Consider the following 59745-nt stretch of genomic DNA (forward strand, 5'->3'; position numbering starts at 1 on the left):
CTTTGGGAATTGCCCTGGTTATAAGAAGTGAAGAAAAGATACAAGAATGTATAGAATCCCAATTTTGTAAAAGAAAAATAGAGGGGAAAAAAGATTAAGGGAAAAGATACAGATGACTGCCCTTGGTGACCGCTGGGTGGAAAGTGTGGGTGGTGTTGGAGGGCCTCCCCTGTCCTAAATGTCTGATGGGAAGCAGGCGTCAGAGCCATCCCAAGCCAGGAGCTCCCACCCCCACCCTGAGGGGCCGCCCCAAGCCTTGCTCAGGCCCCTTCAAGGGCACAGCCAGTTGGTCCCCGTCGCCGTGCCCTCGCCCTGCTGTCTCCCTGGCCCTGGCCCTGCTGGTGCGCCGGTGGGGAGGGTCCGGCCCCTGGGGTGTGATCCTCCCTTGGAGGCTGCTTTCATCCTCCCCGACGGTTGCCTCTGCGGAGCTGGATGGGATACGGGGCCCTGCCAGGCACCGCGGCCCTCGAGGCCTCCAGCGGGAGGGAGTCCTCATGCCAGGTTTCCGGAGAGCCAAGCTCTGCACGGCGCACCTGATTGCGTGTGGGTGACTTTGGCTAAACGGGGTCACGGGTTGGAGCCGTCAGGGCTGGTCCTGGAGGAGAGCAGGGGAAGCTGGCAGCGTGAGGACAGAGCTGCAGACGCCGCAGCAGTATATTCTCTGCAGCAGATAAAGCAGGGGTTGGGGAGGATGCAAATGTCCCAGCTGTACTCCAGGGACGGAGGATTTTAAAACTTGGGCATATTTTCCCCGACGTTTTGGGAAAACTGCTTGGACAGCAGCCTGCAGGCCGGAGGGACTCACGCGTTTTGGAGCCGGGCACCGTGCCCAGCCCTGCTCGGCGTCTATCCTGCAGGATTCGGGATTTCCTCTTGTGCAGGACCTCGCCGTAGGGCGGTCTTCCCCAAGGTCAGGCTAGCGCGGTGGGTTCTCCGTAGATGAGCGGCCACCCTCCAGGCCTTGCCTGGCCTGACGCCTTTCTGAGACGTCAGTGATGGCGGCGTCCCCCCGCGGGACCCCTGCTTTGCGGCACTTTACCCTGGTTTGTCGTGCGCTCAGCCGAGTAAACCAGACCACAAGCTACTGACTCTCCAGCCCACAGGGGTAGAGCCTGTCCTGCCCGAGGGATGTTTTCTGGCTGTCTGGGCTCACGGTGGGCATTGGGTGCACAAACGTGTTGAGAAGCTAAATGCTGGCACAAGGGCCACCACGTTGGGGCCAGTCACCGGTGGCCCTGAAGTTCAAGGGCAAGGCCCACACCTTTCTCTTCTCCTCCCAGCGGCGGCCGCTTCCCTGACCTGAAGGCACCGCATCTGCTGGTCCAGCCCCTGCCCCTTATTCCACCCGCCAAGGCGCCTGGGCCACCAGCTCTGCCTCACCCCACGCTCGTGACCAGCCCGGTGCTCCTTCAAGGCCCGAGTCAGCGGCCGGGACTTTTGGGTGCCTGCCGACCCTGTCGGTACCTTTGTCGACCACCAGCCCCACCCCCACCCGGGCCCACGTCTCTGTCATCCCCTGACCGTGTGCTGCTCCGTCCTTCCCTTCGTGGCCTCGGGCTTCCTGCTCGACATGGGGTCCTGTGCTGGAACCATCCCGGGAACGGGGTGCATCCGGCAGGCGTCTTCAGGCCAAAGGGCACCGATGCCCACACCACGCCGACTGCCAAGAAGCGGGAGCTGAGGCATCCCTCTCCAGACCCGACTTTCCAACGCGATGCCACACGAGACAGAAAACCTTCTGTAGATGCTTATTCTACTTCAAGTAGCAAAGCTATGAAGCTCCATGTTTTAATGTACAGTGATATAATACTTTGCAATATAAAACACAATTTACAGAAATTTCTATCAAGTAAACCTAAACAAACACACTTGATTTTTTACATTTGTTGTATTTAAATTAGAAAAATTTTGTTTTACACCTAAAAAAGCCTTCACATGTCGTTAGACGTTGGAACTCGCCGCCACTTTAACGTAACCTAATGACAGGGTCTCTAACACCAATCACTCCAAATTGCTAAGTTCTCGATGTTCTCATAACTTAAACGTTTGTGCTAGAAACTGAAAAATCTGTAGTGATGTTCAATGGAACAGACTCCAAAGAAAAAATGAAATTCTCTAATTTTATGTTTGCAAAAGTAACTTTATGAAAATATAAAAAAATTATCAAAGTTTCTTGTACAGTCAAATAAATGAGCAAGTTTTTTCTCTCTTTCGCACTTCAGAAGTACTTGGAAAATACACATGACGAGAAGCGGTATATATACTGTGCCTCACAGTGAAAAGCTTTCTAGTTGGCAGTTCTTAAGCTAGTATCACTATTTTCATCTCAGGCTTTACACAAATATTGTTCCGTTTCAACGACAAACGTTGAGATTTGTCACCTGACAAGTACCACAGTGCAGAGCTCGTGCACCTTTCCCGGGACAGAGAACCGAACCGCTCAGATGGTAAAGTTCAACAAACAAATACGTTCCTCATTATCCAAATCAAAGAAACCTACTCCCTCCACCCACCCTGCCTTTTAAAGTACACTTAATTGCTTTCTTTTCTCACTTTCTTTAGGCTGGTAAAATTTACACCTTTCAAAATAAATTGTTCTTTAAAATTCCACAATTTCTATTCAGATGTTGCTTTTAATCCTGTTTGGGGGTGGGGGGAACACGTAAGGCAATACCTAAACACTGAGCAAAACCAAGAAATGTGTTTTTGTTTCCTGGTTGAAATTTGTATTTCAAATTTCTTCATGACAACAGAAAGATGCACCTGTAAGTCTGGTGTTTCTCAACATTCCAGAGACGAGCCGACACAGCCATGCACAGAAACACGCGGCTGCCTGCCCCGAACCCTGTGAAGTTAGCTTCTGGAAACAGGTATCACAGATGAGAAGATGTCAGGAAAGGTATGGCTCTGAGGTCCACTAAACTCCCTTAAAATTTACAACAGTCAAGTTATGAGAAAAGATAACTTTATAATCTGAAAGGCAATATGCTCTTGTAGGTACTTTCCCATTTCAGTACATTCAAATGGACATGTTAAAGAGTTCTTAGTTTTTTGTTTTTATTTAAAAAGTGTCAGAATTGTAAAGGTGTGAAATTTGGTAAGAAATAATCACACACAAAATTACAGTAATTTCTCAAGTCCAGAAGGTTCTGTCCTGTGCGTCAGCTCCCAGCTCTTTCCAAGACCACCTGCTTAGCACGTGAGCACGGCTTCACGGGCGGCCCTAGGTCTGGGTGGCGGGGGCGGCGCCCCGCAGGGCCGCGGCCTTGGGGTCCCGGGGTCGCTCCGGGCTCCGACTGCGGTCCCTCCGGCGCTCCTGCTCGCGGGCCTTGTCGCCTTCGTGGTCCCTGCTGCAGGACCTCTCCCGGTCACGTCTGCGGTCGCGGTGGCAGCTCCGTCCTCGGGCCCAGTGCCACTCGCGCCGCTCGCCCCTGCCCGCGTTGCGCTCGCGGCCAGTGTCCTTGTCGCGGGGTTGGTCCCACTCTCGGCCTCGGTCCCAGTCCTGCTCGCGGCTCCAGGTCCGGCCGCGTTCCCGCTCCCATGGCTTCCCACGCTCCCGCTCGCGCCGCCGGTCCTCGAGGGCCTGGCCCAGGCGGCTGTCGGGCGCTGGGGCCTCGGGCTCCTCCGGGGCCTTGTCCCGGGGCCGCCCCTTGCAGCCTGGGCCTCTGTACTCGTGGCCCCTGCCCTCGCGGAATTCGGCCTCGGGGCCTGGGGCCGGCGCGGTGGGTGGCGCGGGCGGGTGGCTGGGCAGCTCCAGCAGCGCCCGGGGCGCCGGCTTGGCTCCGGGGGTGGCCGGGCCCTGGCAGTGGAAGTGTGGAAGCACCGATTCGCTCTTCTCGGGGAAGGGAGTGGCCCCCCGGGGACCCCCAAAGGGAAAGGCCGCCGGTGCCTTCTGGCCGGTGAACCTGGGCGGCGAGTGGACCCTCTGCTCTTCGAACCGCTGAGGCTGCCTCCCCCTGGGTCCCGGCACGGATCCAGGAGCTTGGCCCCGGGGGCCTTCAAACTGCCCAGGCTGTGGCCCCCTCGGCCCACAAAGTGGCCCGCGGGGGGGCCTCTCTGACCTCTGAACTGAGGGGGAGGAGGGCCACCTCGGGGTCCTTTAAACTGGGACAGCAGAGGCCTCCTCTGGCCCCCGAACTGCAAAGGCGCGGTGCCCGCTTCCCAGGAACGGGGCCTGCTCGGGCCCCTCGCTCTGGCCAGGGGGGCCCGAGGCCTCACCGTACGGGGCCCCCGGGAACTCCCTCTTCTCCCCGTGGGGGTCCTTGCGGTCTCCAAATGGAGGCGGCCCTGCTCCCCTGGGCCCGCCCACGTGGGAAACGGATGGGCCCCTCCCATCCCTGTAGGGAGGTGGCCCGTGTGGCCCTGAGAACAAAGAAGGGATGGGCCCCTTTTGGGGCCCGAATCTGCCTGGTGGAGGCCCCCCTCTCGGCCCATCGTTATTAGAATTCTCTTCCGAGAACGGAGGGACTGGCCCCCGGGGGCCTGTGAAATTGGGGCCGTGAAGGCCCGACATCCCGAGAACGCGCGGTGCAGGCTCCCGCTGGCCTTGGAACTGGGGCAGAGGCCCCCCTTTCTCTGCTGCGGTGGGGAACGTGCCGGCCCCCTCACCCGGCCTGGGCTGTGGCTCTCTGTCTCCTTCGGTTTCAGCTGCCAGGGAGTCACGGTTTTCGGGAAACTGCGCAGTTCTCTGATCCTCGTACTGGCAAGAGCCCAGAGGTTTTTCCTGACAGGCGTACACTGGACCCGAGAAAGAATCCCTTCTTCCGGGAGGGTGGAAGGTCTGGCCGTCGTGCTGCCAAGGGAAGAGGGGCTGGAAGGAGGCGCCCTGCAGCGTGGGCAGCAGCACCTTCCGGGCAGGCCTGGCCGCGCCCTCCGCGCCGGCCGTGCCCGCAGGCCCCGGGCTTTCTGTGGGCTCGCGCAGGGGGCCGTCCTGCTTGGCCGGCAGTGGGGCCTCTTCGCCCGGAGCCCACGGTGGAGGGGCTGACTCTGGCTCCGCCTGGGCTGGAAGTGGCCCCGGGGGAGCAGCGGCCCCTCCGGGCGCTACTCTGGCCGGCGGGGGCCTCGGGGCGCGGCCTCGCTCTCGTTGCTCTCCGTGGCCAGCCGCCGGGCCAGCCGCGGGTCCCGGCTCAGCCGCGCCTCGGCGCTCGGGCCCGGGGCCTGGCTGCCAGCGGGGGGCGCGGCCGCCTTGCCCGCGGCCTGCGGCAGGAGCGTGGGCTTGGGCGGCGGCGGCGACATGAGCGCGTCCGACACGGAGAAGTGGGCCATGGAGGCCCTGATGGCCGCCCTCTGCTGCCTGAGCGCCTCCTCCTGCTCCTCCACCTGCTTCTGCTGCTCCTCGATCTGCTTGGTGAGCTCCTCTATCATCTGCTGCCGCTCGGCCAGGGAGGGCGCCAGCGGGCCAGGCCCGCCGTGCGCGTCCACACACATTCTGGTGGGCAGGTCATCGACGGTCACTTTGGCTTCTTCTAGGATCGTCTCGTCCTCCGGGTCATAGGCCACCTCCTCCCGCTCAGCTGCCTCCGCGGCCTTGTCCGCGTCCTGGCGTCTCCCGCGGTCTCCGAGCTGAGTGTCCAAGGCTCTCTCAGGACCGTACTCTTCCTCGGGGTCATAGGGCCTGTCGTCTTCCTCCTCCTCCAGAGCTCTGTCTTTTGAGAGCTGACCAAACTGCTGGACAATTGGGTCCAGCAGGAGCGCCGACGGCACCCCGCCGCCGGCTTTGGCTCTCGAGTCTTGGTGGGGGGCTGGGGCCGACTCGGCAGGCTCTTCGGTGGGGGTGTCAAACGCCTTCTTCTTCCCAAAGAGAGTCTGCAGGATATATTCTAGGGGTGAAGCTGTTTTTGAAGAAGAAGTAGTGACAGAGGAAGCGGCCACCGCAACCGTCACTGACGCGGGTGATGCTGTGACAGTGTTCGTGGCTCCTGGTTTGAGCGACGACAGTATCTGTAACCCGGAAGATGAGGCCGGCGCACCTGGTGCTTCTGGAGGAGGGGATGGGGGTGGGGGAGACCCCGGGGGTGTGGTGCTGACAGCCGCGTTCCCTGGGCACAGCGGGTACTTGCGGGGTTTCTTCTCAGGGAGCAGGGCTGCTGGCATTCTGGGGTGGACGGCATCCATTTCTTCTTGTGTCTGAATACGGGGCCGCTTCTCCTCTGTCTTGTCTGATTCGCCAGCATTTGAAGGCCGCTGTATTTTTTGGCAGATTACTAACCCCAGTATTATGTTTGGACGCGGTGACTCAAGACCTAAAAAGCAAAACAGTTGTGCAAATTTTAGAATCGAAATGTAGCTTTTGTCCTTCAGGGGTCAACTCTGGGTGTGAAGGGCAGCGGGGGGATGGTTTCCAGAGGGAGGAGGAGGGGGAAATTCTGTGGCAAAATAGAACCAAGTGTTCGAAGACCGGCTGCAAAAGACGCAGACTGCACCGCGCACCTGCCCAGCCTGACGGGCCCACAAACCACAAAACCAAGGGCCCAATGCACACGCGCATTCGCCCAGTGCTAAAATTATTACAGATTTTCAATTATACACAACGCTAGGGTAGAGGCGCGCTGGGGGAGGTGGGGAAGGCCAGCACGCACACACTCCAGGCCGTTCACCTACTGGGAAGGAAGCCTGTATGTACCAGGATGTTTGCTAAACAAACTCTTAGCTGTGTTCCTTCATTTGCCTCTTGCTACAAATCAGGAAGGCAGCACCCCCTTTCGACTTTAACTTATGAGCTGCAATATGTAAATTAAGCTATTCATACTAAAATTAAAGGTTCAATTAAGGACCAATTCTACAACTCAATGATAAGGATCAACAAAATTATACGGATCCATAGAGCACACGCCCTTCGATAAGTTCATGAGTCACTGGTGTCAAAATGGCAATTGATGGGAAAAGTGATGCTGACCAAAATGCCTAAAACAAATGTTCTTGCAGGTTTAGAAAGACATTCAATGACCAGTAACTTCTCAAAAGCTACCGAACGCTCAGGTCTCTGTCAACACAGGACGTGCGGCTTAAAGCCCAAAGGTGTTCAGGACAGGGGCAACAGAGGTCAGACCACGCGCACAACACGCTGGGAATTTCAGAACATTGCACAGTTCTTAAAACATAATGATTTCTTAACAAATTCTTGGTCCACACATTCTGGATTGTGGTGCACTGGACCAGGAATGCTACTGTTTCTGTACGGCTCCGCCACCCTCACAGTAATAACAAACCTGGAATACCAACAGGGGAACAGAGAAGCCCACGTCACAGATCAGTAAGTTAGGGAGAAACGATAAACACGGCACCAAAATTTTGTTTCAACAGCATATTTTAAATGAATCAAATTGTATAAACTCAATTTACACATGAATCACTATTGTGTAAAAGACATTCATGCTATATATTTTTGGTTGACTCACTAAAAAAGAAAATCAGCACTGTTTTTCCTATTCTTTCTGTGATTTGAAGTTGATCACAGATCAAAGAGTTGTCCCTAGACACCCATTGTGTAGTTCTGAGCGCCTGTCACCCTTCCTAAATTCCAACAGAGATGGGGTGACATGCCGAGCACGAGGGTGGCGGATGTCCCATCCCGCCCCCGAGGAGGAGGAAGACCCGGCATGCCAGAGTGAGCTGGGCTGGCCCAGCATCCGCATGGATCGGCGAGGTACTGCTGGCCCCCCTCCCCACTGTGCTCAGCGCCTCGTTTCACAGGCTGACATTCAAGGGCTGAGGTGCCCATGAAGACACCCACTCATGATAAGAGGAATGGCTTCCAGAATGTCCTCTGCCCTTCTAATGACAGTGGTGACTCAGGGGAAGGAGGAGCTGGGCAAAGGAGGGCGTGGATACAGGAAGGCCAGGCCCACTGCACTGAGCATGGCATCCAGATGGTTCTGCTCAGATGTGAAAGATACTCTATCAAGTTCGCTTTCTAATCACAATGAATTATTTTAACTTAAAATAGTAAATCTCTCACTCGCTGTAACAGCCACTTACTGAATAATTTACAGCTCACTAATATCCAGTCTGGGGCATAGTCAATAGCTCAACTGGCTCTCGTGGCCCTCTCTGGACCGACTCTCACCGACACGGCCCCAGAGCTGGCAGAACAGGTCCCCAGCCGAGCCACAGGCTGGAGCGTTGGCCAGCCCCGTGAGCAGGAGCAGCAGAGGAATGTGCTCGGCCACGCGGGCGGGGGCGGGGAGGGCTGGGGAGCCCTGGCCGGGGGCGTCCTCTCAGCAGCCCAGGGCCCACGACTGTCCTCACTGTCCTCGATGCAGATGGGCTATGCTACCTGTGAAGAGCTTAACCTCTAAGGTGCCAACACCAGGGCTTGCGGCATGCATCACGTTTCAGGGCAAAGATGCTGTGTGTGGAGGCTAAGGCCTGCGTTAAACCCAGGGCGACGGGGTCCTGTCCTCGGGAGGCGCGCCAGCCCTACAGCTTGCAACAGCTGTATAGGCCTCCTGACAAAAACGATACACCCCAGGCTTGGCAAAATTCTCTAGACTCTACCCTTTGCGGTCACAGGCATCACAGGTGAGGGTAGGATTCAAGTACTTAACATTTACATTTGTTTCGAAAACAGTAAACTCCCTGGAGACCAGCATCTAACTAAGCAGCTACTAGTTTTAAATGCTTTCAGCTCTCAACTACTTCATCTACACACACCCGTAAGCGATCTAATAAAGCTCCAGAGTTGGAGGAGTGTTAGTTATGCATTTCCCCACTAATCTTCCCCAGGATTTGACATTTGAATTGGGCTGTTTTTGAAGCAGTCAAACCTTCTCTACTTCACCTGTGCACGTTATGGCTGCATGGAGACTTGAAATGTAACGAGCACCGTGGAGATGACTTACTCGTGGAAGAATACGATTCACTGTGCTACCGGGGTCTCGGCAGTGACCTTCAGGGAGGTGAGGGCACGTCTGGCTCCGCCCCACTCCGCAACCTCACGACAGGCGCCTGGCAAGGGCACGCTGGCCACAGTCAAAGGGCTACTACCACTGGGGCGGTGGCAGGGGCAGCTTTCCCCCGAAGGCCCCATTTTCTGCCTGGGGCCCCTGTGGGCGCGCCCACTGTTGAGTGTGACCCCTGGAGAGGAAAGGGCGCCCCGAGACGGCCCAGCAGCAGTGAGCACGCTGGCTGCGTGCAGAGACAGGGCTCCCTCCGGGGGCCCGGGGCGCCCCCCCGGCTCCACACAGGGCCTCTGTCCCATGGTTACAAGCGGGGTGCTTACTTACCGACCTCCCTTTGAGGGCAGTGGTGAGGCTTATGACTCATCAAGTAGATGAGAACTAGGTGGGAGGCCACTGAACTATCATTTCCAGACAAGGGGTACTGGTCAGACTGAGCACCGGGGTGTCGGCACCCCTGCCCGACCCCCTCCAAATGGCGGGAGCAAACGTGTCCACAATGTCCCGTGTGGATGAAACAAGCCTTCCTAGCTGCATGTAGGTCCCCGAGTCTTCACGGTGAAAGAAAGGGTCAGCCCCAGACCACCCGTACAAAGAGAGAAGTGGACAAACCCAGGGACGAGGGACAGCTGAAAAGGTGTGTGTGGATTTCCTGAGCCAAGACCCAAACCAGGATCTGTGTCCGGGTGTGTCAGCAACAGGGCCGCGGGGGAAGCAGCCCCCATGCACCTTGGACGTGGCACGGCGGGAGATGAGGTTTAGTTTTAATTAATAAACCAGCTGAAAGCTGCCCAACTATCAAATGAGGCTTTTACCCCTCAATCAACCTGGCATGCTCCACTATTCAGTATTTACAGTGAACACCTTCTTATGGTCTGAGTCTGACAAGACAAAACGTCCACCTCTGCAGGGACAGAAACTGTGCTGGAGTTAGCAGCAACCATCCTCAAAGAGGACTTGGGCAGAGACCCAGCAAATACAGGGAGAAGCAGCTGCCCGCCCGCCACACTCGGCTCCCATGCAGACTTCGCCCGCTCCCACTCTTGGGTCCCTAAGACCTGAGCAAAGCCAGGGCTCCGCGTCCCAGTGAGGAGAGCGTCGTCCATCCGTCCGTCCGCCCGCCCGTGTCCAGGCGCCCCCAGCGCAGCACCGCCGCCTGCACAGCCAGAAGCACACTGGCGTCGGCTGAGGCAAAGCAAGGTGGAGACAGTCCTCCGTCACAGTGCACCTGGATGGGCACCAAGAGCTACCAAATGGTTCAAATTCAGACAAACGATGGCCAGTTTCCATGAAATATTCATTGATTTCAAAGGAGAGAGAAGCACTTTCCATTCAGCACCGTTTTGCCTTTGATTACAACATCTGTACACAGCTACGCAGGAAGACACGCAGAAACTGAAGACGTGCTGTTATCTGACAATACTGCAAGTCACGGAAACGGTCTGCTATTCAGGAAGCAGTTAAGAGTGAGGACAGAAGGCAGACACCACGGATGGAGCCAGCCTAAGAGAATGGCCCTCTCCCGGCAGTGCCTCGGAAGGCAGGTCCCTGTCCTCTGCTCAGGGTGGTCCACACCTTAGATGCCCGCGGGCCCTCGACAGGCGCCCCCCACCCCCTCGGGAGGGCCGGGCACCCTGGCCTAGGCCCAGCGTCCCATCTGACTGCTCTTCCTTCCGTGAATAAAGCCCCTAGAATTAAAAACATATATACTAAATTAAACAAGCTGAGATTTAGAAGCCCTTCGATTGAAAAAAAAAGTCTGTAAACGTTTATGGTAAAAATTCCCGTACAATCACGTTTCCAAAACCCCTCCTACTACTTTGTTTTAATGAAACATTCGTTCTCTATTGTGGATGAACACCTGCAGGCTTTTGCGCATCCCCTTCAGGAAGTGACAGCCTGGGCAATGCAGGTGGAGGAGTGATGTCCACTCCGCTGGTCATCAAGTGTGGTCACTTAGCAGATGAGGTGGGCGCCCTGCCCAGCCTTCCTTGTCCCCGTGTCACCCCGGAACACCCAGCGCGGCCCCCTCCCTCTGCCAGCCGGGCCCCAACCCAGCACTGCACCAGCTCCCGCCGCGGCTCCGACTGGGGCTTTCCTCGGTGGCCCCCGCGCCCCTGCCTCCTCACCACGCCTGACCTCGTCCACCTCTGCCCCCCTCAGGGTCTGTCTGTGGCCCCGAACCTGGCAGCCCCCTGCTCGTGTGACCAGGTGCACCGGGACGGTGTCAGGCAAGAAGACCCCATCGCGGGCTCTGCAGGTGGAGCCGTGAGAGGGGTGAAACAGGGCTTCATCACCTCCCAGGTCCCGCTGCTACAGACGCGCAGAGTGTGCGTGTCACAGGATCTACGCTCACACTAGGCCCCGCACAGGCTTCCGCCCTTGTGACTGACCGGAGGCTCTTCACGGTATCGGAAAGTCGGCTTCACCACCGTCACCGCTGCGTCAGGAACACAGCGTCCAGGGAGCCGGCCGGCGTCCCAGGAGCTGCCCGCCAAGAACCTCGGCCACAGCCCTCCCTGCTGCCCGTCAGGCGGCACGGCTTTAGCGCGAGGAGTGGGACAGCCCACCGGAGAGCTTGGCTTCTAACGTGTTTGGCACTGAGACAGTTCCGTGTGTTGTGTCAGGGGACACGAGCCCTGCGGTCACGGGGACCGACCAGGACGCTGGGCCCAGCCGCAGAGCCGCCGGGGCACGTAAGTGCCTGGCCGCGGCAGGGGCGCTGGCCATGGACATGGAGGCGCCGGGCGCGGGCGTAGCTACTGCCTGTAGAAGCAGGTGCTTCAAGAGCCATCACCGCAGGTTACACTCAGCATCTTTTAGGCTTAGCCGTTTTGGGGGCGCCATGGACAAGGAGACACTCCCATTTAGGCGAGACTTAAGTCCCGTCAACTTCTCAGGGTTAAGGGGAGTTGGGTCCCCAGAGACCACGCCCCCCTTGGAATCACCCTTAGCTCCCTTCAGAAGCCTGAACTTTCTTTCTGGTCAGCCTGGAAATAATTCTTTAGAAGCAGCACTTTCTAAGGAATGAGTGAACAGAAAGTGGTCTGCCAAAGACAAGAATTCGAGCAGCAGATTTCAAAGTGACTATTTCTAGAACTAGCTCCTGTCTCTCAACGCTAGTTTTCGTTTCTCCTCAAAACGAATGCCTGCAGCGAAGAGGCTCTGCCTGACGCCTGCAAGGAGCCAAGCCCGCAGGCCAGGCCCAGGCCCCGCCCTCCCGGCACTGCCCAGCCCCTGCCAGCAACACCCTGCTCATGCCAGGCGGGCGGGCTCCGGACAGGGTTGTCCCTCTTCACAGGACTTTTCTAAGACAATGCACACCTTCCTCAGGGGACCTCCCGTGCCACCCTCCACTATCCGCTGCTTCACCCCTGTTCCCAAGTTCCGCTGCCAAAGGCCGGGTCTAGGTGAGGCACGCAGCTCGCTGGGACGGACTCCGCAGGGCGTGGGGGGGACGTGTGGGCGGAAGCCTGGGGCCTACCTGGTCCCTCAAAGGGCAGGAGTTTGGAGGGGACGGGGTCCGCGGCGCTCAGCGGGATCAGGTAGAAGTCCTTGACGTGCCTGCTGTTGTTTACCACGACGCCGAAGCGGCCGCGGCTACTGAAATAGGAGTACAGAGAGATGTAGGCCACCTCCTCCTCCTCCGTCGCGGGGTGGAAGCGGATCAGACACAGCTCCTGCAACAAACAGAGGGCGGGGAGCATTGACCTGCGGCCACTCGGAAAGGCAGCCCCTCCTCCTTGCACCTAAGCCCCCAAAGCAGGAGGGAAGCGAGGAGAGAAGCGACCAGCCCTGATTCTGACTGTCCCAGCCCTGCTGCCCAACACATCAGAACAATGAGCTGCTCAAGAGGACACAGGCCCGAGTCTCAAGACTGCTGGGTTTGATCTTGGTTTCGGAGGACCTGCTTTAAAACTACTTAGCCCCACTGTCCTCAACACAGAGCCCACCTCCTGGGGCTCTCGTACTGATGGGGTACTCTGTGTGCAGGGCCAGTCTGGGGCAGCGTCTGACACAGTGCTAAGTGACCACTAAGCGTGCGATGAGCTGCCCGCACCTCCGAAACGGGAGGGCTGAACTAGACCAGGGTCGTAACCCTTCTGTGACCCCAGTGAAAACCAGAGCCCCTCCCCCAAAGAGCACTGCACACGCAGACACACAGCTGCGTCCGCATCTCAGCGGTTCAGACTCCAGCCCAGCCGCCTCCCCCGATCTCTCCTCCATCAGCTCAGACAACAAGGGACACAGCATCTGTATTTCTAACTCTGAACCGCACATGCGCTTTCACAAAGCTTCCACCGTCGTGCTACTCAGACCCCCCTTCACAGGTTAGCCAGCTGTCAACTTCAACGTCCACCTGCAAACATCTCACCAGCTAGAGACAGTTCAAGTAGCAAGGCGCAAGACGAGACGTCAAAGAAAGAGCCGTGTGTAAACAAACCCCTTCTTCCTTGGGTGCAGAGGTTAGACTGTGGGCAGGTACCTTAGACACCGAAGACCTGAGTTTGCCGACGTAATCCCAGACTGTCTTCGGGGCAATCCGTCCGCCGATGTGAATTGTGTCGGGCAGGTCCTAAGTGAAATGAGCTCTGATTCAATGGCCGGTGGAACCGTGGCCGTCACAGAGAGACACACCCCAAACTACCCGAGATTCACAACTAAGACAACTGCAAGTATCCCAAACACAGTGGCAATAACTGTGTCAAATGTTGCTTAGTTGACTAACATCCGGGATTATGAGTGACCAAACCCAAGGGTGGTCGGAGGATAACCTTCTGCTAAATAGGATGACATTTAGCAAAGTGTGGTACTGTTGTCTTTTATGAACATACACATACAGGAAAGATCCAGGTATGTCTCAGAAGAGACTGAGCACTCTTTGTCAAGTCTGAAACGCTAGTGCTGTTTCGTTAATTTTGAAAAATAAAAGACCTGTCATGTGCACCCCTCCACACCAGGGCAGGTCACCCGTGCCTGGCCACACCTGCAGTGGGCACATGCACACCCAGCTTTGGCACAAGCTCTAGCGGAACAGAGGGAGAAGGAAGACAAGCTTCAGCTTTTTCAGAAAAGAGGGAGGGTCTGATTTCTCATTTGAATTTTCGCCACTGTCCAAACTGCGTAACCTGCTGACTCAGCCCGGCAAACCCCTATTTTGCCTTCAGAGGTGCTTGTGCGTCCAGACACTCAGCAGGAAGGTGGTCACACGCCTGACTCCAGCGCGGGATCAGAGTGCCTTTGGAAAACGCGCGCGTGCACGCACATGCACCCACACACACTTCTCTCCCTCCTGGTTCTAACCTCACTGAGATAATCAAAATATCCAGAGACAGGAAACGCCTTAGTGACAAACTTCGCTACACTCTGCATGTTAATGAATCCTTTCCAAATGGTGCTGAGTTGAGACAAAAAGAGGGTGGTATCTCCTTCTGGAGGGGACTGGGACTCCGAGATGCTGTAAAACAAAACCACAGAAAATACGTGAATCTTTCTCTGCCCAAAGAATCCCCAAGATTGATTGATTGATTGATTGATTGAACGTGTTTATAAAAGCAAAGTGAATTCCTGCAAGTTTTGATAGCTTACTTTTTCAAATTAATTACCTTCATCATAATGATATGAACATTCTGGTCAAAGAAATATAAACTATATAGGCAATAAACTGGATGGCTGTAAATTCAAATTCCAGTTTTCAACAACTATATGTCTAAGGTGATAATTAGTCATCCTAAAACTGAAGCTTTAAAAAAACGCCTCTCTAAAATAGAAAATTGAGGAGAGTTGTATATCTGGGTGGATTTCAGAGCCAAACGACTGAATCACTCATTACTGCTCCTTTGTTCATCTGAAAGAAAGGCCACAGCTCAGCTGCTCAGACCACACACACGGGGGCAGCACCTGATGCTTGGCGACAGCGGGACCGACAGGAGGTATCTGGGCTCGGGCAACGTGGACGGCTTGACCAAGATGGACTTGGGCACCGTCACGGAGGTCGGCAGAGGCTTCGGGACATCCTGTCGGGGCTCTGCTGGGTGGGCGCTGCCTGGGCGGGCTGCCGAGGGAGCCGTGCCCGTGCTCGGCCTGCCTGGTGCAGTCCTGGGGTCTCGGCCGGACACCGTGACTGTGGTGAGCACTGCGCCGCCACCAGGGGCCCGGCAGGGGGCGCCTTCCAGGGCGGAGGGCTCGGGGTGGCCGTCGGCTGGAGGCACCGGGAGGGACTTTCCCTCCACATGGGCGCGAGCAGCGCGTTCCAGGTCTGGCTCCAAGGTGTTTTCAGGCAGAGTTTCTGGGGCCGCATCCTCGGCTGAGCTGAGAGCGGGCTCGGAGGCAGAGCTGTCACGCTTGGACCTCGAGTCCTCCTTCTTGGCAGAAGTTGACCACTCTCGTCTGTGCGGAGCTGGCTCCTCTTCCGACGATGGAACCTGACCTGGAGAGCAGAAGGCAGGCCTTCGTGAGAAGTCCCACACATCCGAGAGCAAAGCCTTCCCATGGGTAGACAGACGATCACTGCTTTAAAACAACCACACTGTAAAGGTAGGGGCTCACTTCCTAAGCTTGAAGAAACGATTCTAGCCTTTCCACTGTGGAACTTGGTTTGAATGCAGCCGTCCTGAGAAGGGTCTCCACAGTCTCCCCCCACATCGGCTCACCTGTGCAGATCTTACAGTTCCGGTCAAAGAGGTGCGTGTGGTGCTGCCCGGTCGTGTCCCGCAGCATGCCGCCGACAAGGCCCAGCAGCGGTACCGCGCTCCTCTCGGGGGCCGCCCGCACCGATTCTTGCTGTTCCTAAAGCACAAGAAGCAGAGGAGGCCATCTCTTTCCCACCCCCTCTCCAAATTAGCAGCACCCACGGAAAAAACATCTCACGTGATGAAGAACCACTGAAAACAGAGGAAGAGGACTACTGAATACAAGTACTTGAGAAGCAATACAACGACACACACTTGTGTCAGCCCCGCGTCTTGCCCGGTAATTCAGGCACCTAACAACGTCTGGAACGGGATCATCTTTGTCAATTCTCGTGAGCACTGGAAATCCTAAACGCTTACATCACAATCTGATACGGGCAGAGAATCTTCCATATCGGGAATAGTTTCCGGTTTAACGGTCGGCTTCTTAGTCTCATTATGCAAGTTAGTTCCGGACTCCATCACCTAAGATGAAAAAGACAGACAAACGTGAACCCTTAGCCCTTCTTTCCCAAGGGGACTCTCTCATGCCAATAGGCTATTCATTCACTCTGGGGTGGGGTTGGGGGCGGCGTTGGTGTCAGGCTTCTGGCATCCGCAGCCGCCTCTCCCGTCGGCACACACAGGATTTGACGATCTCTCTTTCCACATGGAAAGCCCTTCGGAGACAAGTTCTTCTGGCTTCATTCTCACAAGTTTTGCCAAAGAGATTTCTTCACGCAGAACACGATGGAAGAGCCCCTGTAAACAAACATCTCTTGTTCACTCGTTCAAAACCCTCTAAGATACTAGAGAGGATGTGGAGGTGGGCAGCAAGGCAAGCCCCTGCCCCGCGGCAGGACGAGGGCCCAGAGCCTCCCATCGATGCTTGGAGAACAAGGGCCCTGAATTCGGGCAGCTGATCTCCAGTATCCCACCGCACTAACCCTGCTACAAAGACCACTTCACAGAAAACACAATTGACTGAAGAAGGTACAGTGTTAGGGACAAAGGTAGAAGAAATCCCTTCTGCCAGCGGGTTAACAAGGCGAAATGGAAAGTCAGAGTATGTGCCCTGCTTCTAAACACAGGCAAGAGGTCAAGAGGCCGATCCAGACAGCGTGGGCCCCGGCAGGCACACAGGCGCGCAGGTGGCAAGAACCTCAGCTGGCGAGCGCCTGGCCCCACGGGAACAGCATGCCACGCACCCGCCGCCGCAGGGGGACCCAGTGCCCTAACCCAGGCCTGGGCAGCCCCTGGCCAGGACTGCCCCCATTCCTGACGGTCGGACACGCACCTGGGTGTTGGGGTCCTTGAGGTTGAACGTGAGGCTGCGGTACTTGCTCTGGTACCGACTGTCTGTGACTCGGAACAAGTTAAACATCTCCTTCTCGAGGTGCAGTGCAACTTTTCCTACTTCATTTTCTGTCATGATTAAGTCATCGCTGTCAGTGATTCTAGATGGAATGAAAAAAGCCCCACGGTAACTGCTGCACTTACCATGCCACATGGGATCTCAGCTCCCCAACCAGGGATGGAACCCCGGTGCCCCCTGCAGTGGAAGCGTGGAGTCTTAACCACTGGACGCCAGGGAAGTCCCACATGTGACATTTTTCTTAAACAGCAGGGCCATCGTGAAACCACCACCCTTTACGTGGAAAACTTTCCACTTTAACAGATAAGAAACAAAGTGGAACAGCCCACCTTTTCCACAAGATCTCCTTCAAGGAGCGTCGTACGTTTTGCCGAATTTGAGAATTTGGCTGTGACGAGGCGGGGCGCGCGGGGCCCAGGCGTCCCGGGGCTGGAGAGGCCAGGGGAACCCAGGTGGTCCCAGGCTTCCTGATGGCGCCCACCGAAGCAGCGGAGCTGGGGAACTTTCTGGAAGCAGACGTGGCAGCAACAGGTGCCAGCCTTGCCTGCTTGGCCGAGGGAGTGCTGCCCGAGGGGGAGGGGGCAGCCGAGAGCCACGGCCTCTTGGGGATGGTGCCCTTGAACCCCGGCAACTTTTTGATGGCCGGTTTGGCTGCCGCCGCATTTGCAAAAGGAGGGGACTTCTTTGGAAGGAGACTTCTGGGCGAGGGTTGCTTGAGGCCCCCCGCGGAGCCTGGAGGAGCCACCTTCTTCGGCACCGCCGCCACCACCGCCTTGGCCTCTGCGCCTCTGTCCTCCTTCACGGCTGAAAGGAGAGGGGCCGCTTAGTGAGGCAGGGGTGCAGGGGACCCCGCATGTGCACCCGAAACCAGCAAAGCTAATAACCAGGCATCACTGTGAGACAGATTTAAAGAGGATTTTTAATTTAACTGTTAAATTCAGAAAAGGAGTGTAAACAGGGCTACTAGCAACATTTACGATACTGAATATACTTTGTTTCAGAGAGAAATGCTTTAGTATTAAAACTTTTACTTCAACCGATACACCAGTAAGCTATAAAAGGCTTGATTTGAACCGTTAGCTTAGCTTGGAACTCCAAGGCCAAATTTCGCTGTATCAAGAGAAGGCATAGATTTCAAAGACCACTCGCATGGAGAGTCCCAGTGCAGTTTTTGGTGAACAGGAGCTTAGAAACTCTTTCCAGGGTGGATCAGACACATTCTCTTCGAATGCATATCCAAGCCCCACCTCGGGGGCCCTTGGGGCACTGGAAGGACTAGCGAGAGTCCACCCTGGGGTTAGGGGCTCACAGGTGCTCATCGTCCTCTTGGACAAGAGTCAACTGGACACGGTTAATAAATATATAGAATGTTGGCAGAAAACTGCAACATGGGGGGAGACCAGTGACTTTTACACTAGGAGCTCGGTGGCAGGAACGCCACCTGCGGTCATTCACGTTCCCATTCACACCCCTCTAGTAGCAGCTCGCTATTGGGTAAGACAGTAGGTTAGCACTTTTAATGCAAACAAGGGTTACAGCCCAAAGCTAAAATGAGAATCTTTATGCCAGTACTTCGCATGGACTGATTCCACTTAATCCTGTATCAGACCATCAGAATTACAGTCAGAGGCAAGCAAGGAGGTTCATCCTAAGACCAGTCCCTCGGTCTTAGGGGCGAGCGGCCCAGCAGACGTCCATGGGGAGCCGTGACGGAAAGCTGGAGCGTGTTCCCAGATGGCCCCGCTCAGGCCCACCGCCCAGAACGTCTGGGACCCAGGGCAGAACGGGGTGGCGGGGGGCAGGCAGGTCCAGGGAGCAAGCCAGGAGAGCACAGGGACACCACCTAGGGCCACGTCACACAGGACCGATGGAGAAGCCGCCTCCCCAGGCGCAGGCTTTTCTCAAACTACCCACAGCGCAATGAGCCCCCACATGCTAAACAGGAGACTTCGAGATGCTCTAGCAGCCTTCCGATTTTACGCAGGGGTTGAACACCCACCAATGCCAGTCGGCTGCCGGTGCTTCTTGCAACTGTCCTAGTGAAGCAGGGAGAAAATCTGAAGTCCGGGGACAGAGGTGAGACCCTGTCTACAAATAAGGCCTGACCCCACAAGAGCCCCCAAGGCGTTCACAGCCTACACCCTGCGTGACCATCCCGGCGAAGGGCCGAGCGCTGCCCTCAGGACTGCCTTCCTCCAGCACTGGTCAGGCCAGTTCAGCCACAGGTGTTAAAAGCCCAGGGACCGCAAGATTTTTCCATTTCATAGTACAGGTGAAATTACCTATTTTTAGAAACTTTGCAACAGCGCTACACACATCCAAAACTTAGAACCCTGTCAGAAGGACTTCATTGTCATCAAGCAACAATCCTGACTGCACATCTCCTATTTTCATCTCACAGAGCACCCCCCCAACCTTATGTCCCCTTGTCCACGGTGTCCCAATCACTGGCCCCACGTGTGCCGGCACCCACGGGCTATGCTGTCCAGGCTTTCCCAAGACCACCCGCTCCCCGCTGAGCAGCACGCTTGTGCTCTACATCCACCCTGCTGGCTGTCACCCACGTCCCGTCAGCAAGTCACAGCTGTCTGACAAAGGAGGAACTGGCCACGTCATAGGAACTCAGAACTACGTTTCTACGTGTATTATTCATCAGCTCAAATCCATATTCCTAAGGCGCTACCATACCTCAGTACATGGAAACTTATCTTTACCAGCTCAGCCTCGGCTAACGGGGTCCACAGCACCTCATCTAGGCGGGGGGTGGGGGGAGAGACTGCTAGAGCTGAAGTTAAATGAAATGGACAGAGGCCCCTCTTCTTGGGGGAAGGAACGAGAGTGGAGTGGAGTGGAGCGGGACGCGGTGCCAGCTGTGACTGCCAGCAGGGGATGAAGGAACAAACCCATCAGGATTAAAATCGAGTCCTAAAACCAGCTCACTCACTGACTTTATACAAACTTTGCTGAGATTATTTTAGTAGCACACTTTTAAGCAACTCTAAAAAGTTGGCCTGGGCCTCCCTGGTGGCGCAGGGGTTAAGAGTCCGCCTGCCGATGCAGGGGATACGGGTTCGTGCCCCGGTCTGGGAGGATCCCATATGCCGCGGAGCGGCTGGGCCCGTGAGCCATGGCCGCTGGGCCTGCGCATCCGGAGCCTGTGCTCCGCAACGGGAGAGGCCACAACAGTGAGAGGCCCACATACCGCAAAAAGAAAAAAAAAAAAAAAAAAAGTTGGCCTAAGGGGCTTCCAGAATTCTCAATGAGGCACCCATGATGGGGCCTCAAACAAATCTTACCATGTGACATTTACATTGTTTCAAGTGAGAATTCCTGTTGACTCCGAACACATTCACTCCCTAAGATCAACGCTCCTACTGGTCTAACCGGTGTTTTGTCTCATTCAGGGAAAACAGAAGCCAGGAGCTTAATTTTAGGACATTCACAGTACAGGTGATTAAAGTGACCTGCTATCCAAGAGTGGTAACGGCAAATGAACGTACTCTATTTAAAAAGCAGGGGATGGCTTTCCTTAACCATCGTGCTGCTCTTCTAGAAGATTAGCTGCTTCTGGCTTTTATTTTTATTTTTTTGTTTTGTTTTATTTTTTTTTTGCGGTACGCGGGCCTCTCACTGCTGTGGCCTCCCCATTGCGGAGCACAGGCTCCGGACGCGCAGGCTCAGCGGCCATGGCTCACGGGCCCAGGCGCTCCCCGGCACGTGAGATCTTCCCGGACCGGGGCACGAACCTGTGTCCCCTGCATCGGCAGGCGGACTCTCAACCACTGCGCCACCAGGGAAGCCCCTGCTTCTGGATTTTAAAAGTCAACTTTCATTATCCCTCACCTGCGTCTCAGAGCGTATGTAAGTATGATTACATAAATAAAAAGTTGGTAAAATGTGGAAACTGGTGGACCCCAACAAGTCAGCTCTATCCCTCTTCTACTTTGAGGAAAAATGCTCAAAACCGAAAACAGTTGCATGTGGTCCCACCGTCAGCTGGATGCGGGTTAGCTGCTGCTGGAATGAATGGCAGTGACACCATGTCGTGCCAAAGCGTCTGACAGCGACAGAAGCATTACTTCTGAGTAGAGCTAAAATCACATTTGCAAATGCTTCATCCAAATTCCCTTTTAACTGTACTGTGTGTATACATTCACAGAAGACAAGGCGTAACCAGCCGGCCTCGAAGCGCCAGTTCTAGAACAGGACAGCAGCCCCCCCCCCCCCGGCAGAGTGGCTCCAGCAGTGGCCGGGCCCCCAGTGCTGCCGGCTCGAGGCAGGGTGACCACCTGCCCACGTGCCGGACAGAGACGGCCTCCTCGGAATGTACACCCAGTCTGGGCCATCCCGGGGGCTGCCGATGGGGCAAAGAGTGGCCCAAGTTCCAGGCCAGGTGCTGTCTCGGGGAGCAGATGCAGGAGGAAAGGCTGGCCGGTGGCCAGGCCACCGCCCCAGATGACGTCGTTTCTGCTGCGTCTGGCCATTGGTTTCTACTGGAAACGAGTTGTTTGTGGGGAAGCCCGGCAGGAACCAGGCAGGCCGGTGCGCTCAGGGACCAGCAACAATCTAATTGGCTAACTTCCCAGTAAGCATGAACCTGGGGGCCTTCCCACAGGGCAAGCTGGGCCGCGGTGCTATGGCATCGCTGGCCACTGGGTGGCACTGGTGGGCCTTCGAGGGGACAGGAGGAAAAGGGAGTGGAAGCTGTGTTACTGGGAGCAGCCAGTGCTGTGCAGCAGCACAAGGAACCGGCGCCTGGCAGAAGGCGAGTCGCACCGCACAGCACAGCATCACGCGGCCCCCGCCCAGTCACAGCTCAGGGACAGCCGTTGCCGGGGTGGGCCCTCACAGGGACCACTGAGAAACCCTCAGGGACGGTCACTGCTTTATACCTTTCGTCCTGCCCCAAAGAGGTGCCAAGTTACCCTAAAAATCCCCAGATATGAGGCTTTCAGTCACACTGACACGGTGGGGGGCAGGGGGGGAGACACTACTCAGAATGATTGGCTGTAAATGCCAAAGGAATCGAAGAGCTTCGGATGTGACCAGGTGCCAAGCAAGCCCACGTGGTGCAGGTCGGAGCATCCCCTCCCCCCCGCCATTCCCACAGGGCCCCAGATCCACCCAGGCTCAGTGGTGAGGCCGAGGCAGCTACCGCCACAAGGCCCGGGTAACGTAACGGGACCAGCCAGGGCTCAGAGGACACAGTGGACCAGCGGCAGGGGTTGGGGGGAGTGGACTCTGCTCACTGTGACATCAGTTCTAATTTCAGCTCAGCCTGACACGTGTACGAAGACGTTTCTCATTACAACTTTGTTTCTTGGCTGTCAAGACTTTAGTGTGAAAATTCAAGTAGCAAGAGAGAACCATTTTACTTTTGTGCCTTTGCTTAAATAGTTTGCAGTGAATTATTCCTGTAGAAGTTATGCTTACACAGAAACAGAGACAATCCCCACCGAAGACTTGGGAGGCCTGATCTCCATCTCTGGGGCCCTCACGCCAGCTGCCCTCCATCGCTAGGGGTCTGTATGTGGGTCCACAGCCAAACTGCCATGATCTGGGGCTACACAAAGCTTGTCCAGATTGACTTTTTCTTACTCATGTGCAGTATTTGAGCGACTTACACCTCAAGAGAGGTGCACAGAACTGGCCGTAACAAGCTTGCAAAAAACCAAGTACGCCTCCGGAGGCAAATGGACCCTTCCTTCTTTTCAGAGTTTCACAGATTTTGAAAACCAAAACCCAATTCACGTTGGACTGGTAATATATGAAAAAAATGGTCACATCATCCTTCAGCACGAACCACGAGAAGGAAACGGGGCCGAGGCTGTGTGCGAGGCAGGCGTTCCACTCTCCTGTCTACGCCAACTGCACTGGCGGGGACTGGCCGCCAGACCTGACACTCAGCTGCAAGTAGAGCTGCTGCTTTCCCTCATCTCCAAAACCCGCCAACAGGCACTTTCACCACTTTGACAAGGTTCAACTTTAACTGTTATCTGTGCCTGCGCCATCTGCTACTTCAAGCAACATGATGGGGTCGAGGGCGTGATAAGACTCTGGGGCACAGAGCCTGCGGCACCTGCTGACCCCGGCGGGTTTAGCGGCCGTTACCTTTGTGCTCGTCTTGCTGACGCCTCCAGGTGCACGGCAACACCCCGACCTTCGTTGACAGAAATCAAAGTGGAAACCCTTCTTATCGATCTTCCAGGTTTACTTCTTTAACTTTCAGAAGGTAAGACTATGACTACGTGCACGGTGAGGTGCAACACGCAAAAAATCAAAAACATTACTTTACAGCTTCAAGTATACCGGAGACTCCTACACCATGTGGGCGGGTTTACAGCTGCATCTTCAGAAAGATCCCTTGGGACTCGATGCCACCTAAAGGAATCTGCCGCGGGACCGTCTGCAAACAGTACCACAGGAGATGCAGAGCCCCAGAGGCCACATGAAGGCCAAAGGGCAGGTGAGGTGAGCAGGACCAACCCTGCTAGAAACTTCTACCCCAAACTCCCGCTAAAGCACAAGAACTAAGGGGGGCAGCCAGGATACAGCTGAGGGTCTCTGTCAGAAAAAGTACATGTACATGCAAAACCTTCCCTGCACTAATTTTCTAAACAGTTGGCTATTAAAAAAAAAAAAACTGTAAAAAGTAAAACACTTAAAAATACGAGAGAATGCCAAGGACCAAGAAAATTCCAGGTATTTGGATAACATTAAAAACAGCTGTCAAGGTAAACCCTTATCAGGACAAGTTTTGGTTCTCTCTCCAAATGGGGGGAGGAAATTGGTGAGATGTACAAGGCTGCTTTGTCCCCACCCACATTTTTTTGCCATTGCAGATCTGGAAGAGACAGAGAAAAACAGCTCGTGTAGCTGATAAAACATGCCTCTCCCACCGTTCCATTCCTACCAAACACGCCTTGGTCCAGGCAGCGCCCCCCATCTATGTCACCATGGGGACCTGTCTTCTCTTACTACCTGTGAAGCGTGCTCCCGGAACTCACACCACCGATCCCTGTGAAACCCGCGCCTCCAGATCCACTTCGCCACAGCACAGGAACCGGACATGTGGCACACGGAGACCACGGGGCAACGCTTACGTCAGGGCAGGATGCTAACACATCACTGGACCTGGGTGCACAGGTTCTGCCAGGGGTCCCCATTTCAATTCTCAAACCTACATGGAACTGCAGAAATCTGATTTTCTAGTCAAAATTTATTCAGGTCCCCAGAGTTTCAAGTCATCTCGGAGCCATTTAGGGAGCCCCAAACATGGGAACATGTACCTATGCCTAACACAATTCCACTTCCAAACCCTAAGCAACCAGGGCCACTTTAGAAGAACATCTTCAGCCCTCTTCGTGCCTGTGCCTGGACAGTAACGAGAGGCGATGAAGAGGAAATCAAGAGAAACCATGAGGAGGACTACGAGACACAGGGACCTGGGGGGAAATACAATGGCAACTGTTTCCCTAAGTTACACTGTTTTTGTTTTCAGAAACTCTGAAAAACAATTTAAAAAACTCATCAGAGAACAAGTGGGTGTTAATCCCATCACTGTGAGGACCTTAAGATCTACTGACTGCCCCACGAGAGAAGCAGGTCAGAGCCTCTGTGTAGCAAGGTCTTGCCCACGATGCTCATGCAAGGCTGCCCTGAACCCACAACCCAAGGCCAGTGCCAATGGCCTGGGAGAAGTGGGGTGGGGGCAGAGCACCTCCAGGGGCCGCACACAGGCTGCCTAAGGATCCACCCAAGACCTGACCCGAGTCCAGGGCAACATGGGAAACGCCCCCTCCGAAGAGCGGTCCCGGCATCACCTGCACCCAGAAACATATCACGCTCTGCAGCCAGGGAGGCGGGTGGGGGCGTGGTGGGGATGCAGGGCTCTGCTGAGTGTGTGCAGGGGGCCCCCTCCCATTGTGCCTGTGTGTGGGGACCCGCGGAAGGTCCACAGCCACTGCCACTGTCAAGTAATGGTTTGGGGAAGAGGCAGAGGCACAGCTGCTGCTCACCGAGGCTCCAGTCGGGTGTTTACCTTCGACCTTTTACACTCCTCCCAATCCTCTTTTGGGAAGATGACATTTCTGGGATAACAGAAAATGATCAGAAGCAACTAGCTCAACAGCATGTCCCTTATGCAGGCTACAAGCTGTGGCTATCCGTCCACGTACTTCTGAGACGTAAATGTGCTACAGTAATCGAGACAGTATGGTACTGGCACAAAAACAGAAAGATAGATCAATGGAACAGGATAGAAAGCCCAGAGATAAACCCACGCACATATGGTCACCTTATCTTTCTTTTTTTTTCCTTTTTTTTTTTGCGGTATGCGGGCCTCTCACTGTTGTGGCCTCCCCCGTCGCGGAGCACAGGCTCCGGACGCGCAGGCTCCGGATGCGCAGGCTCAGCGGCCACGGCCCACGGGCCCAGCCGCTCCGCGGCACATGGGATCCTCCCAGACCGGGGCACGAACCCGTATCCCCTGCATCGGCAGGCGGACTCTCAACCACTTGCGCCACCAGGGAGGCCCAGGTCACCTTATCTTTGATAAAGGAGGCAGGAATGTACAGTGGAGAAAGGACAGCCTCTTCAGTAAGTGGTGCTGGGAAAACTGGACAGGTCCATTTAAAAGTATGACATTAGATCACTCCCTAACACCATACACAAAAATAAGCTCAAAATGGCCTAAAGACAGAAATGTAAGGCCAGAGACTATCAAACTCTTAGAGGAAAACATAGGCAGAACACTCTATGACATAAATCACAGCAAGATCCTTTTGGACCCACCTCCTACAGAAATGGAAATAAAAACAAAAATAACACATGGGACCTAATGAAACTTCAAAGCTTTTGCACAGCAAAGGAAACCATAAACAAGACCAAAACACAACCCTCAGAATGGGAGAAAATATTTGCAAATGAAGCAACTGACAAAGGATTCATCTCCAAAATTTATAAGCAGCTTATGCAGCTCAATAGCAAAAAAAAAACCAAACAACCCAATTCAAAAATGGGCAGAAGACCTAAATAGACATTTCTCCAAAGAAGATATACAGACTGCCAACAAACACATGAAAGAATGCTCAACATTATTAATCCTTAGAGACATGCAAATCAAAGCTACAATGAGATATCATCTCACACCAGTCAGAATGGCCATCATCCAAAAACCTAGAAACAATACATGCTGGAGAGGGTGTGGAGAAAAGGGAACACTCTTGCACTGCTGGTGGGAATGTGAATTGGTAGAGCCACTATGGGGAACAGTATGGAGGTTCCTTAAAAAACTACAAATAGAACTACCAGATGACCCAGCAATCCCACTACTGGGCATATACCCTGAGAAAACCATAATTCAAAAGGAGTCACGTACCAAAATGTTCATTGCAGCTCTATTTACAATAGCCCGGAGATGGAAACAACCTAAGTGTCCATCATCCAATGAATGGATAAAGAAGATGCGGCACATATATACCATGGAATACTACTCGGCCATAAAAAGAAACGAAATTGAGCTATTTGTCATGAGGTGGATGGACCTAGAGTCTGTCATACAGAGTGACATAAGTCAGAAAGAGAAAGACAAATACCGTATGCTAACACATAGATATGGAATTTAAGAAAAGAGAACGTCATGAAGAACCTAGGGGTAGAACAGGAATAAAGACACAGACCCACTTGAGAATGGACTTGAAGATATGGGGAGGGGGAAGGGTAAGCTGTGACAAGGCGAGAGAGAGGCATGGACACATATACACTACCGAACGTAAGGTAGATAGCTACTGGGAAGCAGCCACATAGCAAAGGGAGATCAGCTCCGTGCTCTGTGACCACCTAGAGGGGAGGGATAGGGAGGGTGGGAGGGAGGGAGACGCAAGAGGGAAGGGATATGGGAACAGACGTATATGTATAACTGATTCGCTTTGTTATAAAGCAGAAACTAATTTAAAAAGATGCGCTGGGAAGGTGGTCAGTGAGGAGGTGATGTGCAGAGGAGGGGGCTGGGGCAGAGGGAAGAGAAACCCGGCCTGTGAGCAGAGCCACCACCTCCTTGAGGCCGGGCTCCCCGCCCCTCCACCCCAATCTTCCCTCAAAAACCGGGAAGTCAGAACTGGGGATAAGTAAGCACCCACCCCTCCCCCAAGCCCCGCCAGCTTTCCTTTCTCACTGTGCGCCCTACATCTGACTCCACACTCCGAGCCTGGGGGCAGTCTCCCGATTCTGGTCGACAGAGATGGAAATCAACTGAATTGAGATCAATCACCCAGGGTTTTGTGGCTACACCTCGGTTTCCCTTTCATTCTGTCACGTGCCTATAACCAACTGAGAACATTCAGCCCAGGATTCCAACATGACGGCTCCCCACCCATTCACAGCTGGGCGATGCTTATATTTAGGTCCACTCGTAACCCCTGTAGAGGCGCTACGGTGTAGAGGTGCTATAACTTGATGGATGTTTGCGACACGTTGTTAGCATGAAGTTCTTGGTTCAAACAACCTGAGGTGTACTGAGACTCATTTTAATACAGCAACTGGTTAATTCTGTATTTAACCACTCACTCCAAAAATCCAAAAATACATACACAAATAAATATGTATATAGACATATACACACACAGTATTGCTTGGCAGTTTACTTGCAACTCCATTTCTTAGGTCTTGGGTCATTTACATTCTCAAAATGCAGCTAGTTATGCAGTCTTCTAACCACACTACATCCACGAGGCCTTCCCTCAGGCCACTGGCCTAAACAGCCGGCTGAGAGGAGGAAGCAGCACGTGGCTATAATCCTGGAATTTAGGGCCATTTAACCTCTTGTGCTTTTAAAACAAGTTGCAAGAGTATAAAAGATAGCATAAATAAAAACACAAAATGACCTTAATCATAGAAAAATAAGAATAAGATGTGCCCCAGAGCAATTTACACTTCTAAAATTTAATTTTGGAGAATGAGCTGAGAAAAAGAAGAAAGAGAAAAGATTCAAGCTGCATGATCTCATCTGGGATTGCAAAGGTCTGTCTGAACTTGAAGCCTGGGTGGCATGACCCAGCAGTGCACGCCAAGACTCCTGGTCTGGGTGCTGCTCAGAGTGGAGAGACATTGTGCTCACTTACTTTCAAGCACGGGAAGCAGGGTAAACAGCCTTCAAGACTGGCATGTGTGTTTATGTTCTGTGTAGTATGTGAATTGGACATAAAAAAAATTCCGGTTCGGTCAAGAATAATATAACTCCTGCAAATCATGCTTCAGTTGAAAATCAGCTACAACACTACTGTGCTAATAGGAATAGGCTCCCACAATATACAAAGAAGTGAGGGTCACGTGTGCTGGGAGCAGACTGTGTGGAAAGGCCCCCGCGTGGAGAGCCCACGGCGGTGACGGCGCAGTGGTGAACACCTGGATGACGGCGGACCCTGAGTGCCGGGCAGCGCGCCCCCTTGTCAGATTCTGCTGAAGATACTACACATACTTACCAGAGCCTGGTAATAAAGAAAAGCGATTAAAGACATCAGTCGTCGGAGGTGAGACATTCAGCAACGGGGCTGGTACAGCTTTTTGGAAACACGGACAGGAAGTCCCGACAGACTAAGGATGGGCACGCGGGGCTCAGGAGGCCTCCTGGACTTGGGCAAGGGCTTTGATCTCTGCAGGTGCAGCAGAAAACACGGCTAGAACTCCTAGCTCTGGACAGGCCCGAGTGCACGGCCGTCCAGGAAGACCGGGAAGGGTCCAGAGCTCCCCCCCGGGTGATACATACATTTATACAACAGTGGCGGCCAGGGGGCGGCAGTCTTTTCTGGCTTTACTGCATTGTAATTGTGGTCGCTGGCCCACGACGGCGTGCTGCTCTCACAGGGCGGCTCCTTAGCGAGGACCTCACTCCTTGGAGGCACCACCACCACCTTCCTCGCTGTGTTCTCCTTCTTGTCTGGAGCCGGTCTCTTGTGCACAGAAGAGATTTTAATGCCTGCCTGGATAATCAGTAAAGCCCCAATCATGAACGAGGTCAGAAATTAACCTTTGCGCATTTCACTCTGCAGTGAGGGTCACGACTCAATCAGCTCCTGGACCATCCTAAGCCCAATGCACTGCATCTGCTCAGCAGAGGGCTTGGCTACTCCCCCACATCCAGCAGGCCCGCATCAACATCCGAACTATGAGAAGGTCCCTGACACAACAACCCGTCAACCTAGCATCCTGATGAGGCGCTAGGCCGCCACGATAACCGAGGGGCCGTGGAGTGAGGCAGTGAAGCAAGGCGGAGAGCACGGCAGACCGGGGCCCCGTGTGAGAACGCGCCCAAGCAGCACTGACAGGCAGGAGCTGCAGACACAACAGCACGTGGAGAAAGGACAGGCGTACAAACGACATCCCTGTACCCTAGCAGGCACTCAGTGCGGCGACCCCAGAACCCACCGGTCAGCCCGCTGACTGTGTGTCAACTCCCCGCACAGACTCCAGCAGGGACCACTCTCCTCCCAGCGGGGCTGGCGTGTGGGTGGAGAGCTATTCCACGCAGCAGCCGGTTCCCACGTTTCTATCAGTTAATCACTCGGCAGGAGGCGGAGAAGGAAAACATGAGAACACGTGCCTATTTGTCATTTCGACAAGAACACCGGTGGGCAAGGCAGAGGGCAGTGTGAAGGTGCCTGCATCCCGTCCGGGCCTGTGTGCCCTACACTCTCCAAATCAACCCACCGAGCCTGTAACCTCCAGACGCTCATGGTTTGAACTACACAAATGGTTGGTTTCAGTCAACTTACCTGAACGCTCCATTTCTGAAGAATGATTTTTTCCGGCTTTGTCTTGGGTTTCTCTTTAGGTTTTGGTTCCTCCTCTTTCCCTGCACTCAGGAAGCGCATGGTGGCCGCGGCGTGTTTCCGGATACACTCGCTGCTGCAGTAGACAGAGTCGGGCTGCGCCACGCTCGAGCACCCGGGGCCAATGCATCTGGCGGCACCAGGCGCCTCTAGGACCTGCAGGATCAGACGTGGCTTCAGTGTACTCACCCACTAGGTGGGTATGGCACTTTGTAACATAACTATTTATGGTACCGGGATGACTGCTTTTAATCATGTATGAAAAAACTATGAATAAACATGTACCTTTGTTTATTCAAAACACACAAATCTACCTGCCCTGAGGAAGGCCCTCGGGTTCTTACCTGCCCTTCAGCCACGCAAGAAGGGCGGAACCCTAAGCGGACCCGGCGCTCACGCTGCGCACTTCTCAACACAATGGGGTTTCACACCACAAGTAGGTTCCCTTATCGGGCAAATGGGCAGGGATTTTACCAACGAATTAAGATCCCAAGTGAGAGGATTCCGAGTTAGTCCAAAGGGTCCAACTTCGTCAACTGAAAACCCTTCAAAGAGGAACTGAGCCTCCAGAAGAGAGAGGATTCCACTGCTGGCTCTGCTGAGAGGGCGCCCATGCCTAGGCTCGGCGGGCAAGGCTGGGAGACGACACCCAGGACACCCAGTTAACCGTGGCTCTCAGAAACAACAGATCACTTTTTGCTATCATCAGGCCACAAAAATCGCCCGGGATATAGGTTTCATGCTAAACCAAGTCAGAGCTTTTGGAAGTGGATCTTTCCCCAGCCGAGCCTCTGATACCTCAGGCCCCACAGACACCTGGAGGGCAGTCTTGTAAGACCCAGAGCAGAGGGGGCCCAGCTAAGCCAGGCCTGGATTTCGGAGCTAATAAATGTGTGTTGTTTAAGCTGCTGAACAAGTCTGTGGCTGCCTGCCGTGCAGTAGGAGCCTGGTTCACTACAAGGGCTGAACACAGCTGTCCATGATCACTAGAGCATGTTCTGATGGTCGAGACTAATAACATACATGAACATACCCCTCCAATGTACTGGAGCAAAATCTTAAATCTCAAATTATGCACTGAATTGTTTTTCCTCCACAGAATCCAAGTTTTACTCAGAGAAATACTTAAGTTTCTGGGTAGTCTCAAACACATCAGCAATCACAGGACGTTTCCTACTGACTTCCATTCCCATTCATTCTCTTCCTTACCAGTTCTCATCATACTTCCACTCGATGCCTCCTCGTACGCCCATGACAGGTAAAATTTAAACGGTCCAGCCCTCGAGGCTACCTCAGTGCAAGGGGGAGACGGCGGGAAGCTAGGACACGGCCACCGCAAGGTCGTCTGCATGCCCAACACTGGCTAGAGCACGGGCTGTGGGGGCGGCATGGGCCCCCAATTCAAGGAAGGCCTGGGGTGAAAACATGCTCTGAGTAGGACGATCGTGAGAGCCTCAGACAGCTCTCAAGATGCACGGAATCCATGACAAAGAATCACGGCCCTTGGGCAGGAGACACGAGTGAACAGAGTTGGGAAAGGAGAAAACACAGCTGCACAAGCACTGGTGAGTGGGAGAACACCATAACACAGCGCGTGCCAGCCGCAGCTGTCTTGTCAGCCTGGGGACCCGTGCGGGCACCACCGCTGGCCTTGGCATCTTGCTGCGAGGCAGGGACTAGACCACTGGTTCTCTCAAGGCGCTGACGGGTACTATAGGTGCACACGTGCCCCTGTGACTCAAAAATAATTTTGTTTCTTCACATATGTACTTCAAACTCCGGATCCATTCATGAGAAAACTTAAGGGAAGACTTACAAAAGTGAGTCCACTTATGGAAAATGTTAAGTCAGTAATAACAGCATAGGAGATAGATATGATTAACAAACATAGAGAAAGAATAGACAGGCGTGCCAGCCTTAAGCAGGTGCATGGACCTGGGAGCTCACAGAGCCCAGCCCCGCGCCCAATGCCACTCCTGGGAAAAGCTAACTTATCTCAGGAGACAAAACCTTCTGTCTTCATGTTTCTGCCAACGGCAGCTGAGGGCTCCACAGTCACCTCTACTGCTGACCTTGGGAGACAGGTACTTACGGGCTGGAATATCTTGAGTTTTTTCTTGCAACTTGGGTTTGCAGCTTTCTCAATTCTAACCTTAATTCCTTGGTCTTCATTCGATTTCTGCTCCACGATTCCTAGACTTGTACAGTCCATGCCGTCGGCATCTGCAGGTCTCGACCTCGAGTCCTGCGTGCCTGTGGTCTCGGAGCTGGGCTCGTCCTGCACTTGCAGGATGGTGCAGTTTGGGCAGATGTAATCCTGCCCGTTCCTTTCCAAGAGCCTCCCTCGAGCCTCAGAAATGCCCACACAGTCGCCATGAAACCATTCTTCACATCGGTCACAGCAAATCATAAACCTGGAATGATAAAATAAGGAATGGAGATTATTATTAGTATTACGAATGGAAAGTGAGAGACCAACTCCATTTTAAACACAAGTCAAATTTCAACATTCTATTATGAAAAAAACAAAAATATTACAGACACATGGACAGAACAGAATAAAGAGCATCCACGTGCCCCTCTCAATTTTACTAACATTCAATCAAATTTGCTTCACCTTTTCTTTCAGGGGAGCACTCTGCCCTGGACACCACAGTTCTTGTCCACAGGAGGGCAGCCATGCCTTTACCCGCCCCCTCCCTGAGCTGCCCCAACGTCCACACCACAGCCCAGTCGCAGCCGGTCTGGAGCAGCGTCACCCAGCGAGCTCTCTGGGACAGCAGATCCTCTCTGGTCCAGGCCGCCCTGTCCGTGGCTGCTGGGACCGAGGCAGCCAATGTCCCACGCCAGCCCCCACCTCGGTGGAGGGTGTGGCTCTTGGCAGTGCCCACCCATGCCGTATTTGTTGTTGTTTTTTGACAATGACTTGCTCGTCTTTCCCAAGAGAACAAGTCCCTCATTCAGGCCACCCTGGGACTCTCTCAACTAAGACGAATGGAAAACCCTCTCTGGCACTTTCCACACCTCGGACTTCCCCCCGGAAGCCTGGGCAGCCACTTCATCCTCCCACGACCCACCTGCTGTTGTGAGGCTGGCGGCACAGGCAGTACAGGGCATTGGGGTCGTACACCTCACATGCGGGCTTGTGTCGGACTGCGTCTCCGGGTTCCTCTGCATTCCCCCCTGGGGCCGCCCTCCCTTCCAGCTGGCTCTCTCTGTCCATTTTCACCACCTGGGACGCAGCCCCCAGGTCGGCCTCCGGCTCCCGCGGGATGGGCCGCGAACCCTCCATCGCATCGCCTGCCTCAGCATCCACGGTCTCCACCGGGTCCTCCTCCCGATGCTTCTTCCTCAGACGGTTCTGGATGCCCTTTGGGGGCCTGTCGGTGGGCTCCTGCTCGCGCTTTCTCCGCAGGCCATTCTGGAGTTCTTTCAAAGTCAAACCGTCACTGTGGCTATTGGAGGTGTCAATCTCGTCGCCACGCCCTCTGGCCTTTGCCGAGGAGGCCGTTCGTTCCTTAGCACCCGTGCAGCCAGACCTGGGACCGCTATTCCCGTCCGAGGTGCTCTCCATGCTCCCCTCGGAGGCGCTCTCCGCTTCTGTCACTGGACAGGACGCCGGCTCCGCTGAGGCCTCTAGGGACATGGAGGTGCCCCTCCGGCCCCGGCGCCGGACCGTGGTCAGGAACTCCTCCACCCGCTCCGTACGCTTCGGCTGCCTTCCGCTGCGACGCAGCGACGGGCTCTGCTGCTGCCCGGGCAGCAGCTCCAGGGCATCCACCTCCGCATCCCCGGCGCCCTCGCGCTTGCCGATGGTGCTCCTCCGGAACCTCCACGTCTTCCTGAACACTTTGCGGGTGGGCTTGATGGCCTTGGGCGCGTCCTCACCACTCGGGTCATCCTCCTCGTCCATACCTAACAGGGAAATGCAACCAAACCACGCCAGGCGTCAGCCAGGGCCGCGGTCCAGACCCAGGACCGGCACCCACCAGCCACAAGAGTGCACCAGAAGGGGCACCACCCGCACGGAGGAAACCCAGACACAGTGAATCGCAACAATCCTCCACCTACAAAAACCGAAGGCTCTTCCTAAAGTGCACTGAGAGGATTCAAGGTGATCTCTGAAGAAAAGTGTAACAGTTACGGAGCTAATGTTCAGTAGAAAAACACAGCTAGCAAACCAAATCTGTGCATCTGTCAACTGCTGAGGACGAGGATTTGTACAAGAGGTAGCGGGGAAAGAGGAAGCGAGCAGCAGTGCTGCCAGGACAGGACAGGGTGGCGGGTGCCTCGGGCTCTCCCGCACAGAGACGCGGGGCCCACCTGGCTCTGCCCGCAGAGCTCGGTGGACAGAACGCCGTGCTGGCTCTGGGCCTAGTGCTTGGAAGCCCCGAGCTGCGTGTGAGACGTCTGACCACGTTGCTGGAGGGATCACGTGGAGATGGGGGATTCGGACCCTGAACACCCACACCCAGCCCCCGCTGAGCCCTGCCCAGATTCCCGAGCCACGACTGTGTTGACACAAGATGGGCCCATCCAGCTCTGCACGCAGGGTCTGCAGCAGCAGACGATCAGGACACTGAGAAAATTCTGACCCACGCAGCACCTGTGGTATTTAGTTCTTCTCTCCTCTTTCTAACAGACTGTTTAAATGGTCGTGTTTGTGAAAACTTCACTCCTGTTTAAAATGAAAAAGCCTGAAAAAGATAATATATACCTTGAGAATTTTTTCCCAAGCTGCGCGGGCTTCAATTACATTTAAATGCTAACGATGACTCAGGTTTTATGCCATGATCCATTCCAGGGGAAGGACTAGTACAGAATGGAAACCTTCAAACAGAAAACACACAAAATTAAAAATCACACGTAACTGAACTCTCTTTTTCGTTCCCACTAAGTATGGTCACCTCCCATTTCCATGTCCAGGTCTGCAACTCCCCCACCCTGGGCCTGGGCCCACACTCTCCCAGGCCACTTGGAAGCTTGCAGGAGTAGCTGTGACATCAGCACCTGTGCCACCAAGGACCACGCCACTGTCCTGGTCACCCAAGTCTTTCTGCAGGAAGGACTCTCCTCTACAAAACACAGTTCTCACCAGAGCCAACAAACAACGTCATCGTAAATGCACTAAAGAAACCACCCATGTAAAAATAAAGTAGTGCTCTGAATCAGATTCTTAACACACAATTAGACACTCTTCAAGAAATCTTGGGCTAAAGCTTAAACCACTGCAAACAAATACTAATGTCACATCAGTTTCTTTACATATAATGCCGCTTTTGAAATAGAAAACATGACATCAAAACTTAAAATTGTGTTGCTGGCGTTTAACACTATTGCCACGTTACCTGCCCCACACGGAAGCTTGGGCGCTTCTTCCGACTTCCCAGAAACAATGACAACCTGGCCGATGCAACTGCGGGGTCCAAGGGAAGCGCCAAGCCCCGAAACCCTGCTGCTGCCGGTCACTATTCACAGATTACAATGCAGATTATCTCGAGACAGTCACCACGGAGTAAGCTCCTAAAAGAAGACAACAAAACCGTTTAAAGATTTAAAGCAACTATAACTAAAATCATGTTTAAGAAAAAAAAGGCATGAAGCTTTCCAAACAATCTCTTATTTGAATGTACATTACATGACCCACAAAGACACTGGGCGAGTCGACAAACAATAGCCACAAAACAAAGTCCCCTGCTTCCTTAAGGACTTTTAAAGAAGGGAAGATACTTTGACTACACTCTGAAAGCAGGGGGCTGGAAAGGCCTCCGCTTGCACACTGGTGGGGAGGAAGCTGGTGGGCAGAGGGCAGAGGCCTCAGTGGGAAGGAGGGTTTCAAAACTGATCATTGGTACCAGCTGCTTTCCAATTACAATCGTACTTTTAAGATGGACCCAGGTCAGTAAAAACCCAGAGACAGAGAGAAAGGAACAAAACATGAAAAGATGAACAAAAAAATTACACATGAAAGTCATTATTTAGAAATTCTTTTCTGTTTTAAACCTATTTATTTAAGTTTTGGCTGTGTTGGTCTCTGTTGCTGTGCGTGGGTTTTCCCTAGTTGCAGTGAGCGGGGGCTACTCTTCGTTGTGGTGCGTGGGCTTCTCATTGCGGTGGCTGCTCTTGTTGTGGAGCACGGGCTCTAGGCGCATGGCTTCAGTAGTTGTGGCACGCGGGCTCAGTAGTTGTGGCTCGTGGGCTCTAGAGCACAGGCTCAATAGTTGTCGCACACGGGCTTACTTGCTCTGCCGCATGTGGGATCTTAAGTTCCCTGACCAGGGATCAAACTCGTGTCCCCTGCCTCGGCAGGCGGATTCTTAACCACTGTGCCACCAGGGAAGCCCTAGAACACTATACCTATGTCATCCTTTGAGTTAAAAATCTAAGGAAGATTTCAGAGGACTAATGGGATGATGATTGAACATCACCAGGGTACCGCTCATCTATGTGTATTTACATATTTAAAGAACGTTTCTCCTCCTGTGCCCTCATTCAATCACGATACCTAGTTTGATCCACAAATGTGTCTCTGTTTCTAGGTAAGTCCGCAGTGTTAACATTTTAACACATTTTGCTTTCTAGACCCAGGACTCCCTGCCCGCAACTCACCTCTTCCTCACCTCACACCAACTGCCTCCCCTGTAACTGTGGTCTCCTTGGGTGACCTCAGAGCCAACATTCCGTCCCACCTCCTTTTAAAGAGATAGCGACCATCTCACTCTGGTCACCCCCGGCCCCCCATGGCCACCACCTCTCTCACATACGGTCAACCCATCTCAAAATGAGAAACTTCTCAGGAGAAACTGTTCAAAACAGTGAACATTTATAAAAGCAGAGAAATTACGATGGTCTCAGGAATTAAAAAGGTTTTAAGGTTTGTGTTAATCTGAACCACCCACCCAAGAAAAAACCCATGCCTCTGGATTTGACTTCTGAATCATCAGAAAAGGAAAATCCAGCTATTTCTGTTAAGTGGAATGAAGTACTTTATTCAGAAGAGATCATATCATTTTACATCATCTGGTTCGTTTTGGTTCTTTTTTCTGATTTTACATTTGCAAGATCGCTTTCATAATTTCTTCCCAGAAATTCTAAGGGAAAATTTCACGTCACGAAACAAAAACAAACCCCTATGATCAAGGCAAAAGTTAAAAGAGAAGAATTGTGTTCTGTTCCTAACACAACTTAAAATGTGGGTCCACACACAACAGCAGGTCACCAAACGGTGGTCACACCGTACTAGTAACAACTTTTCCCCAGAGGAAAAGAACGGTGGGCGGTCATCCCTGAAACTGGGAAAAAGAAAACCTGGAGGCGAACATGATGCACTGAGATAGTTTTGTATCTTTACATTTCTAAGTGCAAATGTCCTCTCAGCTGAAAACGGCTCCACTTCCTAAGCAGACCTAGGAATACCAACATGAAACCTTAGGTTCCCCCAGGCCACCCAAGGGCAGGAAGCAGCCCACCACCTCCCAGGCAGCTCTCCAACGTTTTGCTGTCAAGGTCCCTTTATACCCTTAAAACCTGAGGACCCCAAAGAGCGGTTGCTCATGTGGGATATGTATTTCCAAAATTAAACCTGAGAAAGGCTTTCAGAATTGTGGATGTTCCCTGATACCACATCAAACCGCGACAGGCCGCAGTTCCATGAAAACCACTTGTGACACGAATCTGCAACCACAGCCATGAATGCTCCGCACCTTCCTGCGTCGTAACGCACTCTGAAAACATCTTTTGCCTATGTGCACGGTGGCCAGTTGGACACATGCAGAGCCCACACGCTGGCACATTTCATTAGACGACATGAGACGCATCTCTTAATGTGAGCGCCCATCTCCTGAAATGTCTTTCGTTACTGGGAAGCCATCAAGCTCAGGGTGGCAGATAAAAGCTTTTCCAAATGCTAATTTTCCTTTAACACCGGAATTTTGTCATCAGTAACAAATATAGTCAGTTGATTTCCTCGAGTCTCACACTGTGCATCTTCGAGAGAACGCCTGACACACACCACCTGAAAAATGCAGTCCATCGGCACTGCTCTGCGGCCCCTGGCTGCGGGCGCCTCTGGCCCCTCAGGGGCACTACCAGGAACCTCTGTGCCAGCAGTGCGAACGCCGACCCGGCAGGGCTGGCTCACGAGGCCGACTGTGACCCTGGACAGGGCTTCTGAGCTCTTAGCCTCCAAAGGGTTTCAAAAGACACCATTTCCAGTAGCTCAAGAACATTCTGGATACACGCCAAGCACTCACACGAATCCACACTCCAGTGTCAGAGGAGAGGAAACATTTGCTTCCACAAAACTGTTCTAAAGCCCCACTTTGTTTTCCCTTCAGACTATACAACCCTTGGAAAACGTTAAGCTGCCAGAAGTGATTTTCTTTCGAGCAAAACCCAAAATACGCTCCCCAAACAAACAACGTGGGTGCTGCCCGACTCTACAAGCACGTAAATCTGAAGGCTCCACTACTACAAAGCTCGCCACAGGTAAGTAACCGCATCTTACCCATCTGAAGATGCTTAGTTCTATGGACTGGAGACTCATTTCTCTGAGATACTTTAAAATGTAATATAGAACCACAATGAAGCTCCTATTTTCACAGCACAACAAACACGAGAAAACAGTTGCGGCTTCTCAAAAACATAACACACAAGCATGCACCTGCCCTGCCCACCTAGCGGCAAAACAAGGTGGTCCTCCGAATCTCACACCCCGAAACAACATTCAAAGCTAACAATTTTAATTTTGAAACAATTCTAACCTGCAGGTCGCAAATTATATCCAGTGCTACAACAGAACCCCATTATTTCGGTAACAAATTATATCCAATGCTACAACGTAACCTCATGATTTCGGACTCTGCTAACTCAACTTATGGTTCTAACAGGCTGGGCCAAAGTTCACAGTTACTGATATTTAACGTTAAGAGTCTTCCGTCTCAGGACGAATCCTTTGCTGGGGATGAGGAGGGATTGAGAAGGTGCTGAAAGTTCTATGAAGTACTGAAAACAGCAAGCTTTCACAATTTCACAAGCCTCTTGCACACTTCCGTTTTTATTAATGGGACAGTCACTAACGAGGCCACGCCCAGGAATTTGAGAGGACATGTGACATCCTGCCGCCCTGGCAGCGGTCCCTCTCAGCGACCCCACGCTCATCCTGACTCGACTGCCCTAGTGGCACTGCAGTCCTTTAGGTGGCCAATCCAAAGTCTGCTGCTTGCCAAATAACACTGTCATTCAAATTCCACTGAAGCAAAAGGACCCACAGCACGATAAGCTTCTCAAGCGGTAACTACAGAGAGAAATCTAGGAACCACCTGCTGTTCAAAATTTCTTAGGTGTTTTTGCGTCACAGGTCTGTGCAGACAAAAAGTCAAACTTGTTGCTGAAAAGCTCGCCACGACTGGTGCCTCGGCAAAGCTCTGGTGAGGCCGGGACCCCAGCTCCCCCTTGGCGGGCGGGCAGCGGGCACTCTGGTTTCTCTCTATCCACTTCCTAGTGAAATCACAGGCTTGTGACCCCGGTGGGCAGCTCTCCAAAAGCGCTTCAGGAACAACCAGCAGAGCCACCTGAATGCGTCCAGGGTAAGGTGGAGGCAACGAGGCTTTCCCTGTCCTCTACGGAACCGCTTGCTACCTTGGATGGACTCCTGCTGGGGTCTGCACGTTTGTGTCCCCGGAGCCCTCCTGAATGGGATATCTGCCCTGGAAAAGAGGCCCCAGAGCCCACCTGGCCCTGCCACCGGGACCCAACTGCCCCGGCATCTTGACCTCGGGCCTCCCGCCTTCAGAGCTGCAAGAAATCAAGTCCACTGTGTCAAAGCTCCTAGCCTGTGGTCCTTGCCACGGCAGCCCGAGTGCACTGAGGCAGCTCCCTCTTGTCTCTCAAGGAACAAGAAGACATGGCTTCAAACACTGGCAAGGGACTCTCTGAATCCTACACCCTGGGGGTTGGTGCTTGTAAGACAAGGCCCCCGCCAGGGTCTTAGGGACCCTCTGAACTGCACAGGCTCCTGTCCTCCCCGAGTCTGCAAGATGGGGCAGGTCTGGCTAAATGCCCAGGACAACACTGGGATGGGCCCCCAAACGGGAGCCTCCCCCATCCTTCCCCAACCAAGACAGAGGGTGTGACTGTGAGGTGGGGGGGAGGGAGGGTCACAGACGGGACCTGGGCACAGTAAGTCGCTCGCTCCCCAGGACAGTCAGCCCTGCTGGGCACCTCAGGGGTTGCTTCCTAGGGACCCTGATCCTCCAGCTCCGCCCCCCTAACCACCCACCCTATCGCTTTCATATCCGCAGTGGTCTGTCTGGGCCCCGAGTGCACCCGGGCTGGCTACTCCCTTCCAGCACCCACGGGGGCACTGCTCCAGATCCCCGTGTCACCCGTAGCACCCAGTGCAGGCCCGGTGCACCGTGTCTCGCTGCGGCAAGAGCTGTTGGTCAGGATCCGGTGAGAGGCTGTGGGTGAGGACAGCCTACGATAAAGGCAAAATGCCACCGTTCCCTCAGGCCCAAAGACCCCTGGGGCCTCCTCACCCACAGCGCACCCCGGCTGTACTCTGGGGCTCTGGTTCCCGCCAGTCCACTTTGAGGGGGACGTGTGCACTGAACCCTCTTCACTGGGGACCACAAACTAGCCAGATAGTCCACGCTTTTCCCCAAGAGCGAGAACGTGGTGGAGGGCCCCCTGAAAACATTGCCTGTCTTCTTAAAAGTAACCCATTTCCCCAGGTGTTAAAGTTCAGAGTCAACTGCCTTTTCAAATTCCCATTTCTCAACAACAAGAGCATTTCTAACCATGACCTACAGCAGAGGTTCTCAAAGTGTGGCCCCCGGGCCTTTCAGGAGGGCCCCCCCAAGGTCAAACTATTTGCACAACACTAAGGGCACAGACGTGGTGCTTTCTCAGAAGCCAAATGACAGAGATAGGACGAAGGAGACAAGAGAATCCGGCTACTGTCGCTTAAGCCAGACGTTCAGGAGACCTGCAAAACCCTAGGACAACACTACCTTTCTCATTAAATTGTTTTTCTTTTGGAACATAGTTGCCATAAAGTGTTATTTACGTTATTCTTTTTAAGTATATTTAAATGTCTCATTTTTAATGCCAAATATGGAAAATATCCATGGACACAACATAAACAAAAGCCCTCTGGGGTCCTTGTTAATTTTAGGTGTAAAGGGGTCAGTCTGAGTATGGCCAACGGCACAGACTTGACATGACTGGCTACTTCAAAGGGCTGCTCTTGATGGGCCAGTGAGCCTGCAGGGCCGGGACAGTGACGCTCCAGGAGGCTGCGCTCCCAGACCCTCCCCACCTCTCCTCGGATGACTGAGAGGCACCGGTTATGAAACAGCGGCATTCAGAGGGACGGCCACCCGAGTCCAAAGAGAAAATGGCTGGAGGAGAAACCAAAGGCCTGCTGCTTCTCACAAGTACGTGCTTCATGAGTGGAGCTGCACCTCATGCCACGGGCCAAGGGGCAAAAGGAATGCTTGGAGACCTTGGAAACGCAAACGTCAAGAATTCAACTGTATACTTGAGCTGGAATCTTCCTTTCTTTCTCTGAGATTAGAAGAGGCCAATGTCTACCTTTGGGGGGCAAGTGGGGAAGGTCCAAGCTTAAATAAAGCAGTTATTAAATAAAAACAGGATTTTACAGGTCCACGCAGAGCTCAACTTGAGGCAACTTCTCCGACTCCTGCCACCACTGCCCGGGTCGCCAAAGTGCAGAAGAAAGCCACCTTACTACTAAAAACACAAATACTGTTTAAATTACAATCTAACAAACCTAAAGAGTCAATGGCTAGCACTGACCTAGCCCTGTCTCCATGGGGCACTGGGGGCATTTCAGGGGGACCACTCCTTGTGCCGGCTCAGCATGCCAAGTCCTGACCAAGGCAGCCCCCAGTGTCCTCCTCCGCTGACCACAGCATGACCACACCCACACACTAACAAGTAGGCTAAGTCCTCTGATAAGCAGAGAGGGGGCTGGGAGGCTCAAGGGGCAGCACCACGGAAGAAGGCAGGCTTCACACCAGGGTGTCCCTGCCTTCAACCCCAACTGCAAACCTAACAGCTAGGTGTGCTGCCCAGGGAAATGGGGACAACTGTGAAACTCCATCGTGTCAAGTGCCTGTCAGAATATGATAAATAACCTGTGTCATTTGTAAGGGGGCTCCCAGCATGCCTTTTTTTTTTTAAACTAAGGGACACAAACCAGTGTCCATCACCAGGAGACCAGTTTGAGAAAAACCCAGAAACAGCCGTATGATGCAATACTTTAAGACTGTAATTAAAGGATGATGAACTCCACAGCCCCTGCCATGGAAAGAGCCCCACACCCTTGAGCGAAGCCAGCAGGTAACAGTTCCCAGCACATCTTGACCCCCACGCCCACCATGCCCCAACCAAGTTCACAAACACATCCACAGCTGTAACTGGGCTTCCAAATGGTGCCATTTCTGGGGTTTCTGCTTTCTTTATATCCTTTCATATTTTATATCCTTTCTTTATATCCTAATTTTCTCTATATATAAACTTATCTTTGCAACCCATACACAGTACAGCTCTCTTTACATTGGGTGAGAACCTCATTTCCCTTCCTGTAGTAAAGGTGTATTAAATACCTCTTGAGTGTCTCTATCAGCATATGGAAAACAAAACCATAGCACCTAAGTTTGACACTCAAGAGAGAAACTTCTGCTTCACAAATTCCAAACAAGATAATCACACCGACTAAGTAGGTTGTACAATCACGGCTACAACAATTCTTATTAAAATGCGTACAATTACCTATTCAACTTCACGCAACAACTTACCCTCAAAATTAGAGGTGACCTTTCAACAATGCAGGAACTGGACTCCCATCCATTTCCCGTGTATAACTTATACTTGGCCTCCGTATACAGCAGACTGTGCAGTACCGTACTATGTACTACTGGAAAAAGTCCCTGTGTAAGTGCACACGGACCGTTCAAACCCATGTTGTTCAAGGGTAAACTACACTACTCAAAAAAATAAAATGAAGAGAACAGTATGCAGGTTCCTTTAAAAACTAGAGTTGCTGTATGATCCAGCAATCCCAGTCCTGGGCATGTATCAACCTAAATGTCCACTGATGGATGAAATGGATAAAGAAGATGTGATTAATGTATACATCAAAACATTACTCAGGGCCTCCCTGGTGGCGCAGTGGTTGAGAGTCCGCCTGCCAATGCAGGGGATACGGGTTCGTGCCCCGGTGTGGGAGGATCCCATGTGCCGCGGAGCGGCTGGGCCCGTGAGCCATGGCCGCTGAGCCTGCGCGTCCGGAGCCTGTGCTCCGCGGCGGGAGAGGCCACAGCAGTGAGAGGCCCGCGTACGGCAAAAAAAAAAAAAAAACATTACTCAGCTATAATGAAATGCCATTTGCAGCAACATACATGGACCCAGAGATTATTATACTAAATGAAATCAGAGAAAGACGAATATATATCACTTATATGTGGAATCTAAAAAACTTGACATAAATAAACTTACTTATTACAAAACAGAAATAGACTCAGACGTAGAAAACAAAGTGTATCCCACGGCCCGCATGCTCGGGCAGGGGGATAAATTAGAGTTTGGAGTTTAAAAAAAAAAAGGCCTAAGCGAGAGACTCCAGGAAGTGTGGGCGCTTAAGATCAACGGAGCTCAATGTAGACCGTTAGGCCTCCTCCTTCCCAAATAGTACATGTCCATTAGCTTTTAGTCACACAGCCTTTGCAGTGGAATTAACACACATCATTTGATGCTGGCCTTAAAGAGAGTAACATTAGGTTTCCACTGTACCTGACGCCACCATTTAAGTAAGAAGAAATGCAAAAGGGACTCTTTAAGGAAAGTTTTTCTTAAAGGACTTCCCGAAGCCACCAGTTCTATGAGAAATCAGGCCTCTACTGGACACAGTGCCAACTGCAGGGACCCAAGGACAACAGTGAACTGACCTGTAAACATTCAATCTTCGCTCTGTAAGAGCCAAATGGAAATCACTTGGTAGCTTGCAACACATGGATAAAAAAGGTAAAACACGTCATGTTAACAGAAATAAAAAACAATCAGTACCTGGAACATCTGGAAAACACACACAAAAAAGACCCAGTCCGCGGGCTGCCAGGGAAGGGGCTCCGCGCCAATAAGGCACCCTGTGCTCAGTCACGGAGAGACTTCCAGTGTCAACAGCAGGACCCACAACTCCACCGCCAAGAAGAAAACGGGAGCCGAGTCCCCACTCCAAACCCTCCCCGCCTCACCAAGAAGATAAACCCCACCCACACGAAGGGCCACCTGAAGCACTGGGCGTCGCCCCGTGTCCAGGTTCCAGTGACGCATTTCCTCCACAAGCCATGGTGATGCTCACACACGCATACATGCTGGGAGGGGCACTGCTCGCCAGAAAGAAATGGTGACCCCCGGTAACAGCAGACAATCAGGGGAGGGGCCCACGGCCCAACTTTTAATTCTGCCCTTTCTTATCAGAGCATAACTCGCTTCGCCTGGAACAGCCTGAATTTAATCGAATACTAATACAAGACAGTTCTCGGTGGAAAATCAGAAGGAAATTAAAGATACACCTTATTCCTAAACTCACTGCTAACCTAAGTCTGCAAGAACACGGGCAGCTAGGAAACAGAAGGTGCTCAGGAAATGCATTAGGTAGAACGCTTCACAACAGGGTTGGGGCTGGGCCTCCCCAGGCGACCCCTGAGACGTCTCTGCCGTGTTAAGATGGGAGAGCAGAGGACTAGACGTGGAGACGTGTATGGTCAATACACGCCACCCTCAAGTGCCAACAAGGGGCCCCAGGCTCCAGGGACACGGCTGCCGACCCTCACAGGACCCCATTACACACGTCTCCAGGGCTGGGAAGGCCACCCTTCTGGTCCCTGCTACAACCAGGGTGCTTGGCACACAGGATGCAATAAATGTTTGTTGAATACAACAAGAAATCGTTCTAAAGGTCACAGATCTTATTTCCTTAAAATCCATGACTAAGATATGGGGATATGTGCATGTGGATAGCTGATTCACTTTGTTATAAAAGAGAAACTAACAAACCATTTTAAGCAACTATACTCCAATAAACATGTTGGAAAAAAAATCCAGGGCTAAAGCACCTTTCTTGGAAACATGAAGGCAGGGACTACGTAGCTCTGGGGAAATCATGGAACATTTCTTTGGGGTTGGCCCAACGGCCCAGTTAGAACCCAGCTCTGCGATCTGGATTGCTGGATCTTGAATCAAGGGGTGCGAATGGGGTGGCCCCTCTATCTATTACCTCTCCTGATGCCCCGCAGAATCTGTGTTTCCTGTCCTGTGACTCTCGGATCTAGAGGGCTCAGTCCCGAGGGGAAGAGAGCTTCCTCGCGGGGACGCAGTGAGGCCTCCTGGGGCCGTCGCGGGAGGCTGTGGCCTGGCCACTTGGGACTCTTCAGGCCCAAAGCAGGGGTGGCAGGGCTCGACTGTCCAGGGTGAGGAGCCGGAGAACCCAGGTCCTCTTCGTCCTCCAGGCCTGTGGACTGCCACAGCGATGCCCTCGGGCCCGACGGCTGAGGCTCAGACCCGGCAGAAGCAAAGGTTTGGGTCACCCACCAGGCCACGGACTCCCAGCAGCTGCTCGGGGGCCCAGGGAGCGTGGACGGGTTCATGGAGGAGGGTCGTTGTCGGTACCAGCGCAGCGGCTGCCACCAGGAGTGACGGCTGTGACAGCCGCGCCTCGTCCTGCCTCTGATGGAAACGTGCCTGCGTGTTTATCCACCGCACGCTTTTGTTTTCTCCTCCTTGCTCGTCCCTGGTCGCGGTGGAGGCGACGGGAATGGCCGGCCTTATTCCCATGGTCTGCAGGACCGGGAAGCCCGCCCAGAAGTGACGGGAGGTCCGGTCCCCTCTCCTGGGGGCGAGGACAGTGGCGATCAGGGCGTCGTGTTGGGTGGGAGGTGAGTTTGTGCCTGTCTTCCTTTGGGAATTTGGCTCAAAGGGCGGCTGAAAGCAAGGCATGCAGGCACGCGGGGGGCCGACATGATGGGTCCACTCACCCAAATTTGGGTCCACTCACCCACGCACAGTAAGGCCAATCTACTGACACTGGCTTGCAGTGAAAGAAAGTGCAGCTTTTATTGCGGGTGCCAAACAAGAACTTCAGGTCTTTTGAGCAATAGCTGCCCACACTGCTTGTTTGGCACCTGCAAGAAACGCTGAACTTTTTTTCACCGCAACTGGTGACAGCAAATTGGCTTTACTGTGTGCAGGCAAGTGGACCCACATCTGGTTCAGTACCATTCAGCCTCATCAATAAACAAACAGCAAGGAAAATAGGAAAGGGGAGCCATAACAGATTAAAAGGTATTTAAGAGCTATGAACCAAATGCAGTGTTTGGATACTGATTTGAGTAAGTCAACAGTAAAAAGACACTTGTGAGCCAATCAGAGAAATCTGGACAGGGATGGAGATTAAGGAGCATGATGATGACCTGATTGTGCTTTTAAACAGCCCTTTTCTTTTTAGAGATACATTTGTGAATCAAAATGATATGACATCTGGAAATGCTTTAAAAGAACTCAGTGACGGTGGGAGGATGGCGATGTATAGGTGAAACATAGTTATGCCTGAAGCTGAGTTATTGCACACGGGAGTTCATTATTCTAGCCTCTCCGTTTTTGTGCATGTATACATTTCTGTAAGTTTTTGTTTTTAAGCACAGCATTTCTACACAATTAAGTCTAAGTTTATATGTTTTTATTGTGGTAAAATATATATAACATAAAATTTGCCATTTTTTACCATTTGGAAGTGTACAATTCAGTGGCTTAAGTACATTCACAATGTTGTGTAAACATCACCGTTATCTATTTGCAGCACTTTCTCATCTCCCCAAACTCAAACTCTCTCCCTGTGAAACATGTTCCCTCCATCCATCTGCCTCCCCCAGTCTCTGGCCCCCCTCATTCCATTTTTTGACGTTATGAATCTGATGACTCTAGGTACTTCATGTAAGTGGAATCAAACAGTATTTGTCTTTTTGTGTCTGCCTTTTCCCGGTCAGCAGCCTGTTTTGGAGGTCCATCTATATTGTGAGGCATGTGTCAGAACTTCATTCCTTTTCATGGCTGAATAGTAATCCATTGGCTGTACAGACATTCTGCTTATCCATTCGTCTGTTGATTGGATTGTTTCCACCACTTGGATTGTTTCCACCTTTTGGTGACTATGAATAAAGCGGCTACGAACACTGGTATACAAATATCTGTTTCAGTCCCTGCTTTCTATTCTTCTGGGTAATTCCTATTCTTTTGGATCATATGGTAATTCTGTGTTTCACTTTCTGAGGACCCACCAGCTGCACCATTTTACATTCCCACCAGCAATCCCGAGGGCTGCAATTTCTCCACATCCTCACCAACACTTGTTATTTTCTTTTCTAAGAGCCACAGCCAATGGGTGTGAACTGCTATCTCACATCCATTAAAGTGCTTTTGATTTGCATTTCCCTGATCATTGGTGATGTTGAGCATCTTTTCATGTGCTTATTGGCCATGTGCTTATCTTCTGTGGAGAAATGTCTATTCAAGTCCTTTGCCCATTTTGGAATTGTGCTGCCTCTTTGTTGCTGGACTACAATAGGTTTATATTTAATTTGTGTCCAGGAAGGGAAGTATAAGCGCTCTCTCTGCTGCCACTGCGCTGACTTCTGAGTCATCTGGAACGGCTGGAGCACTCCACCTGTCCACACGCTAAGTGCATCCCAACCAAGGCCATCTGCCATTTGCAACAACTGTCTATGCTCAGAAGCTATATCTGCACATAAATACATTCTAATTTCCTTCCCCAAATTTAAAAGATTTTCAACGGGTCTTAATGCAATGTAAGATGAACCATGGTTTGATATATTGGTTTCTATATTCTGACACCCAAAGCCCAACTATAAAATATTTGCCTATATTTCAGAAGGTAGAATTTACCTTTGAGAATACCTAAATAGAAGTCCGAAGGAAGACAAGAATCATCTCTCAGATGTAAGAAAGTACTTCAAGAGATTTTCTAAACAATCGTCATAAAATGAGGTGGATAGCCCTGGGCACCCGTCTTTATTTTGAATACTTCTGCCAGCAGTGGGGTTAAGGTGTAGCTCAGTCTAGACTCTCACGAGGTCCCTGCGACTCAGTTCATGGGAACTTGGGGTGACCGTGAAAGAGGGAGACAAGTGGACACCTCCCGCCCTTGATTGCTTCAAAGGGAAGCTAGTAATTGTTACTCTGCTCTCTCAAGTAGCGTCTATTTCAATGAAACTTAAGTGAAATAGCTGAGTTTGAAGGGATTTTTACAACTCATCAGACACCCGGAGATGACGTCTGGTCAAAGTTGGATATTCACATTAAATTTGTAAATAGGAGAAGGTCAATAATAAAAACTATTTTTCGTAGGAAAAAGAAAGACTGTTCCAATTACATGTCAAGAAATTATACCAGGAAGTCAGGAAGAGGAAGAAAACTGGTGTCATCTGTACAGAGAGACGAGAGACTTAAAGGAAAAGGGTTAATGAAACCAAGAGGGGTGACAAACTTCGGGGCCCAGGTGGGAGGGTGTGCCCCCGACACTCAGCCACGCTGAGAGCCCCACAGAGATGGGACAAGGCCAGTCACGGCGGGAGATGCCACGGGGGCTCTCAGAACCACAGGTCTGACAGACAAGAGAGGACAGGAAAGGCCTGAATCACAATTCGTAACCTCAACCTAATAAACATACACAATTCGCCAAACAGAGAATGCACATCCTTTCCAAGTAAACACAGAATTTAAAAAAATTGACCACATAAGAGGTCACAATGGAAGTCTCAACAAGATTTTAAAAACTGCCATCTTCACTGATCACAATGTGATAAATAAATGGGAGGTATAGATAAAATGCTGTTCTTACAAAGAACAGTCTTATCTGCAAAACGGAAACACACTCACAGACATAGAGAACAGACTGGTGGTTGTCAAGGGGGTGGGGGTGGGGGATTGATGGAGTGGGAGCTTGGGGTTAGCAGATGCAAACTATTACATATAGGATGGATAAACAAGGTCCTAACCCTATATAGGGTTACAGTTCCCGGTATAGCACAGGGAACTATATTCAGTATCCTGTGATAAACCATAATGGAAAAGAATATGAAAAAGAATGTATGTATGTGTATATATATATATATATATATATATATATACACATACGTGTGTGTATATATATGTGTATATACCTATATATATACACCTGAGTCACTTGACTCTACAGCAGAAATTAACACAACATTGTGAATCAACTATACTTCAATAAAATAAATTTAAAATAAAAAGGACAGAATTCCTACTGCACAGGAAAGGGAGAAGTAATAGTACAGCTACACCTGATAACTGGGGATGGTGTGCAAGGACAAGTGGGTGCGGGGCGGCCCCCAGCCCATCTTCAGGTGGAGGAGGGAAGACAAAGCAGGGGGGCAGCGCCACTGTCCTGCCCAATCACTGTGATGGTGACATGACAGAGGAGAGGGGAGCACAGAGTGAGAGACTGCCCCACAGCCCCAGAGCCTGGCTAGGGTTCAAGGTCATGAACCCAAAATGTCACCTCACAACAACTGTGTCACCAGTGATCCTGGATTGGGGCTGGACGGGGGAAAATGGTGTACAGGGTGTTACTGGGACAAGAGGCAAAATTTGAATTAGATAAGAGTATTACAGCAATGTTAAGTGTCCTGATTTGGGCCATTGTATTCTGGTTATGTAAGATAATGTAATATTCTTTAAAATCACACACTGAACTGTTAGGGTATCAAGGGGCATGGTGCCCACAGGTTACCATCAAATGGTTGAGACTGCGAGAGACAGAACAAATGGGGCAAAATGTGAACAACTGGGGGTTCTGGGTAAACCTGGGTGGGCACACAAGGAGCTCTTAGCACTCATCTTGGAATTTTCCTGCAAGTTTAAAATTATATAAAAATTTTTAATTACCATCAATAAATACAATGAATCATCTAAATCCAGGGTTCTACAGGCACCTGTCTGGCCCGATCTCTTCAAAATCTCAGTGCCGTAATACAAACTGTGGGGTAGGAAGGACTGCTATAGCTTAGAGACAGAAAAACGTCACTGAAGGCAACACAGGAGCATGGCTGGGTGCTGGTTTGGAAAAACACGCAGCCATAAAAGTCACCTTTAGAACATCTGGGGGACATGGGAATACGGACTGGGTAGTAGATGGTATAAGACAATGACTATCGACCTTGTGAGGTGTGAAAACGGCACTGGCGTTACGTGGGCGACGCAGGCGTAAATATTTAGAGGTGACGGGTCATGACATCTGTCATTGTCTTTGAAATTGTGCTGTGCGCGTGCACGTGTGTGTTAAACACGGTAAATGTTGACGGCTCAGACTAGGTGAGGGGAGGGCAGGTGTTCAGTGAACTCTGTGCTCATTAGGAAAATAAAAGAAAGCGAACCACCTGCTTGCAGACTCGTTTACTCATTCTCAACTTCTCCACCTGACGCCTCCTGGGCACTGAAAACCTAGCCCGTCGGACACAGAACGTGGATTCCGCCCCACCCCATCCTGCTCGTCCACACGTCTTCCCATCTCAGGAAACGGCGCCACCCGCCCACCTGCTCCAGCCACACGCCCCACCGTGATCCCCACTTCCTCTGCCCAGCAGCCCTACATCCAGCACCGCGGGCCCTGGCCAGTCACAGCAGAGCGGCTGCGGCCTCTGACCAGGGTCTGTGTCTCCACTCCTGCCCACCCCCAACCTCTCCTCCTGGAGTCCAGTCTCCCTGCTGCACAGCAGGGAGAGCCATCTTTGCAGCATGTCAACCAGACCCCACACCGGGATGGAGGTGGTCCATTCACCCTCGACCTCTCAGCCGCTTCCCTCCAGCCCACGGGGTCTCTGTCTTATTCAAGGTGCCCCCAGTGTCTGGGACACAAGCCTGGTTAGAGTCGGAACAGACCTGTGGGATGACACGTGTACTGAAATAATTCAGGAAAATCACGGAAGACTTTTGTGTACCACATCTTTCAAAATGTTCATGCAAGGACGAGGGGGAAAGTCACTAAGGAAACAGGAAGGACACAAGGGTTTAAGCTACCTACATTCTAATTCCCCGCCAAATTGCTACTGACGTCACTTCAGCCTGTTTCCTGATGGGTCTTGTAATCCGACCCAGAAACAATCTACAACTTCAATGTAACTAAATTTCACAAATATTCAGGAAGCCTAAGACACATAAAAATTAATGTCCGGAAGTTTTTAACCTATTTTACCTTTGCGTAGAGATTGTGACAGTTAAGTTTTTTTATTGCTGTAAACACCTTCATCATATTTGAAGGAATCATATAAATAAGAGTTTACCACTATTACGTACACACAGCCAACCATTAAATCATTGTTTTAAATAGAAAAGCTTCATTTTTTTACAATAAACCAAGTCTATCGCTAAAAAATAATGGTAAAGAGTAACCACACTATAAATAACCAGAAATGATCCAATCAGCACAAACTGCACACAGGGATCGCTTTCAAAGGCAACTAAATATACAAGGAAAATAAAGAACTGGACGAAATTACGAAATACACAAGATGGAAATGCCCATAGGCACAGAAAAGGGAAACGGAGAAGACAAACTCTTAGCACTCAGCCCCAGGGGCCTCACTCCAGGCGGCCTGGGGCGCTCGGCCGGCCGCTGCCCCAGGATCTAGATACGGAAGGCTCTTTTGCAAAAGGTTCCACGTTTACAGTGCCAACCTCAGCTCGGTTCTCTAACCAGGCCCGTGCTGCCGTCAACGGCAGCGACTACACGACAGCCGGGACCAGCAGCAAAACCCGGACGCTCTTCACTAAGGCCTCATCTACAGCGGCCAGCCCCCCTTCAGTGGCCCACTAAGCCCAGTTGCGCTCCCTGCAAAGTTTCCTGTTTACTTCTCCTGGGCCAGGAGCAAGGACCAGGTCCAAGTCTCTAGACCAAGGATGGACCCAAACCCCCTGAAACTGGAAGCAAAATTGTGTGTGTGTTTCTTCTGGGCAGGACATTCTTTCACTCACCTGCCCTCCAGGTGCCAAGAAAGTCACAGAAGCTAGGATTCACAGCTTTGATCCTCCAGGGGTCCCGGTTCATAAAGGACCACAGGCTACCAGCCGGTTAATATCCCCAAACCTGGTCTTTTTAGGGATGATTTACATCACAACTGGAGTCTTAGACCATCTTTAACTTTTACGTACTACGTTCAGATAATACGGCCCTTGTTTCCATTTCCCCACCTGTACGCTCAGAACTTTAGAGCAACTTTCTAAGGTAACAACAACAGCAGGAATTCTCTAGATGCTCTCTAACTGCAGGCACTGGGCCAGACACTACATTTCAGCTTCTTTACTTCCTGTGTCCCATCTACGCAGTAGATAATATACCTATTTTATAGACGAGAGACTCAGGTGGAGAGGTAAAGAATGTGTAGGAAGTTGTTAAACTAGGGAATGGCAGAGCAAGAATTTAAACTTTTACCGTCAACACGTAGTACATATAAGGCTTTTTTTCAGACGGTAGGTGCTCAGCAAATGTTTATTAAATAAATATAAACCATGCCCATTATGATTCACGGTGAGTTCAGTGATGCCCATCACTTGGCGTGTATGTGCGGACACACCCTTAGGAAAGGGATCTAGATGCCTAGCTTTAATATATCCCTTTAAAGAAATAAATTTCCACCGCTCCACACTGTAGGTTCAGAGATGAATATTTGTCTTGCTCAATGCTCTATTTCCTGAGCCTAAAACAGAAACCGGTACAAAGTACTCAACAAATGACTAACTTAATTAACTCTATGTTAGGGAATCATCCCGTACCCAGCTATAACAGAAAAAGTAACCATATTTTGCTTCTACACAGAACAGCACAAATAAAATCCACAGATAAAACAACTTACATAAGCTGTAACTTCCTCCTTCTTCAATATCCTTAAAAGAACCAAGCAAAACGGAGTAACCCAGTGTGCAGGCGGACTCCCTCCCAGGAAGGCGGCCCCGGCCAGCACCTGGGAACTTAGATTTCGGGGGGGTTCCCACCACCATTGGTCACTGGCTTATGCTAAACACCAGCTTTCCTTCTGGGCGTCTGGGATTTGGCCGCGTGCCACCTAGGGAATACCCCCCACAACCAGCCCCCAGGAGGATCCATGGCCCCGAGTCTCTAAGGAGCTTTGCTGTCCGGGAACATGTCACCAGTGCTGGGGGGTGACAGGCATCCTGAGTGGCTCCACTGAGAGGTGTTCTGGGGAGCTGGCGCCTGGGGCCCCTAGACCTCTCCCCATGCGCCTCTGCTGACTTTGCTGGGTTCTTTGCCCAAAATAAATCAAAGCCACGAGTCCTCCTAATGAATCTTCAAACCTGGGGGTGGTCTTGGCTACCCCCATCCACCTAGCAAAGCAAGGTGACCATTGACTCTTGCCAGCTTTCCCTCCCTTGAACACAGAAGTGCCTGCACCATTGTTTTCTACAAAAAGGTGCCTGTTACCAGCACTGACTCTCATCAGCTTGGCGTCTAGGACAACTGTATACCACCGACAGCACGCATTACCTTCTATCTCTTTCCATGCGGTTGTGCCTCTCCCTCCGCTGGGACCTGCCCCGTGGGGGCCCGCTCTGCCTCTGCTCCCCGAGGGCGGCCTGGGGCGACTCCACGGACGGCCAAGCACCCTGCGCTGCTGTGGAGCCTTCACCCACATTCCGGAGCTCTCCCAGGGTTCTTCGTTCTCTGTTTCTGTCCAACTGACGTATCCTACTCCGACTCCTCTTATTTCTTGCTTGTTTACATAGCGCTTCTTCTTCGCAAAAGAAGGAAAAAGTGGTATTTTAATTGTTTGGTTCTTCTAAACTTACCCTCGTGAATGCTGAATATATTTTTTCCTATTTTCGATCCAAGATATAAACGTGAATGGGTAAGGAGCACACAGAACCAAACAAGAAGCGCTCCAAAATTCCATAGAAACATCCGGCACAAGGCTCTAGGTTTCAAACTATACAACTGAACATAAACTAAATTAAAACACCCCAGAGGGCTTTCCTGGTGGCGCAGTGGCTGAGAGTCCGCCTGCTGATGCAGGGGACACGGGTTCATGCCGCGGTCCGGGAAGATCCCACATGCCGCGGAGCGGCTGGGCCCGTGAGCCATGGCCACTGAGCCTGCGCGTCCGGAGCCTGTGTTCCGCAACGGGAGAGGCCACAACAATGAGAGGCCCACGTACCGCAAAAAAAAACCACCCCAGGTATTATGTAATCAATACAGCTTATACAGCAATACAATCAAAAGTCCCCCTTTTAAATCAAGAGCCATTTTAACTGTCATCTATGAATAAAAAAACCAAGAAGTTGTTTGATTTTTCTGATATTCAGAATGGGAAAAAAAAACAAACCTCGAAATATTTTCTCCAAAAGATTTTCTTGATATGCAATTATTCTAAGATGACAACTGATATTCTAACTGCAATGCTCAGAAGAGGACAGAACCTAAGTGGTTTAGGATTAAACACGCCCTCACCTTACAAGTGAGATTCCCCCCACAAAAGGAGTAATCACGTCATAGCTTTGACCTGTGCTACAGAAATATGTCAAATTTCTATCACAGTACAGCAGGCGTCTAATAAGTACCTGTGGTGATGTGCATTCCCGAGGTACCGTACAAAGCCAAACCCTCTACGATGAAAGAATCACTTACACATTTCAGAATGGTGATAACTTTTCAAAAGGCATAGAGAGGAATTCACAAGTATTGGTAATATTTTGGTTCTTCAGCTGAGTAGTCAGTACAGGGACTATTTTAATTTTAACCTTTATACCTTACAAATGCTAACATATACTTTCACGAGCAATGTCATAAGAACAATGGAAAATTAATCACTGGCGTGGGAGAAAGACGGAGAGCTCCATCCCTACCCTGTCTTTATCAGCTCTTGAAAAGCTGAGTGTAAGCTGTGTTATTGTTGGATAACTCGAAAAAGAATGTTTTCCAGGAAAAACGGATTGAGGGTTAACATCAGGGGTAAGCAAAGTTTGCCTTCAGAAGTTTCTTTCTTTCTAAGACTTTCTGTTATCACCATATGGCCTCTTGCTACCAACTCAATCCTTTGCCCATCTGCAGATGGTCCCCTAAAGCTCTGAGCGGATTTCAGACTCCTGCCTCACTCATGAAGTATGAAATAAGAGACAAAAAAAAAAAAAACCAACACTAAATTTGCTGTCAGTAACGAAAATGTACCTAAGTCTATCATGTTTCTGTTTAAGGAGGTTACTGTTAAGAAAAAGCAGCCCCTAAACTCAACGTTTCCAGGCCAAGGATAAACGTGATGTTCAAAATTCGCAAGGATGTTCCAAGTGAGGTGACTGGGCAGAGGGACAGAAGGATTCCTAAGATGCAAGCAGGCTTCCGAGATCCTTTCATTGGTTTATAAACCAGCTCTCTCCCCTCCCCCACCCGTGGCCAAAAAAAAAAAGGGGGTGCAGAGACATGAGGCAGGAGGAGAAAGCACCTGCCAGCTTCTGTTTTATCGCTTACCTCCTACTTTAATCCGAACCTGCTCAGGCAAAGCTTTGTTTCTACTACCCAAAGTCTGTTTAGTGGATTCAATTTACTTCTGATAACAGAAAGAAAATGCTCTCGGCAATCCAATATCCTGATGCTTGGTAGCTTCAAGTACAGAACGTGAGTTACTACAACTCTGGAAAACAATGAAGCAACAGGAACGTTATCAACAGGTGACAATCTCCTCTCTACGCACAAATAAAAGGCACTTTAACAGAAGTAACGTCAAAGTTATTCACATGAACTTGAAGAACTTTAGGTGCACGAAGGATTTTTAAATATCCCCGAACCACATAAATACTCTCGATTTTAACAAGTTATCGAGCTCAATGAAAGAAAGAAACATCCTTGGGACCTAACTAAAATACAATTTATCCATTTAACACAAAAGAGCAAAGCTTCGCAAATCATTTTCCCTACCTGTGTTTGTGAAAGATTAGAATTTCCACTAGTAGAGCAACTATTTGCAGTAAACAGAGGGTATGTAAATTGAAGAGCAGTAGTTGCAGCAGCTGTTTTATTTTTCACTAATGTTCTACATTTGTTTTGTGGCTGATGAAGTGGAACATTCATTAATTCGGATGGATGGCGAATAAGAGTTACCAAACTGCCAAGACAAAAGAAACCCAGAAACACATGAAGAGTATGTGGCAGGTTAAGTTTCCTGAAACACCACAAATCACTATCACACTCTAATGGCTAACATTTGATTTTCTGGATAGGAACTCGAATCTGTTACCATGAATGACCCCCATCATGGAAATCTCTACAAAACATTATCAGCTAGTGTTGTAGGGGACAAGTTCAAACTTTCTTCCTCACATTGGAAGGTGTGGCTGTGTGTGTCATCTTTTAGTTACACCTCCCTTCCCATTACACTTCTGACACCAATCTCTGTTTTTTTTTGGCCATCCTCCAAAATCTGACGACTATGGGCAAAATGGGGAAAACGACAGGGTGGGGACAGACAGAAAGCTAAGGAGACACCCTAGCAGACAGGCTACTACTCCTCTCCGATAGTTGTTGCTGCGAGATCACTTATGGGCTGGCAGTCTGGCTGAAGGATGAAGCTGCATTTTACACTCAAAGCCTCACAACATGACGTCTGTCCTCCCAGGGGATGCATCTGTGCAAGATCAGGTCAGCCTCAACCTGAGTCAACAGACGGGGAAGCAGAGGTCTCTCCTGACATTTAGGTGGGTGATTTGGGGACAAAACCTTTCTTCCTCAGGAACATGTGTGCACTTATCTCAACTCATCTCTCTTCCACATGCAGACGCAGAGCGCACACCGCAAAGGTAATGCTGCAGGCTGTGTACTTGATATCTGCTTGCTGTGCCTGCACAGAGCACACAAACTTTCAGCTCAGCCTCCAGACCCACTGAGGTCTGCTCCCTGTTAAGATGCAAGCTGCAGTGAGGCCGCTGGCCTCTGCAGAAAACCCTGGTCTACATCCAGACCGAGGCTGGTGCTTCTCTGCACAGGACCCTGGTCTACACCCGGACCCAGGCTAGTGCCTCCCTGCAGAGGCCCCTGGTTCCACCCGGATACAGGCCGGTGGCCTCTGCTGAGGACCCTGGTCTACACCCACACCCAGGATGGTGCTTCTCTGCAAGGACCCTGGTCTATACCCGCACACAGCCTGGTGTTTCTCTGCACAGGACCCTGGTCTACACCCTGATCCAGCCGGGCCCGCTCCCTGGGGGATGCACCCACTGGTTGAGCGCCATGCCAGGCTCGGGGGGATCCGCACCGCGCGGGGCTGGCGGGGGCTCGGCTGCTATGCTGTTGAAGCCGTCCTCCAGGCGGACGCGCACCGCCGACTTGGCCCGCACCTCGCTCGCGCCCTCCACGTTCTCCTTGCCGGCGCCGTCGGGCGCTTTGGGCCGGAATGCGCCGGCGCCCGGCGTCTTCTCGGCGGCGCGGGGCGCGCCCGCCTCGCTCAGCAGCATCATGCGCAGCTCCTGGAAGTCGATGTGGCCCAGGCACTGGTTGGCGTCCGCGAAGCCACCATCGGCCAGCGCAGGCGGCACAGCACCGGGTACACGGGCGGCGCGACTCCGCCGCCGCGCCCACGGCCGCAGCGAAGCCCCCCGCCGCTGCGCCCGGCGCCGCCGACGCCAGGAAGCAAGAGTTGACGCGCGTCTCCAGCTCGCCGGCGGCCTCCGCCGCCTCCATGTGCGAGTAGAGGATGTGCTGCAGCTGCGTGTACTCGATATCCGTCATCTCCACAAGGCTCAGGTCGCTGGTCCTGAAACTCAGCCCCGCCTCGCCGAGCGCCGCGTCCGCGCCCTCGGGGCCCGCCGGCCCGCCCGCCTGCGGCGGCTCCTGCTGCCCGGGGCCCGACATGCCTGCGACAAAGGCGTGTGGCGCGCGGGCGGGCCGGCTGGGCCAGGCCTGGGGGTCGGGTACGCAGAAACCGACGGCCGCGGCGGGCCTGCGCCGCCCACCCGCACGCAATGGCGGACGCTCCCCGGCCCCACCCCGCACCGCCCCGCACCGCCCGGAGGCCCCACCCCGAGGGCGGGCCACACCCATCGCCCGCCCCGCCCTCGCCGCGGCGCCCCGTCCCGAGCTGCGCGCGCATGTTGGGGGCGCGGGGTGCTGGTGCCGGCGGCGCGGCGCGCGGGCCCAGGCCGTCCAAGTCCAGTGCCTGAGGGGCCAGACCACCCGGGTCGAGTGTCCGCAGGGCCGGGCCGCCCGGATCCCAATGTCCAAGGGGCCAAACGCGCGAGTCCAGTGTCCGAGGGACAGACACACCTGGGTCGAGTGTCCGCGGGGCCGCCCGGGGGCTGGCCGGGTATCAGGGCGCATGCAAGAGACACCTCTCTAGGTAACGTTTCACCACGAGTCCACGTATCCACGGGGTGCCCTTTGGTCCCCCCCTTCTCGGGACACGAGGCCTGCAGTAAGCCCGAACAGTAGACAGGTGAGACAGCGGCCCCAAATACAGGTGTGACAAGGCAGGCTGTACGGAGGTGAAAACTCAAGCAGGTAAATCAATACACGTGGTGCACGGTTCCTCCTAGAACCGGCAGGGCTCGTGTAATCAATGCACTGGACAAACACTGGCCACTGATGAGCTGGAATGCACATGCCATGTGGGTCCATCCTTTTAAAGTGCGCTCTTCGGGCTTCCCTGGTGGCGCAGTGGTTGAGGGCCCGCCTGCCGATGCAGGGGACGCGGGTTCGTGCCCCGGTCCGGGAGGATCCCGCATGCCGCGGAGCGGCTGGGCCCGTGGGCCATGGCCGCTGGGCCTGTGCGTCCGGAGCCTGTGCTCCGCAGCGGGAGAGGAAACAGCAGTGAGAGGCCCGCGTACCGCCAAAAATAAATACATAAATAAATAAAGTGCGCTCTTCAGTGGTAGTGTGTTCACATGCCATCACCACAACCAGTTTTCGAACATTTTCATCACCCCAAAGAATCCCATACCCATTAGCACTTCCTCAACACTAACCTTCTTTTTGTCCCTATGGGTTTGCCAACCCTGGGTACGTCCTATAAATGGTATCATAGAATAGGTGGTCTTTAGAAGAATTATTTTTGCAGGCTCAAAATGATCACTGTACCCACCTCTCACCCTTACCCCCATCTCAACCAGTGGCTGTTTTCTGTATGGGAACCACGTGCTTTAAAGAAAGGCCTGTGATTTAGGCACAGTTTTCTTCCATCAGGCTCTGAATCGCTCATTCTGTCAGAGCTCAGACATCTATGGAGTGCTATTCATTTCTTCTGCAGTATCTTTTCTTTGAACAATGTAAGATCATCCTGCACTTCCCTGGAGGACCAGTGGTTAAGACTCCGTGCTTCCACTGCAGGGGGTGCAGGTTCAATCCCTGGTAGGGGAACGAAGATCTCACATGCCACGTGGCACAGCCAAAAATCTTTCAAAAAAAAAGGAAAAAGACAAAATATATATAAATTTGCTTGTCGTTTTGTCGACTTAATATGTCCCCAGTAGGATAATGATGGACCACTTACTCAAGAAAAGGTATTAGGTGGGGGGGGGGGGGGAAGAGCACTTTTTCTCACACCTAACATAAAAATTAGTTTCAGATCATCGAAATACCTACATTTAAAAAGAAAATTATACAACTACTAAATATATAGGAAGATATCGATAAAATCTTTGAGAAGATTCTAAGCGTGACATCAACACAGACCGTAATGTGCACAGGCTCGCCCTGGGGATCTTGTTTAAAAGCAGATTCTAATTCTGCAGGCCTAGGTGGGACCCGGAATGCCACCTTTCTAAGGAGGCCCCAGCTGACGTGTGTGCAGCTGATCAGTTGACCCCACTTTGAGCAGCAAAATCACGCAGTATGGTGAAATTTACAATGTTTCAAA

General features: G+C 52.1%; 1 protein-coding gene and 1 pseudogene across 1 annotated transcript; both read right to left on the bottom strand.

Annotated features, from left to right (window-relative positions):
- Positions 1–2994: 2994 nt before the first annotated feature.
- On the bottom strand, positions 2995–53630 carry LOC132490644 (death-inducer obliterator 1-like). The gene is given in 20 exon segments (XM_060099041.1): positions 2995–4026; positions 4029–4156; positions 4158–5055; positions 5058–6242; positions 12382–12577; positions 13384–13473; positions 14202–14355; positions 14799–15327; positions 15551–15686; positions 15950–16054; positions 16214–16330; positions 16866–17025; positions 17273–17747; positions 28708–28921; positions 29714–29926; positions 31863–32184; positions 32848–33685; positions 34488–34600; positions 35119–35293; positions 53397–53630. Coding segments are annotated over 17 exon segments (6561 nt in total). The 5' UTR covers positions 33684–33685; positions 34488–34600; positions 35119–35293; positions 53397–53630; the 3' UTR covers positions 2995–3223.
- A 1743-nt stretch (positions 53631–55373) lies between these two features.
- Positions 55374–57746, bottom strand: LOC132490645 (transcription factor-like 5 protein; annotated as a pseudogene).
- Positions 57747–59745: the final 1999 nt, after the last annotated feature.

Source organism: Mesoplodon densirostris, chromosome 5 (assembly GCF_025265405.1).
Source record: "Mesoplodon densirostris isolate mMesDen1 chromosome 5, mMesDen1 primary haplotype, whole genome shotgun sequence".
Taxonomy (NCBI): Eukaryota; Metazoa; Chordata; class Mammalia; order Artiodactyla; family Ziphiidae; genus Mesoplodon; species Mesoplodon densirostris.